The sequence below is a fragment of the Gymnogyps californianus genome, chromosome Z (assembly GCF_018139145.2).
Source record: "Gymnogyps californianus isolate 813 chromosome Z, ASM1813914v2, whole genome shotgun sequence".
Lineage (NCBI taxonomy): Eukaryota > Metazoa > Chordata > Aves > Accipitriformes > Cathartidae > Gymnogyps > Gymnogyps californianus.
In genome coordinates, this window is record NC_059500.1 from 28,077,355 (window position 1) to 28,149,443 (window position 72,089).

The 72,089-nt window shown below is 38.9% G+C and overlaps 1 protein-coding gene and 1 long non-coding RNA gene across 3 annotated transcripts; one reads left to right on the top strand and one right to left on the bottom strand.

The window, feature by feature from the left end:
- Positions 1-8,501: 8,501 nt before the first annotated feature.
- Positions 8,502-30,686, bottom strand: LOC127027560 (uncharacterized). Its single transcript, XR_007767811.1, has 3 exons — positions 30,631-30,686; positions 12,792-12,857; positions 8,502-9,601 (listed from the first exon to the last, which is right to left on the bottom strand). It is a non-coding gene; the product is annotated as an uncharacterized LOC127027560 (long non-coding RNA).
- A 698-nt stretch (positions 30,687-31,384) lies between these two features.
- LOC127027376 (uncharacterized) lies at positions 31,385-35,541 on the top strand. Of its 2 annotated transcripts, none has more exons than XM_050913062.1 (2): positions 31,385-31,541; positions 33,608-35,541. In XM_050913062.1, exon 2 carries the CDS (start codon positions 34,211-34,213, stop codon positions 35,258-35,260), a length of 1,050 nt encoding a protein of 349 aa, XP_050769019.1. In that variant the 5' UTR covers positions 31,385-31,541; positions 33,608-34,210; the 3' UTR covers positions 35,261-35,541. Both variants share the same exon structure in this region, with proteins under 2 accessions (XP_050769019.1, XP_050769020.1).
- The last annotated feature ends 36,548 nt before the right edge of the window (positions 35,542-72,089 follow it).

Here is a 72,089-nt window from a genome sequence, read left to right on the forward strand (position 1 = left end):
TGTAAATCTCTGATTATAATTGGCCAAAGGGAAATTATATGCTGTATAATGTCATGCTGAGCAATAAAAACTGGGAGGTAGTCTTTCCAAGATAGCTGTTGCTTGGAGAATGACTGGGCATTGGTCTGCTCATGGGAAGTGGTGAGTGATTGTATTTGCAACACTTGTATTTGTTGGAGTTTATTATTCCCTGCTGCTTTCTTCACTTTTAAACTGTCTTTATCTTGATCCACAAGTTTTTCTTGCTTTTTTCCTTCCAGTTCTCTCTCTTGTCCCACTGGGAGTGAAGGGAGAGGCAGGGAGTGAGCAAGCAGCTGGATGAGTGTTCAGTTGCTGGCCAGGGTCAACCCACCACATCACTGACCTTTAGAAATTGCTGTGGGAGACAACATGGGAAATTATGTTCCCAGTAAAGATGAAAGTGGCTTGGCTTTCTGTACAATTCATAGAATTTATGAGATCTATAATACCCATTACGTCCAACATTTACTTTCTGACTTTGGATCAATCTCAATAAACACTAAGTGTTATTTGTAATCATTACTTCAAAATATTGGCTATTCCAAGGTATTAAGTGGAGATCAAGACTTCTAGCATAACTGCCTTAACTGAAGGCTTTTTGAAATTTATTAATAGGTGGAAAGGAGACAGGAAGGAAATGAAGCTTAACTGGAAAACAGTTTAAAGCAAGGATTCTGTTAGAAGACAATTTGTGAACTATCACAAAGACTTAAAAATGTCCTACTGCTTTATCCCTGGTAGAATAAAATGGTGATAGGAAGTTGTCAATACTTGATTTTAGGTTGATTTATTATTTTTTTAATCTCATCAGTTTGCATCTATGATTTTAGATTCAAACCCAACTTTCTCCAGACACTCATTCTTCGTATATTACACCAAGTAAATAAGTTTTATTTTACAAAGCGGACAATTAAGTGATTGGCATATTTGGAACAAACCAACCATCAGCATCCCCTCCTCTGACATAGAATGATAGACAGCAAGGATGGCAAATAGATTCATAACAGAGACATTCTGATTTAGACTGTAGAAGGTACTCAAGAATCTTTTGTATAGTAATCCTGACCACATGTCTGAGTCTTCCAAAAGAAAGAAGTCATGCCCTCCCGTCCTGATTTTACTACCTTAAAAACAACAGATTGCACTTTAAAGCAGATTTAATCTCAGATTCAAGACCAGTCTTAGAAGTAAGTAAGTGGATGTTACTTCTCTTTTTACCACCAATAGATTAAGGATCTGGGTACATTAGCTGTATTGTGGAGCTGAAAGTTCTGTCTTTCAACTGTAAATGTAAATTGACTCTCTTCTTTATGCATATTTCCTTTAGTATGGCTATGTAAATGATAATCATATTTTTCTTTCTTCTTACTTAGACTAGACTACCTTTATTATGCAAGTGATTATGAGACAACAGAAACCCTTTAACAGCCAGAGGCATTACTGCTGTACGTGAGCCCAAACTGCTGATAGACTAATTTTTGTGTGCTGAAATTCATAAAATTTCATCACAATTTTAGTTCTTGAAGATTTCAACACGTTCTGTTGTTTCCACTTGATATGATTTGTTTGAAAGCTTGTCATTGCTTTAAACCTGAGTTCAAATAACATCAGATCTCTAAACAACTTTGGTCAAAAATGCCAAATCCTGAACCAAAACAATTTGTAAGACAACAAATTCTTTGAAAATCATTAGAAGTTAACTTGGATATTTTTTGGTAGCACTGATGATGAGTAGCCCATGTTCGAGTATTTAGTCCACTTAAAAGACTGCACAAACATTTTCTATGCTCAAAATGACATGAAAGTATTTTAAAATACTTTAAAATGTTTTAAATCTCCAACTAGATCTATATGAAAAAAAAAAAATCATTCTTTGGAAAGACTTATCAGCCCATGCATTGTCCTTCTGAAATCAGTGCTTTGCATACTGATTTCTTGGACAGAGTTCAATAGTTTATCAGAAATCTCTAAATTATGTTACTCTACTGAAACAGCAACAAAGTTACCAAGAATTAATAGTAAAATATCAATCTGCATATCTTTTATTTGATTAATCACTACTTTTTTATTGTACTTTATATTAAATACGCTGCATTACAATACCTGGTGAACACAGAAGAAAAATCACAGGATAAAATAGACATTGTGAGTATCAGTAAGAATAATTCTGTTTCGAAGATTATGAAACCAATTGAGTCGTATCGTCTGCCATGGATAAATTTTGCTCTACTGAGTTTATGCTTTGCCAGCATAAAATTGTGTCATACAAAGAATTTTACTGTGTTCTGATGAAGAAAGAAAATATTTTCATCGAGGGCCCAGTCTATAATTGGTGGGACTGCTGTTCACTTCAGGGCTATGTATCTGGCCAGACTTGGGATGAAGGAATAATGGATATGGTAGGTACTCTGGTATTCTAGCCAAACAGGGAATTTTTAAAAGCCAGTAGAAAATCTCGTTTTTGTAATAGACTGTATGAAAGGACAGATGTAGAAGGCAGAATAGCATAAGTAAAGTTATGGCTCCCCATTAAACCAAAAGGGCGAGATGATCTCCTCCCCTGTTGAAAAAATGGAGATACACACAGGCTGTTCTGCATCAAACAAGCAGAAAAGAGCCTTTTAGGTAGTCATGATAGTCTGCCTGGATCTGACTTCAGCCTCGGTGGGAGAAATCACACTTTGATAACTGGTGTTTAATCAACTAGAAGACATTTGTTTCAGCCTAGATTTGTGTCATCCTGCTCTGTTTTCTTTAATGGCAGTCCCTCAGGAGTCTACACTGGTGCAGAATTTACAGCACCGTTCTTCATTTATATTTTTTTATATGCAAAACGCTCTTTTGCCTATCCAAGGAAGACAGATTGGCTCTCATGAAGTTCATGATCCTTAATTTAATATCTAGTTGTTGGGAAAACTACATGGAGGAGCTGCCTCAAGAGAGGAAGACTTTTTTTCCCTGCAAAGAAACTTGAATAGAATTTACAGCTGTCTGCCCTTAGACTGTGTTTTTAAAATTTCTTTTACTCAAATTTATCATACGTACTTTCTCCTTTAGTTTTAGCTCCTGCTTTGAAACTACACCATGTCTGTGACTTCTTCCTATTGTCTGTGCTGAAGAAAAGTTAAATCCTTCACATGGAAATCAATCTTGAATCTTTCCTTCTCTGGTCAGCTGCAGCCATAATGCTTTCAATAAATTAATTTCATAAACTTAAAGAGGAGAAAGGAAAAAAAAAGAGATTTTAAAAAGACAACTGTAAAATCAAGTTTTCCTGGCCCAAAGGAGATTTTTTTTTTTTTGTTTAATATTGTTGCTAAATTTGGGGGGTTGGTGTTGTCGCAGAAACACTAGACAGACAGCAATGCATTCTGAAAGTTAATTTTCTTTAATGATATCAAAATGTAACGGTCAAATTGAACAGGAATGTTATGTTGTATTGAGGTATAATGGCCAGATTAAACAGGAATATTAGGTCACAACACTGCGACGAACAGAACTAGTTTACAGGTTCAGGATGTCAGCTGGGAACTAGTACTACGCAAACTGTAACCAAATCTAAGCTTAGAATGATGACTCAAAATGCGCCATCACTCACCAATAAGGCGAGGCTCTCAACTTGCAGGAGTTTCCGTCCTGCAACCGTCCCAACCCCCGGGGAGAGTCCCCCACTGCACACCCGCTGCTCAATTTGCCCTCCGGCAGTGCTCCATTTATACCCTAGGTCGGATCGGGGCTCGTGGTCACATATGGTCAGTGGTCTGGAAATTTCTCTTAACCGAGGGGTTTCACTGGTTCAGGTGGTTTTGGCAGGCTCGGGTAGCTGGGGCGCGTGACTTGGTACAGTCTGTGTACGTGACTCCAGTTGCCGCGCGGCTGGCTGGCTCGACCCCCACGCCGCGGCTTCTAGTTTAACTCTTTCCTTCCAGCCGTTGAGAGGTTTCGGCCTTTATCGGGCAGGTACACCTGCCACAGGCGTATCTATAATATAAGGCATCAGTGATTGATTTTTTAAAAGGTCAACAGCCTATAATAAAAAGGATTACATATGATCCAAGGTTTAGTACTTTTCTACATCATAAAATCACCTGCAGTGATTCTGCAGCTTCACATGCAGTGCATTTCTTTCCAGTGCAGTAGTTTTGGGATTACACCCCATTTACACAGCTGGACTGAGGGGATCAGTGAATACCAGCCCTCTTCTTTAACACATTAGTACTAAGATGCAATACTGAGACTTGGCTGGTCTTAAAATATTGGATACTGTGCTTAGAAGGATTGTATGCACATTTTTTTACATATTGTCGTGGTTTAACCCCAGTCAGCAACTAAGCACCACGCAGCTGTTTCCCCCTCCCCCTCCCAGTGGGGTGAGGAGGAGGAAAGCAAAGGAAAAAAAGTAAAACTTGTGGGTTGAGATAAGAACAGTTTAATAACTAGAGTAAAATATAATGCTAACAATAGTAATAATGAAATATAATAATAATAGTAATGAAAAGGAATGCAACAAAAAACGGAAGGGGGGGGAAGAAAAAAAAACAGTGATGCACAATGCAATTGCTCACCAGCCGCTGACCGATGCCCAGTTAGTTCCCAAGCCGCAATCCGTGCCTCCCGGCCAACTCCCCCCTGTTTATATACTGGGCATGATGTTCCATGGTATGGAATATCCCTTTGGCTAGTTCAGGTCAGCTGCCCCAGCTATGCTCCCTCCCAGCTTCTTGCACACCTGCTTGCTGGCAGAGCGTGGGAAACTGACAAGTCCTTGGCTTAAGATAAGCACTACTTAGCAACAACTAAAAGATCAGAGTGTTATCCACATCATTCTCACACTAAATCCAAAACACAGCACTGTACCAGCTACTAAGAAGAGAGTTAACTCTGTCCCAGCCAAAACCAGGACACATATATAAAGGAAAAGTAGGGTTAGGTGGATGTGTTAAGTGCTCTGGAACTGGCATAGGCTCAGGAAATTTCCAGGAAATTTTGGCAAAAAGGAATGGTCGTAAGTCCACTGCAGAAACTAAGGCCAGATGTCTATATAGAGTTCAGACAGCAGATTTCATCCCCCCCCCACATGCTAGTAAACATTTGACTTCAAAGCTGGATTGTTAGACTCTTTGTTTCACAGTATTGTTTCTATAGCTCATACCCCTAATATTTCCAGTGCATTTGAAAAATGCATACAGTTAAAAAAGGAACAGCAGAGCTTGTACAATGTAACAGCAGAAAAAGGCATTTACAGCATTCTTCAAACACATTGAATGTGTTATATTTAAAAATAAAAAATAATTTAAAGAACCTATGAAGTCCATTAAGGTATTAAAAATTAATAAACCCCATGACAATAGCGACTTATTTTATATTTCTAAAACCATGTAATTGTGAAGCTGTAAGAACAGAATTGGATCTAAAACGTGGCACCAATCGCAGGAAATTCTTCACTAGAATTTGAGGCTTGTCACTTAGTTTTATAGTTGATTTGCAACAGAAGATCTAGAGTTTGTGATGCCAACTATGAAGACCCTCAAATTTATTCTTTACTTGTGTTTTAAGACCTCCTTAAGAACTGAAGTCTATGTGACCCTGACTCTGTGTGCACCTGAGCATACTTGCCATGTGGTCATTTCAACAGCCTAAGAAGCTGAGCACAGATATCACTTAGGACACAGTCTTCACCTTTTTGAGAACAGCTGATGAAGTCTGAAGAACCTCAGGTCTCCACCCAATTTCTGCATTATTTCAAAAATATTCTCATGTTATAAAGGACCATTTTGAGTTTTATTTTTAGGCTCACAGCCCAGAGCAGAATGAATTTTTTATTTACAAACATAAGACATATGCAATGAACATAACAGGCAGTACACCCATCAGGGAGAATAACTTCTTCATTATCTGCTCCTGCTGTAACATATTAATCTGCCAGAGAAGACTGATCATTACTTGAAGTTTCTTAATAAGCGTCCAATTCCCACCTCTTGCAAAACAACCTCATAGAGTCAGTAAGATTGTGGTAACACGATAAAAAGTGCTCAAAAGTAATACTAGTGGGAGACACTGATCTGGTGCAAAACAAACAAACAAAAAATGGTTTTCCTCTCTGGTTTACTTCATGACCACACAAACAGTTCTGCTGGGACAGCTGAGAACAAAATGCTATAGTCTGGAGGGATACATGAGTAGCAGAAAAAAGCAGTTTGGATCAAAGCATTTCAGCTGCAATTTAGCAATAGTTCTTAGTAGATTAGTCAGCCAGATGCTAATGTGATTTATTAGATTATACCAAGGAAACGCATTTTTTCATCAAGCTCCTTTTTCTTCTTTGTTGCTGAGCCACAGGTTCTTGTCTCCATGCTGAACTCACTTTTCATTTTTGGTCTATTCTCTGTGATGTTCTGTAAAAATCCACTTTATTTCCACAAAGTTGTCTTTGAATCCCCCCGGAAGAACCTCTGCAGTGAACACTAAAAGCAATTAAAACTTGCATGGAAGCTTCCCATTAAAACAAGTATGCTGGGGTTAATCATATCCTAACTCATATTTTAGAGGTCTGGAAGAGGTTTAGTTAGATGGGGGGGAACAGATGAGAAAAGCTGCCATTTCAGAGTTGAACTATCATCACTCTTAATGTTAAAACAAGGAGAAAGTTCATTGATTTTTTTTTTTTTTGGTAGAACATTCCCTCTTTTTCCCCCAGTGCAACTTAGGAACTCTGAGCCAGCTGGAATAACCTTGGCATAACTAAGACCGTGCATTTCATGCTTGGTCTTAAGACTAGCACAAAACTAGTATGTTGCCCAGTTCCATTTATAATAATTATATTACTCAACTGGTTGCTTGTTAGAAGCAGTGAGGCTATCTGTTGATGTCCCTTTGACTTCTTAAATCTATATTTCAGTTCATTCATTTTTATATGGAAGGGGAAAATAAGGAGAACTAAAAGTGCTTATTGGAGATGCTCAGAAAGTAGTGATCATTGTAATTAAATTTGTTTTCAATCCAAGAAACCCTTGAAGAAAAGCAAAGCTGCTTTCTCAGGTCCTTGAAAGATAGTCAAATATTGCTTTTCATGTGGTCTTCAAAATATTTAATTGCGTTTGACTGTTGACTGAGTCTTACCATTGCAGAGTTTTGATGTATGGTTTATGCTGACTTCAAGAGAGATTTGTCTGCACTTATGAATGGAAGAGTGTCTGGTGAAATGAATGTTAGTGCTGAGCTTCTCCAGACCGGAGGGAGACAGGCATGGAACATCTTTACAGTGATAATCCAAAGCATAAATCTGATGGACTATCACAACTAATTGGTAAAAATTAAAGCAGCAAAAGGTGAGATTTTTAAGATGAGATAATTTCTTTTGTTAAACCAACAGTTTGAACCTCCCCCACATTTGTTCTTCACAAAAATGAATAGCAAGGATAGTAAGTATAACAAGATTAAATGATGCCAATTAGACTTTTTTCTCCCCTTCTTGAAGTATGTGCAGTTTCTTTTGAACGCAGAAGAAATACTACAATTATAAATAGGAAAAAATGAAAGAAAATCAAACAACAAATACTTTGCAGAAGACATAATGCATAGTTTCAAAAGAAATCCACCATGAATATCTATTTTAAAGTAATTTTAAGCTAACAGCTTCTCTGCATTTTTCAAACTCTCAGCTAGGTTTTTCCATAAAGGAAGTTACTATTTGTATTGGGTCTCGCTGCAATGGGGTTTATTTTCTTCATAGCAGCTTGTATGGTGCTGTGGTTTAGATTTGTGACCAAAACAATGGTGATAACACAGTAATGATTTAGCTGTTCCTGAACAGTGTTTGCACAGGGTCAAGGCCTTCTGTGTTTCTCACTGTGTCCTCCCCCCGCCCTGCCTCCAGTGAATATACTGGGGATGCACAAGAGGTTGGGAGGGGACACAAGCAGGCAGATGACCTGAACTAGCCAGAGAGATATTCCATGCCATTCATGCTTAGCAATAAAAAGGGAAAAGAGGGCGTTTTGGGACCTTAGCCATCTTTTGCTCAGGAACTGGCTGGGCATTGGTCTACCCACGGGAGGTGGTGAGGATTCCCTTTGCATCTCTTGTTCTGGGGTTTTTTTTCCTCTCTTCTTCCACTTCTCCTTTGCTTATTAAACAATTTTTATCTTGACCTACAAGTTTTCTTGTTTTCACTCCTCCTTTCCTCTTCCCCAATTCCACCAGTGGTGGGGGTGGAAGTGAGCTTAGCTGCCTACCAGGGTTAGCCCGCAACACTATTGTACCACAGCAACTGCGCTTTTTACTCCAGCTCTTACTCAGATAAATTGTATTTTCACACCTGCTAGTTCCAAGGAGACTCTGATTAATGACTTGCAAAAGAAGTATTCTCAGGTACATTTGCTGAGTATGAAAGTCCTCCACTGTTCTATCAAGCATACAGTAAGACCACAAGGATTGTTCATTTAGAAAACATTTACTTTTATTGCATTTCCACAAATAGTTTTAGTCTTAAAAAATATTTGTAGGTAGCTCATACATTGAGGGCATACAGAAATAGGTTAGAAAGCTCATGACAGCAACTTGAAGGAAGGAATCACTGGCATCTAAACTCACCGCTTTAAGAACAATGCTGCCATTGAAAACAAAAATTTGAATTCTTAAGCATGTAAGAAGTAGTGTTACATCTCCTGCTAAGAAATAACATCCCATTTGCTACATACCTAGAAGGCAGTGAAGTGTCTTTCTACCATCATTAAAGCTAAGCCAAGTGATTCAATGCTCTTTGTAAATATTTTAAACCATTTTGAATTAGTTTTCTCCAAACAGAAATAAAAAATAAATTTCTTATCTCCACAAAGCACCGCTCAAGGTACTATGGTTTTCACACATACTGTTCAGGTCCCTTTCTGCCTGCCCCAAAAAGCTATCACTTGTAAAGACAAGAAAGCTTTTAATGTAAAACTCCTTTCAAGAATAATCCACATATTGTATAGGGATAATGACTGGATGTGAAAAAATTCTCACATATAATGACTTTAAAGCTAAGAAGATATACCAGTTTGCAACCCAAAAATGGTTCCCTGTAAGCATAGACAATCAAGAAGTAAACATTTGATATAAACAAGAACACACTTCAGTCTTCCTCCCATCCCATAAATGTTGCTTCTAGATGCCACAACCATCTTTGTCTATCTACTCTTTTTGCAAGCTACTTTCCTTTTGAAGTATTTAGTCTAAATACCTTAACTCCCCATGGACAGTAGCTCCCAGAGCTGCCCCCAAGCAATTCTGGGCATTAACCCCCTGGACATGGTACATCACTGATTTGATGTGCTTGCTAGTACCATGACATTAGAGACATATGTGTAGAGACATACCTCCACACTTGCAAGTTACAAAATTCCTGTTTTGAGGGGAGAGAAATTTGCATTCAAGTGTTATTCTCTTCAGCAGTGTACACTTAGAGTAAACTCAGAGGATAATAATGTAAAGATACCATCAGAAGTATTTTTGATAACTCTTCCTTGCCTTTCTTTCCACTCTTCTTCTTTCTCACCACGCTGTCATAGTCAAAGTCAAAGATGAACTCAAGCTAGTTTGCCTGTGTTACAAAGAGAAAGGCAAGATGGTAAGGCATTTTCTGTGAAGAATCTAACATTTTTGCCATCAGATTAAGTGGTGGCATATGCTGCTGAAAATGAGAGACAGTTTGGATACTTCAAAGATCTAGTTCCTGTAGGCTAGGTGCCAGGATTTTGTGTTTATTCAATGAAGGACTTTTTGAAAACATTGCAGTTATGGAGTATGTATCGCAGCACCTGAGGATAACTCAGAGAAAACTCAGCCTTCTTACATTTATTATTTTCAGTTCAATTTAATAACACTGTTTTTTCCAAAGCTCAGTCCCTTTTTAAAATCTTTAGCCAGGTTTTGGAGCATGAATAGTGGAAAATAGCCGGGAAGTCCTATGCTATTTTCTGTTGGTAATTTCATTGCTAGTTCTTCTGGTTTTCTTGGTGCCTCCTTTAACTGTACAAGTTCCAAAGCAAGCAGGCAGATAGCTTGTCTGTGGGCATTTGAAGTTATGTGACCTTTCAATTGCACACACAAAAAATAATTAATTTTTTCTTTAAATAAAAGGAACTGCAATAATAAATGATAGGCCAATCCCCAAATCATTTAAACTAGTTTTCATTTAATTTGAAATATTGCTTGAAGTTTGATAAGGAATTTCAGAATCCAGCAAAGGATATACAGAGGCATGTCAGAAAAAGATTTAAAGTCCCTGATTACCTAGGCTTTATTATATTCATATATTTATTATATTCATTGTATTTATTAGTCTATTTTAGGGTGCTATCATACATAATTAAAACCAGATTACACTTGCTAAATAAATAAACAAAATTAATACTATAGTGCATTACCATTGTCTTTTTATTGTGTAGAAGATAATTTGTATAATTTGCAAAGACTCTGCTAGTCCTAACAGTGAATTAGCGAGGCCCATTTTTTTATCTCTGTTACATTAAAAATGGAACTTCACATAGGATGATAAAAGCATTTTATGGCAACTTTGAAGGCTTTGAACATTTGAATCCTTTGAACATTTTCAAATTTCATTACAGTTGTGTCAAAATGTACAATTTTTTAAGACTGTCTCTATCTCCCACTCTTCCTTTCTCTTTGGACAGACTTGATCAGACAGCCCTGGACAATAACTTTTCCTAATGAAGGCGTGTCAAAAATTGCAAATCTGTTCAAAAAAGTTTGTGTTTTGAAAAATCAGTGTCTGGCAGTGAAACTGCTGTTAATCAGAAATGCTCTAGCTTGCTCTAGTTAAAATTATAGAAGCAAATAGTTTTCCTATTGCAACAAACCAAGATGGCAAAATTTCTACTTTTTATATTAAGTGATCATTTTGTTTTTGTAGTGAAGTGGCACAAACCGATTTTAAAAGCTCACATGGAGAATTAGTGGAGTTGTTATTTAAGACTGGAGGTAGACTATCTAGCTGTATTGGTTTAAGGATATCTACATAAAAGACATCTAGTGCTTAAAGGGAGTTGTAGTTAAAAAAATGAAAAACATACAGGTAAAAAGTCAGAGGATTAAATCTGTTGAACAGAAGTTATTGACAAAAACATTAAAAAGTTTAAAATTCTCATTTCAGTTTTCTGGGAAATGTTTAAAATTACATTGTACTAAAAAACAGTGCTGGAGCTTGACTATGAGGTGTCAGACAAGATTTAAGAAAACTGTTCCTGTGCACCTGTGATAGCTAGTTTGCAACAAAGACAAAAGTGCTCAGCTGTTGGGTTGTGATAAATATCCAGTGCTTGGCACATTAATATTAAATATTTTTGATTTGTATTCTCCTGTCCTTATGAGGACATGACAAGGACATTTATGTGTTCCTGAAGCACACATCCTTGTGAGTGGGCAGGTGCTCTTTGTCCTAGGATCCTTTTTCATTCCCTTCAGCTTTTGCAGTCAGTCAAACAAGATATTTTCAAGAGTTTCCAGCCCTGGTTTAATATATCCTGAGAATAAACTGTTGCCAAGCCCTGCATGTCTGCAGCTGGACCCATTAGTCAGTAGCTAGTGAAATCTGGAACAGGCTAGGCAAGATTGATGCTGAAAGTAATACTGAGTGGGCTTACAACAGAGGGAGGGCAAGGAGGATACTTCATCAGAACAGGTGATACTTGCCCTGTTTTTCTTGTTCAGCTTGCAGGTGTTTTTGTTCTATTGTTTACTGCAGTTTGGGAAGTGGCAAATATAAGATCATATACTTGAAAGTTGTTTGAAAGTTGCCTTACTACTTGAAAGTTGTTTGAAAGTAAGTAAAAGAGTATTATTTAATTCAGATTTTTTCAAATGTTTTATTATAGTAATTTTTTAGAAAGATTCTCATTTTGGAAGAAACCACTAGTTCAAAATTCTGCAACGTTCCAAAGAAGAATATCCCCATCTTGCTCAAATCTCAATTTGCAAATCTCTTTCAGTATCTGGTCAAGTTTTATAAAGTGCAACCATGATTCTATTTCTATTTTCACTTTCAGTCTTTATCTTTCCTAACATGTGGACAGCTGTCGTATTGCAGAACGAGTAAAAGGCATTATTCAATATTCTAAACATTTTTATCTGAGATCTGTAAGTAGCAGATTTCAATCTGAAAAAAGTTATTTTGAAGTTTTTCATTATGAATTTTCCCACCAGCTCCTGAGACATAATTATATTTTTGGATGCTGACTTTCTAGTAGGGTAGAAGACATCCAGAGAAATGTTCTTATCTGTGATATGTATAGCAATGCATCTCATGATAGTTAATGTTTTTGCAGGCTCCTTTTAAACCATGTTAGTCTTGGTTTCTATTTTTTTTCCTGAAGGTAGCTAATGGTATTACAAGATACAGAGGGAGTCTTGGCTTCTACGTGCATAGAAAATTCCAAATTGACTATTGTGCAACAAAGTCTAGAATGAAATGGGTAACACCGGCACCTGTATAATAAGGGGAACAATGATCAGTGAACAGTTCATGCTAAGTACTTCTGCAGTGATTCAATCACATTTTCCATGTGGAATGTCCTACGGGAAAGCAGTAAAGGCAAGTGAAATACCATATTACATGTTGTGAACTGTTTTTCATCACTGTAAAATTAATTGTGAAAGATGTAGCTCCCAGCAGAGGTACTTAGTATGTTAGACAAGTGCTCTTGCATTCAGAGGGTATAAAAATGAAATGTCACATAGCTGATTTGCATTATAAGACATCCTGAAGTGATTACTTTTACTTGTCCATCCTTCCAGTGATGATAGCACAAGGTCTCTCTCTGGGTTTTCTGAAGTCTGACCTATAAAAAAGTATTACTGTTAATGATCTGTTGCCACATACCTGTATTGGCATGTAAAATATACAAAGCCTTAAGAATAGTGCTCATGGTGACCTCTGATCCTGAACCACATTAAACTGCTGTAACAGATCTTAACGTTTAAAAGCGCTTCTTTTCTATTTGTCTTAGGTGACATCCTCCACCCTTCCCAGTTTCCTTACTCCACAGACATTTCTGTCAATTACTCATTTTGTACAACCCCCTCCTCCAATTTTCTGTAAAGACATGCTGCATGCTGGAGCAAATATAATGTCTAGGAGTTTTCAGATTGGGGTTTGTGGCTTTTGGTTACAATGAGTTATGTTGAGTTCCTGAATGTAAGAAAATAATTCACAATATAATAATTTCAAAGCTGATTGTTAAGACATTTAATAATTATATTAATTCTCTGGATTAATACACAAATACAAATGCTGGATCGAACTACTAAAAAAGAATATAAAAAATGCATTGATACTGATCTCTAAAATCTTTGTACAAGCAATCAGACAAACATGGATTCATCTTCTCATTGTGTAAGCTGAAAGCTTTTGCAACTTCTTCCCATTATTTTTTTCCAGCTTGTACTGTAAGTCTGAAGAATAAAGGGTACTTTTCCCCTTTTGTTCTGATGAAATTTGCTTTGTAGGGTGACGTATGGTAGAATTCTGTAATGCTGGTTTGTTGTTTTTTTTTTTTAACACAATTGCTTGTACTGTTATTGTGAACTGGTGAAGGGGAAGACAACAGTTTTAGATTCATTTGACTGTGATATGATTGTTTGACTGCGTGGTGACTCTTATTCAACTATGTAAGCAAGGAACAAACAACACATAGATATCATGTCCAGCATGTAACTAGACCACTATGCAGAAATAAGTAATTAAAAGGCACAATGTCTATAATCAATTGCATAGAGTTTATGCAAAATTTGTCCTCTTGCAAAGGACAAATTACACACAAGAGTTTTGCAAACCCAAGAAGTTCCATTATCTTCCTTTTTTAATTCACCTCTCAGTGAAAACAAAGATGTTCCCGTTCCGAAACTTGTGATTTAATTAAATGGATGCAAATATGTGATGATGTTGCAGTATATCAAATGTTGCCCTGAAACAGCAAGTGATTGAGAAGTGGCAGAATTTCTTTTCCTTAAAGGCTGGCCTTTTTTCACTCTGGCCGTATGGTGAGAAGCCCTTTTCTGGTGTTCTGGCATTGCTTTGTTGCTAAGTGTTTGAAGGACATTCAATCTTGCATCTTATTCTTGCTTCTCTGTGACACTATTCAACAACAAAGCTTTTGTTCTGGCAGAGGTCAGAAATGCTAACTTTGACAGCAGTATTGAGATACAAACAGACGGAAAAAGAAAAACACAGAACTCCTTTGCATATAGTCCCTCAAAGTTTTTAACTTGCCAAATTAGATATTCAGCTTCCCTTTCTGTACTATTTAAACTCTCCTTTCATTTTTTTTCTACCAGTGAACATGCTATCATTTAAACATTCTGGCAAAAAATCATTTCTATATTTATAGTAGTACTTATTATTTATGTACTGGGTTTGCGTGGCAAGGTTTTTGGTAGCGGGGGGGGGACTACAGGGGTGGCTTCTGTGAGAAGCTGCTAGAAGCTTCCCCTATGTCCAATAAAGTTAATGCCAGCGGGTTCCAAGACGGACCCGCCGCTAGCCAAGGCCGAGCCAATCAGCAACAGTGGTAGCGCCTCTGTGACAGCATATTTAAGAAAGGGAAAAGAAGTTACAGGGGAGTAGCAGTTGCAGCCAGAGAGAGCGGAGTGAGAAGATGTGAGAGAAACAACTCCGCAGACACCAAGGTCAGTGAAGAAGGAGGGAGAGGAGGTGCTCCAGGTGCCGGAGCGGAGATTCCCCTGCAGCCCGTGGTGAAGACCATGGTGAGGCAGGCTGTCCCCCTGCAGCCCATGGAGGTCCACGGTGGAGCAGATATCCACCTACAGCCCATGGAAGACCCCACGCCGGAGCAGGTGGATGCCTGAAGGACGCTGTGACCCCGTGGGAAGCCCGCGCTGGAGCAGGCTCCTGGCAGGACCTGCGGACCCGTGGCCCCGTGGAGAGAGGAGCCCACGCTGAAGCAGGTTTGCTGGCAGGACTTGTGACCCCATGGGGGACCCACGCTGGAGCAGTCTGTTCCTGAAGGACTGCACCCCGTGGACGGGACCCATGCTGGAGCAGTTCGTGAAGAACTGTAGCCCGTGGGAAGGACTCACGTTGGAGAGTTTGTGAAGGACCGTCTCCCGTGGGAGGGACCCCACGCTGGAGCAGGGGAAGAGTGTGAGTCCTCCTCCCCCTGAGGAGGAAGGAGCAGCAGAAACAACGTGTGATGAACTGACCCAAACCCCCATTCCCTGTCCCCCTGCGCCGCTCGGGGAGGAGGAGGTAGAGAAAATAAGGAGTAAAGTTAAGCCTGGGAAGAAGGGAGGGGTGGGGGGAAGGTGTTTTAAGATTTGGTTTTATTTCTCATTATCCTGCTCTAATTTGACTAGCAATAACTTAAACTAATTTTTCGCTAAGTTGAGTCTGTTTTGCCAGTGACAGTAATTGGTGAGTGATCTCCCTGTCCTTATCTCGACCCACGAGCCTTTCGTTTTATTTTCTCTCCCCCTGTCCAGTTGAGGAGGGGGAGTGATAGAGCGTCTTTGGTGGGCACCTGGCATCTAGCCAGGGTCAACCCGCCACAATTTATTTTATCATTATTATTTACTATGCACAATCCTATATTATTCATATTTATTAATTATAAATATTAAATTACAATATTTGAAGAAAAATCATAAGACATATCGGAAAACTTCTGCAAGAGAAATAATTTTGTGGTAATTTTAGGAATCTTTCTTCAGTGGGAGGAAAGGTTTAATGGAAAAACTTTAGTGTGGATTTCAAGCAATTTCAGGCACAGCTTTTAAGCCCTGAGGTATGCTTAAAAAACAATTTCCAAATTAGAGGTCCACACTGATCCTGTTTAAATAGTTTAGCAGTCCTTGGGGAAAAAAGGAAGATTATTTTCATAATAGTTCCCACTGTAATCACAAAGGAAAGAAAGTCCATCTATTTTGTGAACTATGTCACCGTGTCCAAAATCTCTTCTCTATGCCTTGTTCATGCAGCAACATGCATGTTGGATGATGTGGATCTTTGATGCAGCTCCACTGGGAGGGTGATGCTCTCAGTTTCCCAGAGGACTGCAGTCCAGTGATAATATGAATGCTTTTGTCTGTCTTGCTCCTCTATTTTCTAGCAGTTCATATATAGTAATACTACAGCCTTTCAAAGGAGTACATTAGTGCTCCTAGTATCAGTGGCTGTGGCTGCTGTTAAGGGAGAGAAAAAAGGAGAAAAAAAAAAAAAGAGCTTAAATGAGTATGGACAGCATTCCAGAGAAAACATCCTAAAGGTAGAGGAAATTCACTCCTGAATTCAGAGTGATGTAATCCTAGGGAAAGGAAGGTGAAATGGATGAGGAATACCCTATATGAGTGTTCAGGCCCTCTGAATCCAATTGCTTTTAGAGAAGAAAATAAGAACCGTGAGAAAAGAAAGAGCTGTACAGTATAGATTAGTGAGTATTTGACAATCATTACCTAACGATTAAATAAGTCACAAATCATAAGAAAACTCCCCATCTTCTGTCTTGTCAATACCAGGTCAAAGCAGTTTAAATCACAGCAGCACTTTGCTTGGTGTGCAACTGAAGTCAGAGGAAGACTGATAAAGGAAAACACATTAGAACAGCACCCAAAGTGGCAAGGTGCTGCATGACTACTTTATGCTGACATGAGATCATGCCCAAGACATTACTTGATATTTTGCTCTGCTGTTGGGCATCAGCTTACACATTTGGAGACATTCAGGAAATAGGCCCATCATGTGCCTAGACTCTAAGCTGAATCTCTGGAATTACAGCTGGAGAACTCTGCTGTTCTGTGACTCCCCACTTGAGACAGGACTGAGGTCAGTGCCTTGTGTGGGTTTTCTAGCAGTGACCAGCTTTGGCATAGCAGGAGCTGTGACTGATTCTAGTGGTTCTCTGTAAATGGAAAGGCTTTTGGTCTGCAGAAATGCAGGAAAGAATAAGAAAGAGACTAAAGGTGTGTTTGAAATAACATTAAGGAATGACTGTTGTGTCCCACATCTTCTGTTATGCTGCCATACCCCTACAAGACATTCCCTGTAACACAGTCCACATGGACTCAGTGCCTGTACTCATACGTCTGGCCATTGCTTATTGTAGAGCTTAAAAATCATTCTTTCTTTCAGTAGGGGATGGGTGGCAACAGGCAGAAGAATCAGATCAGAACTCAGGAATTAGGCCCCTATCCACTATGCCATCTGTCTGAATGGCTGAGAAAGATAAACTCTCTAAAGCTCTCTTTTCAAATATGACCAAATACAGAAAATCTATTGCTGCACCAAACATTACTACAGATGTGTTGGCATAGGATTTGTGGTTTTCTGGCTACAGAGTATGAAAGTAAGAAGAAAAAGTAGTGCCATAGTTGCCACATAGAAAACAGTAGTATGAAGAAGTGCTTAAAATTACTGAAGAATAAAAAAAGACTAACAGAAAGAAATATGGCCAGATACCTTTATTTGTTTGAATATTGTGTAGGGAATATCAACAGAAAGGTGAGTTGGATCTCTGACATTTAAACTGATTATGATGAATAGCAAAATCTTAAAAAGATTATTTTTCTTTAATAAAAGGGATCAACACAATTATTTCTAAAGAAAGCAGTACTGTAAACTTCCCAGCTACAACAAACTTTCATAGTATACTCTTAAAACAACTGAGAGGAACCTGCAGACAAAAAATGGGTTTGTCTTTGCTCTGTCTGAAAGGACTGAAAGCACATTTACTGACAGTTTTTGTATCGTGTGTTCAAATGCACGAAGTCCCACAGTTACAGGCTGGAGAGTATCCTCTTGTGAAATGCCAGGGCTGTCAATTACACTGATTTACAGCATGCTCCATTCCCAAGACATTTTTTAATAGAAGATGAAATTTCCAGAAGCTATTAGGATTCTTAAAGTCTAAAATGGATATATGCAAAGAAAATGAATAGACGAAATTAGGTAATCTAGGAGACAACCATAGCCCAGTATAGATATTATTTCAATCACATGTATCTCACAGATCTCTAGGGTTAAGACTACAAATAAATATTATGCTTGAAATCAATTAATAGTTATTTGAGCACAAGCACTTATCACTGTGTAAGTTTATAGCTGGTGCAAAATTTAAACCAGCTTTAGACCCGTAGAGAAAAAAAATTCATTCAAATATTCAAAACATTAAGAAACATTCGTATGGATGAACAAATACATACTCACGCACACTTTGAACTGCTGGATGGAATTACATCCATATACTGAAGATGCTTTTACTTTAAAGAAGTGGAAGAGAGAGGGAGCAAAAAGAAACAAACAGAAGCACAGCGTGAAGCAACAATTACCTTGTGGTTTTTGGTACATACAGTCCTGGTCACATGAGTGCCTTTCTACTCTGCAGAGGTATTTCTAGCTGACTGATGGAAATACTTTGAGTTCCCATCTTGTAACAACAACAATAAAGACTTGGTGACTGCACAGCAGGGTCAGGCCTGGGGCATGAACATGTAAGTTTAAGTGTTCTCCCATGAAAGCCTGAAGTAAAAAAGGTAGCTAAGGAAAAATAGTTTTAATGTGAGGAAACAGAGAGCTTGATTCCTCCAGTTTTGGCCAGGCTTGTTACTATGCCCTAGGAACATGCCAAGCTCCAAGAAAAGGCAGGCTATATCTGCACAAACATGCTCCTCAATATTTCCAGGTATCCTGAGGCTTTCTCAGTCCATGAGCTTCCAGGGTTACTGACAGCTCTGCATTCCTAGCAGAGTAAATGAACACAGCTGCCTTGCATCTTCTAAATGGAAACTTCCTACTAGTCAGATTCTCATTTTGAATAGAGCCTAAAAAGGCTGATAAAAGGTAGTGCTGTTGAGGGTGGTAGAAAGTTGCATGACAATGAATAAGACTAATGGAAAGTGCTGAAACTTTAATTATAATTTACATACAGAATCTGAATGGCATTTGGCAATTTATTTCAATTGGCAGGAAAATGCCCAGGTTATTCCTAACTTCTTGACTGCTACTTTATATATCATATCTGATGACACACATTTTCACAGCAGTCAGATGCACAGTACCTGTGGTTTTTTGCTTGAATGAAAGATCAGTCATAGTTCTCGCTTAATAACTAATAGTGAGTAGGGTCTAGTAATTATGACAGATTATCTATATACTGCAATGTCTGCATTTCAGTACAGATAAGGGCCTATCATTTTAGCTGTCTCTAACTTGGGTCGCTTCTTTTTTAACCTAAACATAAGTAGAAAAGGGTTTCATTTTACATGCACACTGCACTTTGTTTCCTATCCATGCAAATAAATATACAGTGAGCAATCTGTCAGTTGTCTGTATTGACTGCATGCAGTTAAATCAAAAGGACTCAAAGGGAAAACAAAACAAAACAAGAAACAAAATAACATATGTAAGATATGTTCATTTGTTGAGAGTCTTCAGAAGAACAACAGGAGGAAGCTTTTAATGGGAAATGCCCAGTGGTGAAGTACCGGTCAATCAGAATTGTTTTTCCACAATTTCCAAAAGAATAGTTGAAGACCATGACAAAGAAAGGGAGCAGCAACTACAGATGAGTCTACATTTGGTATGTCTATGCAGGGTTTGGTGTTCGGGTTTTTTGTGGGGGTTTTTTTTCCACCAATAGGTACATATTAACAAGATAGAACTTAATGAGTCAAACATAGCATCACTATTATTGTGGCTAAGCTGGTCTTTTCAAAGAACTTCCTGTCTTGGCCCAATCTTTCAGACATCTCTTGGACATAAAACACCACAGTAAACAGATGTTCAAGCTGTAGAAGACTTAATCAGGAAGGTGTGTGTGAAGTGCATTTATTTTAATCCAACTGCAATCTAACCATGCTAGTGAGGAGCTGCATCTCAGGTAATGAACCCCAGCTTTTAGCAGTACACTCGCAGGAGGCCCACAAATGTACATGCCATTCATACACAGCGTGGTAACATACTATCTGTTATCTCAGCTCAAGCACCTTTGCATTACATTCCTTTTTGAGACATAGTAAAACCCAGAGGGAATGTTTCTCTCAGCTGAGGCGTAGAGGCCCCTGAGCCAACTAAAAATAACCCAAAACTTTCAAGGAAGGAATCACGTTCAGGTGAATGAGACCAGTTCTATCCCTTGACTCTGTTTGCTGTATACTTGTGACTAAATGAAACATGTTTGTTTTCAAGAAACAGGTTTTTAATCACTTAAATTATCACAGCTTTTTGAGGGAAACATCATACAGATCGCAAATACAGTTTAGATCTTCTGTTTACATGGCTGCACCTCAGAACTTTAGTTTTTCTGTGGTGAGAGTGAGTGATTTCACAGCAAGTTATGAAAAGAGGATGAATTAGACCCAGAGAGGTCTGAAGTTGCTCCAAAACTTGATAAAGTACACACAGTTAGAATGCTAACATCAGAACAGTATATTTTTGGCACAAGATTTAAAATGGGAGATGCAGAGTGTCTTAAAAGTACTTTATTAAATAGCTGAATATTGAAACATAATGATTAGCTATAGTCATGCTTTTTAAACTGCATTTATGCTAGCTGAAAGAGAAACAGGGATGAACTGGATCAAGATTCACCTTTATTATTATTCTTTAAAATACAGAAATAAGAAGCCATGGATAGTTGTACTTTGAAGGCAACTTAAATTCAAATCCAGTCTTGATTCCCAATGTATATTCCAAAAATTAGTAATAATGTATTTTTTAAAAGGCATACTTTATGTTTACAGGAATAAGTGCTGTCTATCAAGACACAGTGAGGGCTGAATGCTCTCTAAGAGCTGGGGAGCTGAGGATGGTAACTTGGCTGGCAGGGCAGCGTCCTCACCAGCCTGTCCCACTGCCTTCAGCGAGGGGGACCCCAGGCCCAGATTTCAGGCAAGTCCGTAGTGATGAGGCGGATCCAAGGTCAAGCCAGGAACATGAGTCAAAATCAGGCCTGGTGAGGATAACCAGAGTCAGACCACTAGTCTTTAATGGTCTTCATCCATGTCCAAGGCATCTATTGGACACTTTTTACATGAGCAGAGGTGTTAAGTTGTGTAAAACAGAGTGCATCTAACGATTTTTGAATCGCGCACCACATTACTCCTGCAACAGAAAGCTAATAACTGCTGAATGGTAGACTTTAGCACTGCTGCGTTATTGTAGGTCTTTTTTAGGAACAGGATAAACATCTCAAGAAAACTACTAGGTTTAATATCTATATATCAATGTACATGAAATCCATAACCCTTCCTAGCTTCAGTGAGATGAGGCTGATCCTGCAAGGTGTTAGGTACCCTCAGTTGTGGGAGTTGTCAATGGAGAGCTGGAGGTGTGCATTCAGTGCTACACTGGGAGACATTTATTCAGGAGGAAGTCTATTCTAAGCATATCTGTAGGATAATATGAGGAGAGCTTAGAAACAGCTACTGCTATACAGCCAAATCTTTAACAATGTTGGGAATACAGGAGACCTCCTCCTAAGACACTTTTCAGTCAAAAAAGTGTATGTGTAACTTAACTGCACCCTGAGGCATTTAGCATAAGATTGTGTGCTGCTAATTAGAGTACCGTAACTGCACCTGGGCCATGTGTATTGCAAACAGGGCACCGTTGGAAGGTTTCAGTCATTATATAGCTGTGCAGAATAAGGTGCGCTTTCAGTTTGTGAGGTGTAAGAAGGGGTCTTTCCTAAGTCATGCTGTGCAGTATGTTGTAGAGCTCATCCTACTACTCTGAGTACCAGAATCGGCCTCGCCATCGGCAGCCATGAAAAAGGTTACCTTACCCTTAGTAGAGATTATTGGAGCTCTATGCTGTTGTGGCTCTAAAGTACTTATGAAAGCATTATATAGAAAGTATTTCCAAAATATTTAGCTAGTAGCACATATTTTACTGTAAATTTAATCACCCATTTGTGGAAACGTTGTTATACTTCAACATTCAAATGGGATTGCTTCGGTCAGCTTATGACAGGATCCACTCAATGCTTAATGAATCACAGTGCTGACTATCCTTAACAGTTCCTAAATTTTGGCCATCACCAGATGAGGATGCTGTTGCTACCTTGTCAGTCTCTTCTCTTTGGATCTTTGCCCTGACAATGGAAATTAGCATTAGGGAGAGATGCAGAGTGAGGAAATTTGGAAAGCCTTAGTCTGGCAACAAAACCCAGCCCCTCTCTCATGAGTGAGCTCCCAGCCAGTGTCTCCTGTATCTGTATGAACTTGACAAGTGTGAGACAAATAACAGTGACGTTTTGGCAGGAAAATACCAGAGTGGCGATAAAAGTCCATAACAGATTTGCTGAGTGATTGGTATATTAAGGTAAGTTTCAAACACATCTAAGCCAATCAGAAACACTGTCTGTCAGTGTCGTTCCCACATCAGGCCTTCTTATCAAAACCCACTTTCAGGGGAAAATCTGTTTTCTCCAGCTGTTGGTGTTGATGTCAGACTGGCAATTTATTTTTTATTTTCCCATTTTAAACCATTATTACAGAAACACATGACAGCCTCATTTCACCATCTGCCATGTGAAAAGAAATAAAAGCATATCTAGAGATACTTATTTTGAGACACATTGAGAAGAAACCCTCCACCTCTAATATAGAAAAGGATATGATAAAAGAACTCGAAGAGATGCGAGGAGTAGAAATGTGATATAATACAGCCACAGCATCTCCTAGTTTACTAGCTTATTTTAGTAAACTATGAATAGCCAGAATTTTGTCTGGGTACTTGTAGAGTCTTTGCACTTTGAATAGCACTTTTTACCAGATATGCTATTACAGAATCAGGCAAAAAAATTCCATGTGAAAACCAAAAGAAGGCAATGTTTTCATATTCTGGAAGCCAAGGACAGAGGAATTCTTGAGATAATTCTACAACAGGGGATTATCTCACAATAGTGCATGAAAATAGGATCTTACAGGAGACAGAAAATTTTTTCAGCTGCTAATATGCCTGCATCTCTTCTTGTCATCTCCTTCCCAGAGCTGGCTTGCAAGAGAATTGTTTTCAGCAAAAAAGCCTGTATAATATTCCAGTAAGTTTTTGCTCTTCTGATGACACAGCAGTAACACACTGGAGAGGATTTCTGAGGTAGGTTTGAGCTGGTTAGGCTGTGTACTGGTTAGCAGTGCAGCCACATTAGTAGGGAGCATAGGACTGCTTGCAAAAATCAAAATCTACCAGAAAAGCTCAGTGAACTGGGCAATAATCAAATATCTGTGCAATGTCCATACCATAGGGCTACTGCAGACACACACTTAGTTGTTACTGAGCTAGCTGTAAATTTTATGCCTAGCATGTATGTACCTTACAACATAGTGAGCTTTTCAACTGTAGTGCAGACATGAGTGAAGCTGCAAGTACATGAGTGATGTCACTGAGCTCAGCAGACTTGTCACAGCTAGACCTCTCAGGACAGGAGGATCTAAGTGTTGTCAGTCAGGGCAAAAGAGAATAGACACTTATATTTAGCAAATGTCATTTTCAGAGGTTTGCTCAGCAAGTACTAACAATTTCACTAGTGTTTCCATTGCAGTCATTATGTTGAGGTAAAAATCCATCTCTTTCCTGAAATATTCCTGAGAATCACTGTTTCAACAACTTATTCAACTTAGTAAACTGACTTCATTGTTGATTGCATCCAAGCAGTATATTCCTCTAATTTGTTTCTGAGGTATTATGTGGGATAACACAAGTAGCCTTCTAATAATCAAGAGATACTAGTCTCTTGGTCTCTTCACATATCAAAGTCTGTTTTGACACAATTTTCCTTTATGGATTGATGTTGACCCATTTTTAACGCACTTTATTGTTCACTAGATGTTTACAAAATGGCTGTATATAGTTGTGAGTAAGAAGTTAGACTGGTATAAAATCAACATGCCACACACATCAAATGAATTTTAAATGATGAATTGATAGTCATCACAATGTGGCAGTTAACGGGGATTTCATATTGAATGAGTGGGTTTACTTCTACAGCCACCCCACAAGGACCTCTTGATTCTAAGCTATTTAACATTTTAATTGACCAACCTGATAGAAAGCAAAATTTACTGACAAAAAATACACAAAAATAGAAGCAGTGATAGTCAAAGGATAATGCATGTGATCTAGACTGCTGGAGAAAGGCAAATGTGGTTTTGCATAAGGTCAGATTTAACGGGAAATAAATGTGTGCAATGCTTAGAGAAACATAAACTCTGTTCTGTGAAGCAGAAACCCTAACTAGGAGTAGAAGTCATGGTGGGTAATTGGCTGAACATGACTTCCGAGCACACTGCGTAGCCAAAATGGTTAAGATAGATAGGTAAAATATCCCTCTGTGTATAGACTGGAGAATATCAAGTAAGAGGAAGATTATATTCCTTCTGTATTTGGTCTAGAGTAATTATGCTAGCATGATGAGTCCAATTTGCTTGTGCATGGCATTGGAAAAAGTAGAAAACATTCTCAGAAGAGCTTTGAGACTGACAGGAAGATAGAAAACAGAGCTAAAAATTAAAGGCCCAAGGAGCTGAAACAGTTACTGAGTTTAGCAAAGAGAAGTTTAAGCAGAAATACCTTGACAATGAACAAAATTTTAACAGAGGCTTCTTCAATACAACAGGCAAATACATACAACAATGTTTAAATGCTTGGGAGCTGAAGCTATAAAAATTCGGACTAGAACTGAGTATAAAAATGTGTCATGGTTTAGGCCCAGCCGGCAACAAAGCACCACGCAGCCGCTCGCTCACTCTTCCCCCCCCGCCCCGGCAGGATGGGGAGAAAAAAATACAACGAAAGGCTCGTGAGTTGAGACAAGGACAGGGAGGGATCACTCACCATTTATGGTCACAGGCAAAAGAGATTTGACTTGGGGGAAAAAAATAATTTGTTACCAATCAAATCAGAGTAGGATAATGAGAAATAGAACATATCTTAAAAACACACCTTCCACCCACCCTCCCTTCTTCCCGGGCTCAGCTTTGCTCCCGATTCCTCTGCCTCCTCCCCCCCAGTGGAGCAGCGGAGCGGGAATAGGGGGTGCGGTCAGTTCATCACACATTGTTTCTGCCGCTCCGTCCTCCTCAGGGGGAGGACTTCTGACACTCTTCCACTGCTCCAGCGTGGGGTCCCTCCCACGGGGGTCAGCCCTCCACGATCTTCTCCAGCGCAAGTCCTTTGCACGGGTTGCAGTCCTCCACAAACTGCTCCAGCATGGGCCTTCCCACGGAGTCACGGCCTTCTTTGGGCCCAGCCACCTCCTCCGGCGTGGGGTCCTCCACGGGCTGCAGGGGAATCTCTGCTCCACCGTTAACTCTCCCTGGGCTGCAGGGGGACAGCCTGCCGTCTCACCACGGGCTCCAGGGGAATCTCTGCTCCGGCGCACCTCCTCGCTCTCCTTCACTGACCTCGGTGTCTGCATAGTTGTTTCTCTCACATCCCACTCCTCTCTCCGCTTCAGGTCTTTTTTTCAGCAGCCTTGTTTCCCCTTCTTAAATACGCTATCGCAGAGGGGCTACCACCGTTGCTGATTGGCTCAGCCTTGGCCAGCGGCGGGTCTGACTTGGAGCCAGGGTAGCTTCTAGCTGCTTCTGACAGGAGCCAGCCCTGTAGCCCCTCCCCTGCTACACAAACCCCTGCCACACAAACCCAACACAGATATTTCTTTCTGTAAGAATACAGATAGTTGTTTACACTCTGTATTGTCTTAGGAAGCTAACTTGTCCAGGTAGGCATAAATAACAACTGATTTATCTGGGTGCTGTTGCTTGCAGAAAGTTTCTATAGGTAAAGACTAAAGCCTTCTTTGGCATCAACATTTAATTAAATGCTGTCACTTTGCCGTTTCCTTAACTTTGATTATTTGAATTTCAGTTGCTCTGAGGGAGAATAATACACAAGTTTATTAATCAGTATTCCATATCAGTCATGGTTGCTGGTCATCAGTCATTCAGTTGTCGAGAATTTTACAAAGCATCACTTAGTAAAAATTCAGAAAATGATTAGTCAATACATTTTAGGTGAGTGCATTCTCTGCAATCTGTCTCATTTTAATAGATTCCTCTGAAAGTTATCATTAATATAGAAATGGTGACATGCGTGTTGTTGCTCCATCTTCTGCAGCGCTTGCTTTCCAAGGAGAAAGGAAGAACTTGCTTCTGTACTGAGAAAAGAACAGCCAATAAGGTCTTTGCCATATTTTACAGAAAGCACAAGGAGGTCTTTGCCAGAAGGGTGAAATGGCATTTTACATTCCATGAAATACATATGTGCATGAGAGAGTTGATGTGCTGTCATTTAGACAGGTGTAGGTGAAATGCTGCTTTACAAGTATTCCTAAACCATCAAGTTTTGTAGGATGCTATCACTAACCCTGGCGTCAGGGCCAAATATCTTTCCAATTTTATTCCTCTAGCAAAAAATTTCCTGACATGCTGTTTCAGTTGGATGTGGTATTCTTCTCCACCCAGAGCAAATGGTTATGCTTCTGCATTTTGCTGTGCTTCTCTGTCCAGAGCCGGCTGCACTTCCTTGGTAGGTGGAGTGCTTCCACATTACAGTGACTGAAGCACATTTGTCTCCACCTAGACGAATTACGATAATGTACAAATTGCAGTGGAGAGCAATATCACGTTTTATACATTGCCACTGACAGTAAGTCTATCTGATGGGATTCAGCAATACAAAAATAACATCCTAGAAATGACAAATCACACTGAGCATAGTTTTTCTTCTTTCTCCCACCCTCCATGTATTTTTACTGGACTGGAAAATGCTTTTCCTTGTGCATCTCCCTCTGATGGAGGCTCCTACTCTCTGGCTTTTTTCGTCATTGGGCTTGTACCATAAATAGGATCACTAGAGAGAAAGATCAATGCTGAAGCTTTACAGACTAAAGAAAGAAGCAAAGAAAAAAGAACAAATTCTCAATTGAAGCACTTATATGCTGCAATTTGTGTCATTATAATACTGCATACTGTAAACCATAAAAGTATACATTAATGTTAATAACATTGTGAAATTGATACCCTATGGTGGTCTTGCTGTGCAGGATTCTGAATGAAACAATAGCAGAAGGACAAAAGAACCAGGGACATTGCTATAGTAAAAGTTATTTTAGGAATTCTTGGTGCCAGGATCTGAAGAATATTTCTATTCTTTCTGGTCTACTTGTGTTGATCCATTTAAAGACTGGTTGGTTAATGAGTCCATGACATCTTTTTCTGATCAGCCCTAACAAACCTCCTATTTCCTTTGTAAATCAAAATGTTCACACAAAGGACCCATGAACAGCCTTTTAGAAAGTCCTTTCATATGTTTCTTTCACATCTTCGAGTATAGAAGAATCTATGCTTCCTTAGGATTTCCTCCAATCTAAACTTATTTCCAAACAAACAAGAAAAAATCTCCCTAAAGTGAAGGAAGAGTTCTTCCTAACATTACTTCCCAGCATACCTTGGTATACTGTAGGCTTTCTCAGACAAAATAACGAATGTCTCGGAAGTCCCTCCAGTGGAACAGAAACCACTTGATTAACTAGCTGCACAAACATAAGTATTATAATAAAGTCTTCTTTTAAATGGTCAGGATTATAATTTTTGTGTTTTTTCAGGGGACAAACATGAAACTTATAATCCTGACCATAAACTACATGCAGATATACAAACTTGCACAAATACAGATACAAAATGTTATTCCTCTGCTCTGAGAGACCAAGGAATTAATTACCAAGGGCATTACTGGGTGCCATTCTGACGTTCTGACTCCTTACTCAGACTGAAACATAATCAGCTGAATTCAAACTGAAATGAGAAAATTCTCAGTTTTCCTCTCCAAAATAAAGCAAAGAAACAAAAAATCCCTCATTGAAGATGGAACAAAATACTGAACAAAGTACTTTTTCTCATTTTCCCTAAACAGTAAAGTAGGACATTCAGAAGAAACACACCTGTCCTTTCAGATGCTTTTTCACATACTCTGTATATAAAAAGGAAATCTCGTAAGTGTACTAGGAACTAGCTACTTCATAAGACCTGTGGAAAACCTCATGTTATGCCGTATCTCATGTTATGCCGTATCTCATGTTACATTACTTCTATATGGTATTTCAGAAAAGTGTTTTCAATCCAGGCTTCTTAAGGCTCTGCTTTGCTCTTCATAATCAACTTTTCCTCTTGTTTTCTCTTTCAATGAAATAATTAAATTGTGAATCTTGGTAATGAGATTCACTTGGAATAAAAACTTTTCTGACAACAGCCCCAAGACAGTAGTATTCAATCATGTGCCATGAAAATTAGTACAGACTTGATTGCCATCAAAATTAAATAAATATTCATTTCAGTATGTCTGTAATTAAGTTTTCTGTTCACCAGGGAGAAGAGTAAAAAAGGAGCAGGAGAGACATACACTGTTTAGTTTTCTGTGTCATCTTTAGGTGACCCAAACATTACCGTGATTTAGAAAACAGTAAATAAGGCAGGCTGAGACTTCTGGCTCCTTTCCCCACAGCTGAATATTTAGAGGAATTCTTAGATACAGCAGATGGACTAAAGTCTTGAACTGCAACAGTACTTTGGAAAGAGTTCTTGATAATTCTAGGCATCTTTGAGGGAATGAGTATGTTTTTAATAGCTCTTAATTTGAAATGGTATATTGAACACTTTCATATTGTCTGTGGAAATAATAAAAAAGAAAATTATCTTTTTTGAGTGGCTACATAGAGTTATTGACAGTGGAATTACTGAGTAAACATCTGGGATTTTTGTTCTTCCCATGTTTTCCTGTTCATGCTGACGTGGAACTATTGTAGTTGTGCTCAAAACTGCAATTGAGCTTTATAAAAGATCAGACCAAACCAGATCCCAGCAGACAGAATTCTAAATGTGTCAGGATGACCCTATGATTTAGATAGATACAAAACAAAACAGGACAACATTCATATTTTTAATGCATTTCAGCTGGAGCAACTTCAGCAGTGCTCAGTCAAGCACCATGGTCTGGGCTCCACACAAGGAGCAGCACACGAACTCACACTGCAGTCCATGGGAAAAGATGAACTTAAAACTGCCCCACTAATGGTCCCTGGTGGCACTGTAAGCGAACACATTATCACATGTCACTGCCAAGCAAGAATATACACATTCAGCTTGACAGGGATGTGGGATACACTGCACTCTAATGTTTCCAAAGAAGATTAGCAAAGGAAGAGAGATTGAAGAGAGGCCAAAAGAGGGATGTTGGAAGATAAAGGTTTATTACATTGTGTGTTCTAATTCCCTTCATGGGGAAGTAAAAAGCACAAGTTCTACTGTCCTGTTTTATACTGCAAAGAGAAGTCATTGCAAATTTAATATCTCAGTGTGTGCTGTTGGCTTGGAAACTGCCTACAAAACTATAGATTTGTGGCATTTGAAAAAGTTATAGCTATCCCTCACACTCTCTCACTCTCTGCTCAACCTCTCTATTTTCTGTATCAGAAAAACCCCACCACTGAAAAGGACTTTTCCAGCTAATAAAATAGAATAGCATAAGACAGAGTTTATGTATGAACTGAACAGATAGCTTTGGTTAAGACTGAAATCAAGGTGGCATGAGTGATCAGTGTGAGTTCTGAGTAGATGGTCTTTTAGGAGCTGCTCTAAGCTTCTCCCAGCTGCATTGATACTCATCCATCTTGACAGGTATAACCACACAGAACTCTCTTTTCATCCAGTTCAACAATAACATTACAGCACCATTAGTCTAATTCCATCAGGAAACTTATGAATGATAGAAGGAGCAGTGTAAGATCCAGTAGGGAATGAAAGAAGATTATTTTGGGAAGATGAGACATTCTCAAGGAAGGTTTTAAGAGGAAAGTCACTGTGGCCAAGGATACAAGGATTGTAAAAGCTTGACCCCATGTTGGTTTTTTCACCAGATTGAAAGGCTATTTTCAGAGGGAAAAACAATTTTGATTTTCAACCACAGAATTGCTTTGTGCTTCTGCAAATTGTGAAAAATGAAAGCAGTAAGGGGCCAAACATATCCTGGGTGTGAAAATGTTCGCAGCTTTAAGTACAGTACATGATGTTATATTTTGCAAGGAAAAAATACTTTGTTACAGGGTATAAAGTGACAACTAGAATCTCCTTTTTGCAGAGAGTTTTTTCACACTGTACTACAGCTGTAGAACCTTCAAAACAGCCTAGATTTTCCCTTCTGTGTGAAGAGCACAGAAAAAATTGAGTTTCAGAGAAACAAGACAAAAGGAAAATATACATCAGCTAAGATGAGATGAAATAATATATAGTCTGTCAGAACCTGTGTATTACTTCAACAGAGGTTGCCGAGGATTACTAACAAACATATTAATTTCAACCCCAAATATATACACAAAAATGTAAACTTTTAGGTTACCCAAAAGTATAGGTACATTATTGTCGTGGTTTAACCCCATCTGGCAACTAGGCCCCACACAGCTGCTCACTCGCTCCCCCCCGGTGGGATGGAGGAGAGAATCAGAAGAGTAAAAGTGAGAAAACTCATGGGTTGAGATAAAGGCAGTTTAATAAGTAAAGCAAAAGCCACGCATGCAAGGAAAGCAAAACAAGGAATTCACTCACTACTTCCAGGCAGGCAGGTGTTTAGCCACCTCCAGGAAAGCAGGGCTCCATCACGTGTAATGGTTACTTGGGAAGACAAACGCCATCACTCTGAACGTCTCCTCCTTCCTCCTTCTTCACGCAGCTTTATATGCTGAGCATGACATCATATGGTATGGAATATCCCTTTGGTCAGTTGGGGTCAGCTGTCCCGCTGTGTCCCCTCCCAACTTCTTGTGCACCCCCAGCCTACTTGCTGGTGGGGCGGCATGAGGAGCAGAAAAGGCCTTAACTCTGTGTAAGCACTGCTCAGCAATAATGAAAACATCCCTGTATTATCAACACTGTTTTCATCACAAATCCAAAACAAAGTCCCATACTAGCTCCTATGCAGGAAATTTACTCTACCCCAGCCAAAACCAGCACAATTATTCACTTTTCTTAAAATGCTCAGTTAGGAGCAAGAACATTGTGGGAATCCGCAGGGAGTTTTGCGAGCAGCCTTGAACAATTAGACATAGCCTTGAAAGACATAGAATAAGGAAGTAAATAAGTGATAAAGCAGGTGTGCAGAAAAGAAGCTGAAGACTGAAATAACTTGGAAAACAGATCAGAGACCGAAGCCAGAAGACGTGTGTCTTGCTTGGCAGCACCAATCAGAAGCTTAGCCGCGGTGCGTGAACAGAAGGTATTAACTAATCATGGAACAAGCCTGAGCGCGTGGACAGCTAATGAATCTATATAAGCACAAATTTGTAAACAATAAAGGCCTTTTGGTTTTACCCACACCAGAGTCCGTGAACCATCCCTACAAATGGCGCCCAGCATGGGGCATGAAACTACAGCGTGGAACGTACGTCAGCAGGGACTCCAGTTGGACGAATACATCAGCGGAGGAGCTGAACGACCCGGGTCTCAATCACCAAATAAAGGTGAGCAACTGGAGCATTTCATTTTTTTTTTAAATGGGGGCGCATATGTCTGTAGAAGAAGCGTCCATTTTACAGCTGTTATTGCAATTGTTAGCTAAGCAGGGAATCAAATATGAGGAACGGACTATGAAAATGTTGTTAATGTGGCTTAAAACACATGGAGCTCCCACACAGTTACATGAAGTATTTGATGTAGATAATTGGGAGAAAGCCGGCATGCTAATCTGGGAAGCAGCCTCACAAGGTGACCTTACGGCAGCTCAAATTATGACCACTTGGCGTGTAGTGACAGATAATTTACGGCAGATTAAGGCAGATAAAAAAGCTGCTGCTGCTGCCGTGAGTGCTGTAGCTCCCCAGACCCCCCCCCAAAGAAACGACAGCGAGTGCAGGGGGAGAAAAAACTGCTTCCACTGTCAGATCTAAATCCCAAGATTTACAGGCTGCCTCAGTACCTCCAGAGGGTGAGCAGTGTAAGCTTGTGGATGTATCTGGACAATTGCCCGGTTTTACGCCAGCGTCTGTAGCCATCCCTCCCTCCCCGCCGAAAAAAACAACATCGGACGGCATGGACTTTGATCCTAAAGATCGGTGGGCAAAGCTAAGGGAGGAGGCGATTAAGACAGGAGACCTTGAGGCAGTGAGTTGGTCCTTTCCTGTCCTGGTGCAGGATCAAGGACCAAATGAGTGGCAACCGTTCCACTGGGACTTAATCAAGGAGTTACGGAAAACCATTATGAGCTATGGACTTTCTGCCCCCTTTTCTCAGAGTCTGTTAGAGAATGTTTTTACAGGACAATTACTTACTCCTTATGATATATGCCAATTAGCCGCCATGATTTTAACGCCAACTCAGAAACTGTTATTTGCACAACGGTGGCAGGATCTGTGTGCCCAGGAAGCACCTGCGAATTTAGAAAAGCAGCCAAATGATCCATTACATGGAGCAGGCTTACCCCAGCTGCTAGGGCAGCCGCCGTTAGACGATCCGCGCTTACAGGCACGACTTGACCCCGCGATTTTGCGTTTGACTGCCCGATTAGCTTATCAAGCCATGGTTAAAGTACCAGAGACAGGGAAAGCAGAAAAATCATTTACCCATTAAAAAAAAAAAAAAAAAAAAAAAGTTACCCGTATTATGCAAAAAACAAACGAGCCTTACATGCAATTTATTGATCGCTTGAGAGACGCTCTCGATAAGCAGATTGATAACGCCGAGGCAAAGGAAGCCCTATTACTTAAGCTAGCAGTTGAAAATGCTAATGTAGACTGTAAACGAGTATTACAAACCCTATCACAAGGGGCCGGTATCATACAGATGATCGAGGTCTGCAATAGAGTTGGCTCTATCTCGCACCAAACTGAAGCCCTTGCTGGGGCCTTTGTGGCAGCAGTGAATGTTCTGACAACTAGCCCATGGAATACCCCAGTGTTTGTCATTAAAAAGAAAAATGGGAAGTGGCGTTTGCTACATGATCTGCGACGAATCAATGCAGTAATCGAAGACATGGGTTCACTGCAACCGGGTATGCCATCTCTCGCAATGATCCCCGCGAATTGGAATATTATTATCATCGATTTAAAGGATTGGTTTTTTTACCATACCCTTAGCAGTGGAAGATACATCTAGATTTGCCTTTTCAGTAGCCATGGAGAACTGTAAGGAACCTATGCAAAGATATCATTGGACAGTACTGCCCCAGGGAATGAAAAATTCACCCACCATTTTCCAGCAATATGTTGCCACTGCACTGACGCCAATTTGACAGCAGTACCCGCAGTTAGTGTGCTCAAAACCATGTTGTTAAAACAAAAAGGGGGAACTGTTGGAGACTCCCCGCAGACACGCTTAGCAAAAGCAATATATGTGTTGAATCATCTGTCCTTTACGCCTCATACTGAGACACCGGTGATGCTCTATCATTTTCACTCTTTAGGGGAGGTATCACAGCAAACATTACGAGATAAAAATGTACCTGTCATGGTGAAATCCCTACTAAATGGTAAATGGGAAGGTCCATTTACATTAATAACATGGGGAAGAGGGTATGCTTGTGTTTTGACAGATCACGGGCCCCGCTGGGTTCCAGCTCGATGTGTACAGCCAGCGCTCACAAAGCTGCCGGTACCAGGCAAACAACAGACAACCGCAAAAGATCCTGAAGGGCCTGCCGAGACATCAGAAGACATTTTGAGTGACAGCGCAAACTGTTTTGATGGGAAATGACTTGCTTGAGACAGTAAGGAGTTGTGTATCAGGCCTCTCTAGGCCACAGGTGTTTATACGTCTAGTCTGTAAGCGCTCCTGTAGATATATTACTGTACATTGTATATTTTGTAGAAAGTATTTGATTTATTTTAATGGTAATCAGCACATTTATCTGAATCATACTTTAGCACCATTGTGTATTCATTGTAAGAGAATCAATAGTATACATAAGATCTATTCAATCCGTTATTTTTGTTGTTATACAGACCGGTATATAAAATGGAGAGGATAACGACCTTTTTAAGTTTGATTGGGTGTATACAAGCAATATGGGTGCCCCCACAACCAAAGACGAATGTGTGGGTCACGTTAGCGAATCTAACAGGACAAGATTTTATTTGCCTATCTATTGTATCTCCAGGGAACCCTTTTTCAACGTGTCTTGTCGGAGTCCTGGCGGATGCCTGGCCCAACACTATCCAGTCCCAGCATTTGTGCTCCAGTTTCAACACCTGTGTCGACAACTGGGACGGGTGGAGTGCTCATTTACCCCAATTACCACAGGAGCCACAGGAACTTGAACTCCTGGGTTCGGTTAAAATGGACAGCTGTTTGTATTTTAATTATTCAGGGCGCAGTCGAACGACAGCGCAAAATATCAACTCACCTCTGTCCATATATAGAAATAATACAGCCTCGTGCAACTATACTAGCCCAAATATTTCCAAATCTAGCAACGCGCCTCTGGCGCTTCCCTCAGGGGTCTTTTTATCTGTGGCGATCACGCATGGGGAGGAATACCATCTCATATAAAAGGAGGGCCTTGCAATTTGGGGAGGCTCACTTTGCTAACACCAAATACATCAATAATTTTAATCACCGGTGCTCCAAGCGATCGACCCATGCCTTTAAGGCAGAGTGCAGGGATGATGTGGAATTTTGGAACAGTGAAAAGATAATTATGGCTTCTATAGCTGCGCCAGGGGTGGCAGCCTCGCAGGCCTTAGCCACACTAAATAAGTTGGGATGTTGGCTAGCCAAGCAGGCTAATGCTACTTCTCAAGCCTTGAGTAGTTTGCTTTTAGATGTTGATTCAGTAAGACATGCAACTTTGCAAAATCGCGCAGCAATTGGTTTTTTGCTTTTAGCACAGGAGCACGAGTGTGAAGACCTTGACGGTATGTGTTGTATGAATCTCTCCGATCACTCGGAATCTATTCACCATAGCATTCAACAATTGAAAGAGGGAGTTAAAAAGCTACAAGTTGATGATGGATGGGGTTGGATAGAAAATCTTTTTAGTAACTGGGGAATTAATAATTGGCTTAAAGGTTTGATAAAGATTGGGCTAATTTTATTATGTGCTATTTGTGGCCTCCTGCTCATTATTCAGTGTTTGCTATCCTGTCTGCAAAGGGCCCTGCAGAGGATGATAAACACTGCATTTTGGCTAGAAAAACAAAAAGGGGGAATTGTGGGAATCTGCAGGGAGTTTTGCGAGCAGCCTTGAACAATTAGACATAGCCTTGAAAGACATAGAATAAGGGAGTAAATAAGTGATAAAGCAGGTGTGCAGAAAAGAAACTGAAGACTGAAATAACTTGGAAAACAGATAAGAGACCGAAGCCAGAAGACGTGTGTCTTGCTCGGCAGCACCAATCAGAAGCTTAGCCGTGGCACGTGAACAGAAGGTATTAACTAATCATGGAACAAGCCTGAGCGCGTGGACAGCTAATGAATCTATATAAGCACAAATTTGTAAACAATAAAGGCCTTTTGGTTTTACCTGCACCAGAGTCCGTGAACCATCCCTACAGAACATGTCTCACTCTAGGGACAGATCATGTATTAGAGCAAGTAGTAGTTAGAAAAAGATCATTCTGTGAAAAGCATAGAACCAAAATACTCTAAAAGTTATCAGTTGCACAGTACAGATTAAGACTAAGTAGTTTGTCCATATTAACACAGGAAATTCCTTTCCAAGGTTTTGAATTGCAGCCTGTCCTTCACAAGCATTTAGTATATTGCCTTAATATTTCTTTGTTACAATTAATAGAAAATTGTACAGATATTCTGAGGAGAAGCACAGGCGTAAGAAAAAAGAGACTCTGAATAGCAACAGACTGTGACAAGGACTACCCAACCAGGATGATGGAGAAAAGGACTCATGTTGTGTTCCGTACTAAAGTGTTGCCCAATATTTTTAATATCATTTGGTGTCCTGAATATTTAGTCCTGTAACTGGTATACTGCTTCATCAGCACTCCACATGCTGCCACAATCAGCAGAATTAGTCTTCTCTAGTACTACTTCTCTAGTATTAGGGCTCGATTTTAGGGCCAGTGGTCTTTAATGTTTTTATAAATTATCTGGACACAGGAATCGAATGTACATTAAGTAAGTTTGCCGATGACACTAGATTAGGAGGAGCTGTGGACTCCCTCGAGGGTAGAGAGGCCTTACAGAGAGATCTGGATAGACTAGAGACCTGGGCAATCACCAGTCATATGAAATTTAAGAAGAGCAAGTCTCAGATTGTGCAGCTGGGACAAGGTAGTCCTGGTTATATGTAGAAATTGGGGGATGAGAGGCTGGAGAGCAGCCCCACGGAAAGAGATCTGGGGGTTTGGGTTGACGGCAAGTTGAATATGAGTCAACAGTGTGCCCTGGCATCAAAAAGGGCCAACTGTGTCTTGGGGTACATCAAGCACGGCATAGCTAGCTGGATGAGGGAGGTGATTGTCCCACTCTACACTGGTGTGGCCCCACCTTGAGTACAGTTTTGGGCACCTCAATATAAGAAGGAAATCAAACTATTGGAGTGTGTCCAGAGGAAGGCGACTAAGATGGTTAAAGGTCTCAAGGGCAAGACTTACGATGAGTGGCTGAGGTCACTTGGTTTGTTCAGCTTGGAGAAGAGAAGGCTGAGGGGTGAACCCCTCACAGTCTACAACTTCCTCAAGGAGGGCGGCAGAGGGGAAGGTGCTGATCTCCTCTCTCTGGTGACCAGCAACGGGACACAAGGAAATGGTTTGAAGCTGCATCAGGGGAAGTTCAGACCGGACATTAGGAAAGGTTCTTCACTGAGAGGGTGATCTGTCACTGGAACAGGCTCCCCCGGGAAGTGGTCATGGCACCAAGCCTGTCAGAGTTCAAGGAGCATCTGGACGATGCTCTTAATCATATGGTTTAGCTTTAGGTAGTCCTGCGAGGAGCAGGGATTTTGACTCGATGATCCTTATGGGTCCATTCCAACTCAAGGTATTCTATGATTCTAAAGTAAAGGCATTTTCTTCTGCTATGCAGCCACAAGGTCTGCTACCCCCTCACCACGAATCCTCCAGTGCTCTATTTCACACCAACAGCTGTGAAGTCTGTAAGGCAGACTTTATGGGGAGGGGAATAGGGGCACTGCAGTGACCTTATACTATTACTATCTTCCAGCAGATCAAATAAAAATTTTGTTCACATTATTTTGTAAATTATTTATCTATTTGAATTGAATGCTTTTGTTCCATGGAATATATGACTAAATGTTTCATTATTATCAGTGATAAATAAATTAGATCCAAATTTTCTTTTTTCCTCAGATGTTTAAGCCTTTTTCTTTGAAAGTCTGATGAGCTAGATTTGTAGGTGTTAATGTAATGGAAGCATTGCATTTATATGCAAGTAATGCAGGGAAGCAGTGTTTCTAGGACATGTTTTTCTTTCTCTTACAAGTATGTAATGAAAGGGAATGAACACAAGTGAGGACATTGCTCATGTCTAGTCTATATGTTAACGTGGCCCTCATAGTTCCTGTCCAGTTTCAAATCTTCCATTTCTGTCAGAGTTATTGAAGAGGTAAGTCATCTCTAGGAACAGTCAACTTCCTCTATCTTTTAAAATCTTTTCTTAGATGGTCTTTAGGCATGGGCATGGAACAGAGGCTATGATTTCTTCTCTAAAGTATCATGTTTGATCTGGAGATTATTGTATGTCAGCATTTGGCAATTTTACAATCATTCCCAAAAGCAATTCTGACCAAGCCTGTGTCAGGAGGCATTGTGATCTGTGTGAGATCCTGCTCAATGGGAAGAATTACTTCCCTCTGGAAGTAACCTGAGAATTAGATTTCTGTAATGGTTTAGCTGCTCATGAGTAAGACTCTCTCGATACTCAAACCATGAGATTGGTTCTAGCTACCTCAATGTTTGTCTGCTTCTACCATAATAGCAACTGTAAGCCATGGAAGCAAGGAAGATATTAATGAGCAGGAAAGGCCCTTATAAATATGGGAGGCAGGACTTCCACAGCAGCTGGAGCTAGAGATGAAAAACAGTTTCTCAAAAGAAAGACTATGAACTGTACCGCTTCTAATAGCTGAGGTTCTTGATCATAGGGTACATAGGCCAACCCCATCAAATTCTCTGTGATTTTGCAGAATCAAAATTCGTGTGCACCTCCATCAACTTGTTATTGGTTTTTGAGGAACTGATGGAGATTATAACTACTTCCTCTGTTTCAGTATTCTCACTTTTTTTGTCTGCTCGTTCACTATTGGATTTTCTGTTTGTCTAATCATCATCTTTGGCTAGTAGAGAACTTACAGTCTTTCCACTTCAGCAAGAACTTTATCTCCCTTCTATTGCAAGACACTGTATTTAGGGCTTTCCTGAAAGAAGAAAAGCAACTTCAGCCAGAATAATATATACACTATTAAAAGCTTCTTAAATAGGGTAACTTTTTTTAACTCTCTATTAGCTTTACTCCATCCTATGTATATTGCTAGCAAACTGACTCCAAGGAAAAATTTTGTATATATCTTGGCCTTTGGTATTATTTAAACAAACATTTAAAACATGTTTGTTTTCAGTTGCAGATGCATCCAGGCTGTACAGCCTTGCTGATTTCTGTTATAATAAAGCCAAAAGGGAAACACTGGAATCTTGCTTGTAAAGTGCCTTTGGCACTGTAGGAGTTACTAGAGCTGAAATATAGCAGTTTTTAGCATGTGCTGTAAGGTGTACTTGTCACTGGATTTTTATTTTTTTTATTTTTTTTTTTTAATTTAGGCCTTTATTCAAGAGATATTTTAGAAAAAAAGGATTTATTTGATCTAGATAAATTATTGAAAGCAAATTTTCATTTCTGAAATTCATCAAAACATTCTGAGTGCTTTTAAAACAGTAAACTTATTCAAATGGTGCACCAACATCAATGCTATGTTTTGTTTTGGATTTAGCAGGAAAATAATGTTGATAACACACTGATGTTTTTAGCTGTTGCTAAGTAGTGTTTATACTAAGTCAAGGATTTTTCAGCTTCTCCTGCCCAGCCAGCAAGAAGGCTGGAGGGGCACAAGAAGTTGGGAGAGGACACAGCCAGGACAGCTGACCCAGACTGGCCAAAGGAATATTCCGTACCATATGATGTCATGCCCAGTATATAAAGTGGGAGGAATTGGCTGGGAGGGGTGGATCACTGCTTGGGAGCTAACTGGGCGTCAGTTGGCGAGTGGTGAGCAATTGCATTGTGCATCACTTGTTTTGTATATTCTAATTCTTTTAGTATTATTATTGTCATATTGTTATTATTATTACCATGATCATTATTTTTCCTTCCTTTCTGTCCTATTAAACTGTCTTTTGGGAGAAATTCAAGTTTAGATGTGTGTTAAGAGTACCTTCTTGGGCTTTTTTAAAAATAAAATATTAGTAAAAATTATATAAGCAACTTTTTTTTTTAAACGCCAGGTTGAGCAGAATTTTTTTAATTACCTGTATTTCAGTGTTTTATAATGCTTCTCAGTGTTTAAGATTAAATAGTTTGTGAAAATGACAATAGAAATATAGTTCTTCATCTGCCTGGAAGAACAAAAGAAAACCTAAGTAAACTCAACTTGTGGAAACAAGCTTATGTAAGGTTAACATGTTAGTGCTGCAGCTTATCATCCGTGAAAGGTGGATTAAGGTTATCGCTTTGCTGTACTATGTAACACTAGTTTATGGTATGATAAAATTATCGGTCATGGGACTAATCTAGTATTTGTACTCAGCATTGCCATCATCTCCATACTTCGGGAGCCATCTCTCAGAAACTATTAATAATTAGACTATCAAAAACTATTTTAGTGACTTAAAAACGATTAAAAATTATCTCTTCCAATTAATGGCTTTGTGCGGTCTGAATCCTTTCACCAGCTACATAGTTTAGAATGACATACATTCCAATAATTCAATATATAGGTATGTGTGTCTATCTGTTTCCAGCTGTATCTGGTTTTTCATTTATTTGCTTTAACATGTTGTAGCTTTTCACCTGCCCCATGAACTGTGACCTCTCACTTGACCTGTGATCTCATAAATTTTGGAAGCTAATACATAAATAAATTGGATAGAATCTGTTCGCAGCAACAATGGAGTAAAGCAGGGGGAAAATTCAGACTACCTGCTTGCAAAACATTATTGCAAAAGGCTCCCTGCCTCACAGGTATGTGTTCTGATTCTAAGCAAACAGGATTAACTAGGAAGTGAACATTTATTCTGTATTGCAATGGGAACCTATTAATAAATCAAATCAAATGATCCTTGCACAAAGAACCAACAATATTAATGTATCTTAACAGCACACTTCATCTGTCAAATTTCATTAAGTTTCACATTGACTATGGTGTTTGCTTGGCCAAGGGAGGTCTCTTTCAAGATATAATGGTAATATAACATCCCAGTTCCTAAAGAGAAGTAGGCCACAAAACCTACCTGGATTGTGTGTAAGAGGAGTTGAGTGGAAAAACATAGACAGCTTTTAAAGATGTAATCATGTCCCTTTTCCCACTGTTCACTATGCTGCTGTTACAAAGGATTATTTAATTTTACTTTGGTTTTGGAAGGCAGTACAGAACCACTTCTGCTATTGGCATCTTGTTAAATGAATTGTAGAAAAACTGAGGGTGTGACTTAAAATTACTTTTTCATTCCCAGTGGCAAAAGTTACCCCACCAATGTAAAACTGCCAATATCTGAAGAATATACAGGCTTGTTGTGCAAATATCCAGGACGTCAGTCTGCACTAGACTTAATGCACATACGCTACACAGCACTCCTATGGTGGGGAAGACTTCTGGATGCAAAGAAGTCTTTGACAAAAGGCATAAAGCCACTTTGCAAAGAAACAGCCAATAGGGTTTTTTTCCATCAAGACTAAGGCACTGGGATCCCCAACAGATATAGAGCATACCCCAAATGCACTTGACTAATGTTTCTGGTAAGAAGAAGAGGACACATATGGGCAAAGAGTAAACTCAACAATACCCTGAAAATGTAAAACTAGTAGTTGGATGTAAGGATCCAGAGGGAGGTGCAAGTCAGGACCACATTGACATTACAGGCCTGAGTGATAGCTATATTGCTTATGCTGTCCACAGAGATTTAAGAAATCGTACAGCAGCAATGACGCAAGAAGTGAAAATTGAAAGCACTTTTAAAACTATGCTGAACCTGAGTTGAAGAGCTAGAAATCCACAGGAGACATTAGAAGGACAGATTAAAATGTAATCTTGGAAAAAAGCATAGAAAAAAACGAGGTGAAGAGCTGTTTTCATAATGGAGATTAATTTCTTGTTGTAGAGACAGCAGTAGGGGATGAAAACAGTGGGAATATCTCCAAATAACTTTTTTTTTCCCCGACTATTTTCTCCATATATGATTCAGACAGGTTTTGGAAGCTACTTCTAGTCAATTACTGAAGTAATATTACCAATCTAATCAAGTGAAGAGAAAGGAACAAAGGAGCAAGTTCTTGGAAATCTAAATGTTGAGGGGGAACCTTTGAAGAACAAACCGAAAAAACAATGATGGTGGGGAAGGGGAAAGGAGGGACTTGGAGAAAACAGAATAGTGGAAGAAAGGAAGAAAAGTCATTCAGGAAGGGGAAAAAAATAGACTGACAGTGCCTGAGAGGGCAAGTAGAATGCTAAAGGAGCATTGGTTTATCTACCGGGTAAAGACTAAAATCTAAACGGGTAAAGACTTAAGAACAGGTTTTGTTGCATATAAATCAGAGTGGAGTAGGCTCTGAATGAGGTGGAAGGAGAGGAATTCCAGCCAGTGACTAAACAGGGAATTAAATGGTCTTAGAGGTTAAAGGGAAGCAAGAATTTATTATAAATAAGAAGGGTTCCCTCCTCCCTTCCCCAAGATGTACACTTTTTCCCTAAAGTTGTCTCCTCTTGTAGAAGGATGCAGGCAGAGACAGAGCAAGATCTAGAAGATAAAACACTTTTGCAGTGCAGAGATCATAGAGTCATAGAATAATTCAGATTGGAAAGAACTTTGGGAGGTTTGTAGTCCAATCCCCTGCTGAAAACAGGTTAAGGTCTGAGCTTCGACAAGGTTTTTCAGGGCTTTGTCCAGTCAGATCTTGAAAATATTTAGGGATGGACAGAGATGGCACAACCTCTCTGGGAAACTTGTGCCACTGCTTTTCTCCCCTAATGAAGAAAAAGTTTTACCTTATATCCAGTCTGAACATCTCTTGTTTTAATTTATACCTATTGTCTCTCATACTTCCAGCATGCACCGCAGTAGAGTTTGTTTTTTGATTCTTAACAACCTCAACCTAGGTACTGGTGGGGGAGGGGGGGAGCTCCTATTAGATCCCCAGAAAACTCCTCCTCTCCAGACTGAACAAGCCTGAAATCCAGGATATATACTCTGTGATTCCGCCCTCAGTCCCCTTGGGATTTTGACCTATATTATTTCATGGTCACTACTAGATTATCACTGATAATTACATCCCCAACTTGTTCTCCCTTATTTACGAATAGCAAATCCAGCTGTGCATCATCCCTGGCTGGCCTATCCAGTACTTCAATCAAGAAGTTGTCCCTTACACCCTCCACAAATCTCCTGCATTGTTTGCATCCTGCCATGCTTCTCTTCCAGCCAATGTCAGGGAGGTTAAAGTTTTTCATGAGAACCAGGATCTGTGATGCAGAGACTTCCTTGAGTTATTTAAAGAAGACTTCATCAGCCTGCTCATATTGACTGTGTAATTTGTAACAAACTGCCATCAAAACATTACTGTCACTGGTGTCTTCTTGATCCTGACCCACAAGCTCTCAGCCAGCCTGTCACCTGTCCCACAGAAGAGCTCCATACATCTAAGCTGCTCCTTAACACAGAGGGCTACCCACTCTCCTCGACTTCCTTGCCCTTTGTAGAGCTTTTAATCATCCATTGCAGCACTCCAGCCATGCAAACACAGTTATTCCAACACCAGTGAAGTTCCCTGTCTTAGTTAATTTCCACAAAGTTTTAGTTTTGTATCTGCACACAAAGTTCATGTTCCAGCTGTACCTGTTGTGTCCTTTGAGGCTGAAAAATGTCCTGCCACCAGTGTCCTGGTTTCGGCTGGGACAGAGAGAGTTAACTCTCTTCTTAGTAGCTGGTACAGTGCTCTGTTTTGGATTTAGTGTGAGAATAATGTTGATAACACTCTGATGTTTTACTTGTTGCTAAGTAGCGCTTATCTTAAGCCAAGGACTTTTCAGTCTCCCATGCTCTGCCAGCAAGCAGGTGTGCAAGAAGCTGGGAGGGAGCAGAGCTGGGGCAGCTGACCTGAACTAGCCAAAGGGATATTCCATACCATGGAACATCATGCCCAGTATATAAACAGGGGGGAGTTGGCCGAGAGGCGCGGATCGCGGCTCTGGCATCGGTCAGCGGCTGGTGAGCAATTGCATTGTGCATCACTGGTTTTTTTCCTCCCCCCCTCCCTTTCTTTTTTGTTATATTCCTTTTCATTACTATTATTATTATTCTATTTCATTATTATTATTGTTAGTATTGTATTTTACTTTAGTTATTAAACTGTTCTTATCTCAACCCACGAGTTTTACTTTTCTTTCCTTTCCTCCTCCTCACCCCACTGGGAGGGGGAAGGGGGAAGCGGCTGCATGGTGCTTAGTTGCTGACTGGGGTTAAACCATGACAGTTTAATAAAAAGTATATTGTGTCAAATAAATCCTTTATGTTGTTGTGATAAGATAGCTAACATTCCAGACAAAGACTGTTATGAGTTTCATCCAGGTGTACCTCAGTGGAGTATTTGGAAAGTAGCATGTGAGAAACAATAGAATATTGAAAAAAAACCCAACAGGTTAGTTTAAAAAAAAGAACACCTGGATGATGAATATGTAACAGAATAAGAAGCAAAGTGCAGAAAAGATAGTTGTGTTTGGAGGTTACTTGCAGAATTTCTCAAAGGTCACACGTATTAAGGAAGTACTTTTCTGATTCATATGTAGACTTTGAAGAAGAAGGAAAAGAGAAAGAAAAGTAGGAGAAGATAAAGGAACTAAGGTGTTCCTTGCCTTCCTAGTAGAAAGCAATTTCATGCACAGGAATTCACAGTCCTGAGGAACATGGGTCAGGTGAAAAGTAAAGTCAGGACCCTGAATTTTAGGAAAGCAAACTTCCAGCCCTTCAAAGAGTTAGTCAATAGGACCTCCTGGGAAACTGCCCTCAGGGACAAGGGAGCAGAACAGAGCTGGCAGATCTTTAAGGATGCTTTCCATAGAGTGCAAGAGCTCTCGATCCCCATGTGTGAGAAACCAGTAAAGGAAGGCAAGAGACCAGCATGGACAAGGGGTAATGGTTTTAAACTAGAAGAAGGTAGATTTAGACTAGATATAAGGAAGAAATTTTTCACAATGAAGGTGGTGAAACACTGGAACAGGTTGCCCAGAGAGGTGGTAGATGTACCATCCTTGGAAACATTCCGGGTCAGGTTGGATGGGGCTCTGAGCAACCTGATCTAGTTGAAGATGTCCCTGCTCATTGCAGGGGGGTTGGACTAGATGACCTTTAAAGGTCCCTTCCAACCCAAGCTATACTATGATTCATGTATTTCTTCATCAGGGCTGAAGTTTCATGAAGTTCTAATCACGACTTAGGAGCAATAAACAAGTAGAATGCTGAAATCAGAGCTGGATCAGGAGGCTGGACAGAAAGAACTATGTGACACTGAGGAGTGCAATACTAGGAACCGGATGGTATTCAGTAATAGAAAATATTAACCAATAATGACAATTTTAAGAACAGTTGTAAGACCTCTAGCAGATATAGCGCATACGGTTTGCAATTCTGTAATCTCCCAAATACTATAGTGAACTGGTACAGATATGCTTCAACTATCACAAAAAAAACCCTCATAGTATAGAAAATAACTTGAATTCAGGCCCATGATATACTGTGGGTGCCCTTTTGTTTCTTGCCACTTCTGGAATGGCAGAAAATGTTGATCCTCTTCCCTCTGGAGAACAGAGACTGCCATTACATGTGTGCCTTAATGCCAACTGCAGGGAGTTTACTTTGTGCTTGTCTGGTGCCTTAATACCATTATTAATTCTGTGGACTGCTAGTCCATTTAGAACTTGAAAATGGGGCAGATCATAATTTTTAAACAGCAACTGCCACTTACATTAGAAGCTGAAATATCACAAACATCTATGGAACTTTCATTGGGTAATGTAATTTCCACAGTATTTTCCTTTGTTTTCCTTTGTGAGTTCTCCCAAATGCAAAATAAGCAAGAGAATATATATATTTAAACATATCGGTGAGAAGGAAGTTCAGGAATACTGAAATTCTGTAAGTGAAGCACCAAGAAACAAAAGCCGTTTTAAATTTTTCAGATGTATTGTAAAAAACTCTTCTGACTTAAGAAACCTGTCCTTCACTTATTTAGAAAATGTTGATTTACTTCTTATTTGATAAAGTACTTTTTACAAGATTTTCTAGTTTTTACTTATAACTTTTGATGATGCCTGATATTGTTTGATGATGCCATATGTTTTGATATGCCTGAAGATACCCTAAAAAGAAAATAAAACTTTCGAAGATAAATTTGTCGGAACTATTTTGACCAAATGAAATCAGCATTTGCAATTTTACCAAATCCCAAGAATAAATATATCTTTCAGAATTCTTTGGCTATTGACAAATCTTTTTAAGATGGCTTACTGCCCAGACTAAAAGACTTCCCTAGTTTTCAACTGTATGGTTAGTAAGTTCACAGTTTTCCTTTGGACTTCTCTCTCAGGATCTAAGAGAGCAGTATACAGCTAAGGTCAAAATTACCAGTGGGTCAGCTGTTCCTCTTATAAGATCCAGCACAACAATACTTTTGCCTAAGATCCATACGTACACCTAAATATTAATTAGTTTCAACAGTGGAAGCCACAGTACCATGCTCCTCAATTGTTAAATTTACTCTGCCTCTTAGTACCTACTGGTTCCTCAAAGGACCCCTGTTGTTAGAGATGGTCTATGCTTAGTGTTCCAGAATTCAGTGCTGAGAAAGTGAAAATAAGCTTTTTTCATGCAATCCTAGTGTTCTTATACAATATTGCTCCTGAAATATGAGGGCTCTGAGGAAGGAGATAGTTGCTGCAGGACATCTGATACCTAGCTTCCTCTGGTTCTGCAGGAAAAGGTTCCATTCACAAGAGCCTTGGGACTCTCTAGTATTGAGTAATTCAGTATGATAATATTTATTTAATCTTTCTCCTTGGTGCCCTGTAGTTCATGATCCAACTTACTTTGCATTATTGTAATAGGCTTGCCATTGGCCAAAAGCAAGGGAAAACACGTGGACCAGACAACAATATTAAAATACTCAGAAGAGGTTTCTTTTGTGGCACACTGGCACATTTGACTTTGAGCATTTGAAGATCATTTTGGTATATATATGAAAAATAGAATTTTGAAACCACAAACTGTTGCAAAACAGAAATCCTATGCTCAACCCCAATTTAGACATTAATAGAAATGTTACTGTACTTTATGTAATAGGTATTTTTCCTGAGTTGACATGACATTGATTCAACAGCTTCTAAATCTAGTGGTAGCTCTCTGGATTCATTTAGCTAATAACAGTTGTCTACTGTTTCTTCACTCTTATTTTTCTTTGTTAATAGAAAAGACCTTCAGGTATTGTAAAATAGTTGAAGGAAAACAAACCATTGTAGTCTTTTGCATAATTCTGCTTTACAAAATATAAGAAGACTGTCCAACATACACAAAGACATACCCACAAAAAAAAAAAAGCACACACATTGTATGTGGTCTTGCAGAAGGTAAATTTATTGTCCCAGATTATTTGCTTAGGCTGCAAGCACTAGAAAACATAAACTTGCCTTTAGTTTTGTAATAGTTCAGTTTTGGGAAGCTGGTGCAATTTCTTCTATATTTTTATTTTTTGCTTTTGAATCATTTTTAAAGGGAGGTTAGCTCCCCAGAAACAAGCTATTCTACTGAAATCCCTGAAAGAAGAGATTGACCTCATGCTGTTTCATTAACACTCAGAGTCAGGTCATTCATCTCTTCCAAAGAGAAATTGCCCTGCAGGAAATTTCTTGGTAGAAAAAGTAAGGAAAGAGGCCAACAGTTTGCATGGCTGAGGCAAAATAAAGACCCAAGTACTAAATTTGACCATGGGATGCGGAAGTCAAAAAGTGAGACTTGTTTTTTTCCAAATGGGATAAAGTAACTCTGTTTAAGTCCTTCCTTCACTGAAGGTATGTTCTCCTATCTAACATTTGAGAATACTTTGCATGTATATTATACAGATAATTTATTAAAACAGTGTCTGAAAACCACTGTTCTGCCAAAGAAATACAACTAAGTGTACATTCGATTCATCTATAGTAAAATCAAAGGCAAAAAATGGCTGCCTGACACTCACACCTAATCTGCACCTGAACCTTATTTGCCCATTCCTCAAAGAATTAATTTTAAAAAGAACAATGAGGGCAGGCTGGTATTTAGGGTCAGGCTCTGGAGAGCTGAAATTTTCAGACACTTGTCATGAGTTTTTGTTCATGGTGACAGAGACTACATAGTAGTCTTGCTGTTGCAAATTCAGAATCCTCTTCACGGAGCTGATTGTCCTAAGTTCAGACCAACACTAAATTAGAAACCATAAGTTGTTTGTACATTTCTGTACTTTTCTTTATTGAATTTCATCCTATATTTTGGACTATTTTAATCAAATTGTTAACATTATTTTGAAATTGAGTCTTGTTCTTTAATAATCTTGAAACCCCACTCAGCTTAGTTTAACAGCAAATTTCCTACGTGCACTCCCTATGCTCCAAATAAAAAGGAGGCACTCCATCCAAATAAAAAGGAGGCAACTATGGATAACATTAGAAATTCATGATAGCTTCTAGCAGAACCAGCTCAATATATATTTTTTCTATTTGAAGAACCACTGAAAACTGTATAGTGGTCTAGATACAGTTTATGAACAATATAATAATTTCATATAGACAGTGGTGTTTATTTTGCTTATGAGAAAGGCATTCAAGACTGTCAAAATCCTTTTGTATCTCAGAATATATTTCATTTGCTGTTTCACCTTATCCATAAGTTCTGTTGTTATAGCACAGAACAAAATTAGATTCTTTCAACGTCATTTTTTCTTGACAAATGCAAGCTGGTAGTTATTACTCTCTTTTTTTTATTTTCAGATAGGTTCAACAAGTAGGGTGAGTATTCATACTAGAACTCTTCCAGGAACTGAAATTAAACAGATGGGTGTAAAGTCCAGTGACTTTCTTTCACTGAAGTCTACAAGATCTGAGCCCTCTGGCCTCTCCTAGTTCAATGTTGTTTCTAAATAATCTAGTTTATACTTTTGTGCGATCAGCTGTCACTTCTAAACTGATGATTTACAAAATGCATTTGCCCATTCAGACCACTTCACCTATGACCAGTGCTTATCTTTACCTTTCTCTTTAATAATTCATTTTGGATGTCTCAGCACTGCTACCAAACACAGCAAAATAATCATGCAAAAGTTATGTAACAAGCATAAACCTATCCGGGAGGAATAAGGGATCAGAGTGATGAGACAGAATGAGTTCTGCTATGATTCACCACAGCCCACTTAGGTGCGATTGGCCCAGAGCAACCCTCTCCACTGCTGAACTCCATCATAAGTGTTCAGCTGTAGTTCGGAGGACATCTCAGAAGAACAGGTCTTAGTGAAAATTCCTCCAGCATCAGGACTTGTTAAATAACTGAAGACTGAAGACTTAGAGAATGTTACATAAGCTCTACACAATGCAGACTGGCATTGCATATCAGAACATGTGCTATAACCACTCACCATAAAATTTAAGAATATGGTTAATTTTCTGCTCAAGAAAAGGAATAAATCAACTGTACTGTTTAACAGCAACAGAAAAAGCAATTCTGCCATCCTTCAAATTAGCTGGCTTTTTTTTTTTTCCCAGGAAAACCACTCCTTTCATAAACCTGTCATTTTAGTCTGACAGTTAGGAACCAGGCCACAGAAATAATTTCTAGTACCTGGGCCTATTGCTTTGTCTTGTGATACAGTAAGAGGTGCCTGCTGGGACCTTAAAAGGCCTGTGTACTTTCATCTCCTTTTTTTCTTTGTATTTAATGTCTTCTGTCAAGCTCTGTCCTCATTCAGAGGTAGAAACTTACTGGTTTACCTCCCTGTTTATCAATTAGATATTACTGTGTTTCTCTTATTTGTTCATTGCTCTCTCTTCTGGTGCTTCTGCATTTTCCAGCTCCTAAAAATTCTGTTGTGACCTTGACTCCTGTCAGAATAGTTCTTTACCATAATGATTCAGCTAATTCTACTTTTGCGATTCATTTAAACCCTTGGGGGGAAGGGTCAGTTATGAATTATTTGAACAGCCTGATTGGTTCATAATTATATGAATCAGTGAACAGACTGTTTGGTTTTTTCACAAACTTGTCACTGAAAATAATTTCATTAGTTTCCTTCAAGTATATTTATTAATTCCTATTCCCACAGAGACTTTGATGTCTACAAACAAGGACTGTTGCTTGTATAGAGTCATGAATCTAGCCACTAATATGCTGTGTGATTAATCATGCACTATTGTTTCTGTTTCCTGCCCATGTGACTAGACCTTTTCACGAACAGGATCATTGTCTGAATGGTCCACTTTTTGGTCTCACAGAATCATAGAAAAACTCAGGTTCTGTGGAGGCCATCTAGACTGATGCCCCACTCATAGAAGAGCTAAGCTTCAGTTTGACAGGTTGGTTTAGAGCCTTGTCCAGGTGAGTTCTGACGTGGGTTCCACAACCTCTTCACACGCATAAGCCTTCTCACAGGGAACAGTTTCATTGTATTTAGTTGGAATTTCACTCCTACAACCTCTGACTGATGCCTTTTATCCTTTCACTGGGCAATTATGACAAAAATTGGGCTCCATCTCCTGGTTAGAAAATTCAAGACAGCCATTTTATTTTTTCATCTGCAGAAGAACAAAATTCAAAGATAAGAAGATTACTGTTACTCAAGTGCTGCAAAACTACTTATCTGAAGAGAATCCAGAGAAATTCTTCTTTCTATTAATGATTGCATCACAGGACACAGAATCTGAAGCAGAGCCCCTTCCAGTTCATTGCTTTCTTGATACTACTCAGTATAAGTCAGGAAAAGATTTCTCCACTGAGACGAAGGAGCTGTGAAAGGTAAAGAACCCTGCTGTAGATAGTATGCCTCAGTGGACAGGAAAGGGAAGAATCTTCTGCTCAGATATAGGAATGAGCAAGACAAGTCCCTTTTTTGTTGGGGAAGAAAAAGCTAAAGGAACACATGTGCAAAGCTGTGGGAAAGATGAAAATTTTGTACATGTATTTGAGCAGATAGAAATTCATACAGACAGGAAAAAAAGACCTTGATGAAGAGAAGTTAGCTCTGTCCAGAGAAGCATTGTACTTGCTGTTTGCAAATGATATAAAGGTTAAAAGAAATTGGTGAAGTTGGCAAGCTGAGGGAAAAGAAAGAAAGAAGACTAACAGCTGCTCCTCTCCATTGCTAATACCTGTGGTTTTATGATCAATGTGTTAAGCTCCATGGTGTGTGGTTTCTCTGTGTTTCAGAAATCTGTCTATCACTGGAATCTTGCAATTATACATGATTTTTAAATTTAACTTAAAAAAGAAAAACCTCTCCCACACAATTTTGGAGAAGTTTGAAAACATGCTTGTCAGAAAGTCAGAAGTAGGCAAAAGAAACTGTGAGGTTTTGGTTTGCTTTTTAACATCTCAGCATCTTTAAATAAATCTCTTGTATTTTAGCTGCTTAGGCCTGATAATACAGCAGAACAGATAAGGAAGAATAATCTTCCAGGTACATGGGGAAGAAATAATTAGCTGGGAGAGGTACGCAAATTCTTCCCAGAGAACAAAAAGTGTGGGAGGGGGACAGGGTAGGCTTCTCCTTGGCAGGATAAAGAGCAGCCATAGAAACTCCATGTGGGAAGAAGAGCTGTTCCAAACCACAAGCAGTTCCACACTGCCTGGCAAAAGAGAGGTGTTGTTATGTTGTGATAGTCTAGATGTGAGGGAGGTAAGGTTTGTACTGAGCGGCAATACCTATTACTAGCCCAAATGACAGGGCTGAAAGAAATCAAACCCTTCTACAGAAGAAGTGGGGTGTCTGAAGGTGCAATAGTCATCAAGAAAGAAAAAGCAGCAGAAACCGTACTAGTTCCTCAGGGGTAGGAGTACAGATGGAAAAAAAGAGAAGACAGGGAAAGATGAGGGTTAAAATAGGTAAGAAGAGTTTGTTGTCTGAAATCATACTAACAGTGTGGGAAGAGGCAAATGAAAACATTGATTTGGTTCCCAAAGCTGCAGACTGTTGCTTTTTACCTTATACCCCTGAGCCAGTGTCTGAGTAGGTTTCAAAGTATGCAATGGTTTCCAAGAGATACGCTTCATTGTCAGTGAAACTCCATGCTGAAGCAACTTCATTCACTTCTCACTTTTGGAAAAGCGCCAGTAGTGTGCTCACAACCATACTCCACTTTTTTGCAAATTCCACAGCAACAGATGCTTCTCTAGATTATCCAGCAAAGCTACTAAAATGCAGGCTGTCTGTCTGCAACATGAAATGACAGCTAGCAGGTTGGAAAATCTAAAGAAGGTTCCAGCTCCTTGGTGCTTAAAAGGCTTCCACCTCTCTGTTAGGGTCTTCAATCAAGCTCTTTTCACCCTCAGGTATTTTGACCTGTTTTGTAATTTCTCTATATCTTTATGACGGATTAGATGAATCTCTCTTGTTGGAATGTCTCCAGGTTTCAGAGAGTACAAAATTCAGCTCTGGATGTGAATTTGTGGGTGAGGAGTCTGTCTTCTCCTGAGCTCAAGAGAAGGTGGCTCAGGTTCTAATTTTTTCTTCTAGTTGGTCACAATTTGCCACGGAAGGAAGGAAAGAGAGGAGGAGGAAGGCAGTGCAATGACTAGTGTAAGACCAATGCCTGAGTCCTGTAGGCTCCCTTTGCACAGCTCCCCACTCAGATAAGTAGATGCAGGTTAATAATACAACAATCTCAGTATAGGTAGAAGAAACCTATGCCATAATACAATGTATTTTTAGTCTGTTTTTTTCACAGATAATCCAGAATCACTAGTGATACCGTTAGCACAGATGCTAAAAATGTTGTGGTACAAACAGCTCCGGTATCTTCAGTACAAATAGTTAAGGAAAAATGACAAAACTACATGGCCACAGAGAAGTGTAATAAAACAGTAAATAAGCAGTGTTTGTGAGTTGGAGAGGCATTTATTAGAGTGACAGATTGCCATGTCAGGCTTCCAAAAATGACTGTATGGAATGACAAAGTGAGTTACCAACAACAAAAAGCACTTCAGCAATGCTGCTATTTTATCACAGATCTGTCAGGTTATGGTTGTTTGTTTCAGGAGATAGCACACAGCAATGGTACCAGCAGGGGCCAACATCTTTCAAGGGAGCTGTAGAGATAAGGTGGAGTGAATTAAATCCTAGCTCAATTATATCAAAGTTTACAAGGAAGTCTATTGGGCTGGAAGCTTCAGCTAGGAAGTTTGTTCAGGAAATCACACCGGATACAGGAATGGGAACTTAAAAGGCTAAATAATTCCTTATTAAAACATTTAAAATGAAAAATTACCTAAAGATCTGAATTAAGCATATGTGGAAGATATATTTAACTATGTCTTGTTTAACAAAAGCCTATAAAAAGGCATAAGCCCAGTCATCCAAACACTTATGAAGTAAATAAACTCACTTATATGAGCAACCAGTCAGATTATTATTTGGTCAGAAAGCTGGTTTTGTTATTAACTGGCCTGTTTTGAAATATACTCTTTGCAGGCTTCTGTATAAGAACTCAGTCTCCCTCTCTCTGTTTGTATATAAATGCTGGTATTTACTGTGAAGATAACTTTCTTTTGGTTTTTCCCCCCCCGACAATATAATTAATGGACTGTAATTCAACCTTTTTTTTTTCATTAGTAAAAGGATTCACATTTGGAGTTATGTGTTACTGTGGTATCTGTTTACTATATACATACAGTATATAGTAAAGGTGTATGTGTTGTGTATGTATATGTAAACACAAACCCATATAATGCATTCTGTGCTTGCCAGACTCAGATATTGCAGTCAGTTCTCACCATAACTTTGAAATCCCTAATTCTCTTCTTTGTGACGGATTTAGAGAGGCACCTAGTTATATCTCTTCAGTAACAAAATCAAGCTCCTTCTTGTTTTAGTTTGCTTTTCAAAATTTGTGATTTTTACTACTCTTAATCTTTTCACAAAAATTGCATTCTGAGATTTAAATGTTGTAACACTCATGTTGAGACTAAGACTGTACAAAATCTACTTCAGTGTAAAAAAGAAAACATTAAAAGATGTATGGGAGTAATCTTAGAACATTATCATGACTGTGTTTCTTTCCTATATTGGAATACATGTGAAAACACTGAGCTGCTTGTCTTCTTTCCATATTGAGCAGTTAAGAAATACAACCTGGAGAAAAAAAAAAATCTGCCAAGAAGATCTCCCTAGATGCCCCACTACCACCCAAAAAATTAAAATATCTTTCCCTCCATTGCAATCATGGAAACATTTGTTGATTTGGTTTTGTCTTTCATTATGTTGTCTTATGACAGTGAAAAAGAAAAGTCTTAACCAAAAGAAAAACACAGGGAGAAAGAGTATCAGGCAGTGTTGTGGCTAGTCCAGAGAAGTGCTGAGCACCCCATACCTTATTCTGTAACAAATTCTGGGCAACACTACAAGCAGCTTCTCCACTGGCATATTTACATCTGCAACCCCCTTTGACACAGCACGTTATTGTCACCACACTGCAGCATTTGGCCTACTACTAAACATGTTTAGCTCATATAAAACAAATGAGCTAAGAAATTGCTTTGTCTGTAATTCATTTATCTTTTGAAAAAAGGGAGGCTAATAGATCTGCAAATGAAGGCATTATTACCTTGATAAAATATTACTTGAGTAATGAGTTCCAATACTTGTAATTATGGTAATAGGTACTTGCATACAGTTGCAAAGACAGTGCAGGCAACTGTTGCGCAAGCCTTCTCACAGAATCCTGTCACTTCTTTCCTACCCTAAAGCAATTCCTCAGTCCTCAACCACAATATTTCTTAAGCCATGACAGTCAATTGTAGCAACATACCAGACGGTTTGCAGTGAGCATGGACAGAAACTAGAATAAGGCTCATTGTTTAAGAGACAAAATCACCCCCATCATTACTCTTAAATATATTTTCACTGCAGATGACATCTGTTTCTGGATATTGAATTCTGTGACTCATATTTGCAGATAATATAATCTCTGTCTGCAGCCAAAACGAACACAACCAATCTTATCTGCTAAGTCAATAAGCAGACCCTAACCTGGTTAGCACTTCAATGAGAAACTCATTAGGAATCTGAGATACTATGGAAGTGGAATTACTTTGTTAAACCTGTTATTACTACTGAACTGAGAGGAAGTAAAAAAGGAGAAATGTTTTTTGATGTATTGCTGATTAGATATCAATAACACATAGGCATGTGCTCATTTGAAAGAACGACAAGTGCTTTTGTGAACTACATAATTCCTCATTGTTTTTGTGTCCAAATTGCCTAATAGGCAATCACAGAAATTTTAGCCAAAGCACCTGAGCAAAATCACAACCACAGGGTCACTGCTTTCCACTCTGAATAGTGAGGTGCTTGAACTCCTACCAGTTGTTCAGGTTTTCCAGTTTCACCATTAGCTTTTATATCTCAGCTTCCACTTAAAAAGATCACCAAAGCCTCATTTAAGTGCTTAACAAGTGAGTTATGAGATTCTACTACTGCTTTCCACCTGGATTGCATCAGTAGGGCCAGGTGTTTGTAGGATTTAAATCAATATTTTTTAAAATTAGGTGCCTGGTTTTTTTCAGTGGGTGTTAGAAGTGAGTTTGCTTTGATAATCTCACCATGCTCTCTTTTGTCTTCTTTGCTCTCTAAGTGATTTCAAAAATCTGGTGGAATCTTTTGTGGAATTTTTCTCTGTTGAACACATTCACTTACGGCTCAGACCTAAAAGGAGCTATTCATTCTGGTGCTGACAATGAAGGACTTAAAAGCACTTGGTAAGTTAAGCAATGACTCCAGCAGCTTTGGCATAGCTCAACTCATGGACAGTATGAAATCTATTTCACAAGTGAGTCTTAATAATTTGTCCCAAATATTTCTAGTTCAACTGTCTTTGAACAAAATGGCTGCAACTGGTGATTTAAATGTTTTTGCAACTCTATTTCTATCAAAAGAGACATTAGAAAATGATAATTGTCATTGTATTTTCTTGTTGTTTCAGTTTTGTTTTGTTGAATGTAAAAATAAGAATATTACCCTTCTGTGAGACCTGATTCTAGGCGTACAGTAAGGGATGTTAAATAGCATACCACTGGGACCTTTACTGTTACTGTTCTAAGACACATTGAGAAGCAATTGTATGTATTTTTACATTGAATAGGTCAATGGAGTCCAAACACACTTTAACACCAAACTTAGAAACACACAGGACCCCAGTATATACTGTGGGTTGGTGTAAATGGGAGCAACTTTTAATATGTTAGTGGAAGGGGAAAAAAAAGACAGTGAAATATTACTAGCAGTATCAGATGTTCCAAAAAGAGCATGACATAACACTGATGTATTTCTTCACGTTTTCCATGCTGGTAGACTAAAAGATCACCTAGAAAAAATCACATTAAGTTTCCATTTTTAGGAACAAGCATCTTTAAACTGCATGCAACATGGTGCCAAAATACTCCTGTAATACTATGTGTTTGATATTTCCTACTTTATGTGTGTGAGATGTTCTATGTTGACACAAGGATCAATTGAAGGATCAATTCTGGATCAGACTTTGGTATAACTAATAAACAAAGTGGGTTTGTATTGATAAGAAAGTAGGATTATATTGATAGCAACAGTTTTTTTAATATTGTTAATGAAGTAGGATTATATTGATAGGAATTTATATTTGATTAAGAATCACTAATTGGGAATTTTATATTGATAAGGAAGTAGGATTATATTGATAGCAACAGTTGCTAACTAAAGTAGCCACATTAAAAATATTTCTGGACTATAAAATACATTATATTCTTTGTGCATCCAAACGCAAGTAGCTGCCTGAGAAATAAACAATATTGTTGAAGAAATCAGTTTGTGCTTTGTCCTGTTCTGAATGGCTGTTTACGTCATTGGTGATTTTACATGATATTTATGAAACAATTGCATAATCAGATACAAATCAAAGTGTCTGCAAGGTGTTCATTCTCAGGCAAAATTGTAGGCTTCTCATCTATTACTGCTCAATGGTGATGAATGTGAGAACAGATTGAGACCTGATGTGTTACAGCTAACCACACAGATTCGTTTCCAGTGTGGCGAAAAGAAGAAAAGGCAACATATCTTCTTTTAGTAGTTGGGAATGGTAACCATCAGGAGCATTTTGTGTTTTACCTATAGCTTCAGTATTGTTTCGTCTTCCGGAGAAGTACCACTGTGATTTCAATAGCCAGAATTTACACTGGTCTGGTGTGTACTGTGATCCCATTTTCTCTTCTTCCTTTTCTATGTCTACCTCCTCTTCCATTTACTCAAAGAACTACTTCCAACTAAGACAAGTTCACCCCATCTTGGACCAATTATCAGAGGCTCTTCTTCATCTAGAAGTGCCTGTTGGACCAACACAGCAAAGCTGGCCTCTGAGTGAGAAAATAGTATAGGGAATAATAGCAACAAAGGATAAAAACATAATGAGAAATAACTGGAGGCCAAATGAAGGGTTTTAAAGAAGTATAAGGAGAGTAATTAAAGGTAACAGGCTGGGGAAAGGATTTAAAATAGAAGTAGAATATGTGTGAGACTAAAAATTGCTGCAATAAAAATATTTCCTGAAACTAATAAGCATATAGTCCCTTTGATTTAGACGGAACATCTCAAGTGTCAGTCAAGTGGCCTGAGGAAGGGGTTAATAAAAGAGATTGATTGTCTTTATTTCTAGACTTTTCCTGCAGCAAAGTCCTAGATTCACAGGCCAGGGAAAAATAATGTTCAAGCTAAATTTTACTTAGAAGAATACAAGAATCAGTGCCACCAGATCCCCATTTAGTTAGAGATGTGTTGATGAATGACAGATAGCAGTAATTTATTTATTTTTCCTGGCTCAAAAGAGAAGAACAGTAGTCCTATAATTTGCTTGTATAGTGTTTTGTCTTTCCCCAAAATACGTTATTGGCTAAGGATCCCATCTTGCAGATATGGTTTCAGCACTTGAGTAGTTTCCTCTCTTGACTGCTTCTTAGGGAGATAATAAAATTCGAAAAACAATCTTTAAGCAAACTAGATTGAAGATATCTATGTGTAAGTGGTTTTAGTTTTGTTTCAATTTAGAAGTGCATGTACTTTGCACAGCTCTGGGACAATCAAAACACCATCTTCATATGTCCTCTGACAGGCAAGTAATCAAGCTTGGTTTTGGAGCCAAGGTATCAAGCTCTTTTCAGGAGGCAGAAGAAAATGTAACAACATTGTCCACTGTCTGGGAAGACACCATGTTGGAAAAAAAAGCCTCAAGCCTACTTCTACCTGCTCTTTGTAATGACAAGAGGCACAAAAAAGCTCTGTGCCCACCTGGATCATGATTTTTAAAGAGAAATAATGAAGAAGCAGCAGCTAATGCAGTGAGCTTGGGGCTGAAAATTTTCTAGATAGCTTTTCAACCTTAGCTCACTATGCATATTTTTCTTTCTCTTGATTTGCTCTGAAATGCAGCATGCCCTTATAAGTACCTGTTGCTCCTATGCTCTCCAGCTTCCTCCCTCTTGGGAGCAGATCCTCAGCTGCTGTATATTGTCTGGTATGAAATGCATTCCATCAAGCTGAAACAGTGGACATGATTTGCTCTCTGGACTGTATGTCTTTGCTCTGTCACATACTTAATTTTAACTTCCTTTTAAAAGGTGGCTATACAGCAATACACATAAGTTAGGGATTGGACTAGATGATCTTTAAAGGTCCCTTCCAACCCAAACTATTCTATGATTCTATGATAAGTGACAACAGCATGTCTGGACACACGCAGGACCAGCTCTAAACTTCAAAGCACTGATATCAACAGCAATGAAGCCATAGCAGAATCTGCTAAGGCACAACTCTGCCAAGCATCCTGGTCTGCTAGGCAGTGCTCTTTCCAGTTATTCTATCCACCCTAATGTAATCATATAGCAGAAGCTGAAGTCAGTGCAAGTATGTTATAATTACACTTTTATTTTAACATGGGAAGATACCCTTAGCTACATTTCATGATCTCTCTGTTTTTTGCCCCTTTCTAAGTAAATTTTAAATTTTTGCTTGTTTTCCAGCTTCCAGACAAAATTTGCTCCACCTCTACCTTTTGACCATGTATCTTCCAAATTTTTTCTCATATTTACTCTAAGATTGATTGGCAGCTCACAGCTCTTGCTAACCGTACGAATATATGGAACAATAAAAAGAAAGTAATGCAAACTAGAGAAAGCATCTCTCTAGCACTGCAGACAACACCGGTGTGTTTTTTGGGAGTGTAGTTCTTGTTGGCTGTTTAAAAACCATTTTTTTCTGAGATTATTAGTCATACACAAACATGTAAACACTTGAGGCTAGAAGTGAAGGTATTTTGTTTTCCTTGCCAGCACCCTGATCATTGCATTATATAAATAGCTATGCACATACAGGTACACCACATGGCCACTGGAGAAAACAGCAATACTTATAATCATAATGCAGGCAGATGTATTAATGCAGCCATAACAGAAGCATACCTTTATGCTACTTAGATAATTTACCTTCACAATAGTGGTTGGTTGGTTTGTTTGTTTGTTTTAAAGCGGAAACCAATAGCTGCTTTTGCATTTCAATATGTTTATTCTAGTGATAACCACTTGCTACCTATATAGGACGTTTGGTCTCATTATGTACATGTGATTTCTCTCCAATTTTTTGTAACCATTTTTAACAGGCTTTTAATAAATTAGAAAGTCGAAACTAAGAGAAGAGCAACAAAGCTGGTGAAGGGTCTAGAGAACAAGTCTTATGAGGAAAGGCTGAGTAAACTGGATTTGTTTAGTCTGGAGAAAAGGAGGCTCAGGGGAGACCTTATCACTCTCTACAACTACCTGAAAGGAGGCTGTAGCCAGGTGGGTGTTGATCTCTTTTCCCAAGTAGCAAGTGATAGGACAAGAGGAAACGGCCTCAAGTTACACCAAGGCAGGTTTAGATTGAATATTAGGAAAAATTTCTTCGCCAAAAGGGTTGTCAAGCATTGGAACAGGCTGACCAATGAGTGGTTTTAAATCCCTGGAGGTATTTAAAAGACATGTAGATGTGACACTTAGGGACATGGTTTAGTGGTGGACTTGGCAGTGTTAGGTTTATGGATGGACTCGATGATCTTAAAGGTCTTTTCCAACCTAAATGATTCTATGATTCTAAACATGCTGGTCTATTAATTCTATTTCATGATGCTAAGGTTACTTCTAAATCGGAATTCTTTAGTGAATTCACACATATACATACTTACATTAACAAGGAATTCTTCCCAACATTTTTTTTGAGAAAAAGTAAATTCCCGGAAACAGATTTTAATCCAAGAATATCTTATTCTATAATATTTAAACCATCACATATTATCCACTCGTTTTTTCCCCTGAGGTTTTTAACATGCTTAAAATATTTCAGCATCATTACCCCTATTTTACCAATGAGGAAACTGAAAAGCAAAGAGCTGATGAAAGGACTAGATGAAACCTATAGAGAAGGAGATGGCAGAAGTAGGACTAGAACATTGGAACTCTGACTGCCAGATAGTGCTTCAGCCACTGGACTGCACTCCCATTGACATTTAATAGACCAATGTATTCATTTCATAGAGATACTTATGTAAGAGATAATGACAGAAACAAGGAAAACCCATATCATGCTCTAAAATGTGTAACCATATGCTGGCAAACTGCACAAGTAAACTAATACTTGCTGGTATTATTTCATGTTCAATGACTGATCCTGGTAAAAAACATCAGGAGTATGTTGTGCTAAAAACCAAGTAGCTAGTCATGGGACTTCACAACCTTCATTTGAAAGTTACCAAATGAAAAAAATAGGGGGAAAAGAGGTTTTTTTGTTGGGTTTTTTTTTTTTTTTTAATGAAAGAAACAGGTAACACCACCACAGCATTGCTATTAGTAACGTGACAGGTTTACAACTATTTTATTCTATGCCATATGATGGAATATTGCCTCAGATTTTTTTTTTTTTTTTTTTTTTTACTGGAAGTTGATTTGGCAGATCTAGTTGCAGAGGGACAAATAACTTTTGCTTAGTTTTTGTGGACCACATCTGAAAATATCACCCCGAGTTATAAGAACATATGTCCTTTGCGCTCTGTTTTTCTAAACAATATAAATACAAAATGTAGCTGTAGATTTGAGCAGACTATGTCAAGTCTTTAACAGAAAACTCTGCAAGGCAGAACATGGTAGGTGCCTTTTGATGGATAGATTCATGCCTTCCACGGGCTCATTCTTTCCATGAACCTCTCTATCTAAGCCATAACCATGTTTAAACTAGCCAGTGTATGATTGTTGTCAAAATCTTTGCCTAGCATCATACGATTGAAGGGAAGTTTTTGTTGAAAACACAAAGTGTGTTTCTTGAAGATAATTTCAAGCTCAGGTCACAAATATCTTTGAAGACCATATTTACAGAACTGCCAGGCAAGAGGAGAAAAGAATAAACACTTTTACATGAAAATGTATCATACTCAAACTTTAATTTATTATTATATTATTTACATAAAAAATGATTTGTAGATGCCAATCTATCAACCACTTTGGTGTCACCTTCGTTGTCAATGATAATTTATTTGTAGATTAAGATGCATTTATACCTTTGCATGATTTTTCACAGTTTGAGATGAAATGCAGACACTATTTCTGGAAAAGAAAGATTTACAGGCCAGGCTCCCCCATTTCACACTAGGATTACCATAGATGCAGCAGAAAGAATTTAGATGTGCTAACATCCCTGTAGAGAAAAAGACCTAGGAAAACACAGATGTTGTAGGGAGGGTTCAGCTACTAACACTTGCTTTTATCCCTGATTAAACGTCCCTCCATGATACAAAGTTCGCCAAAAGTTGCCTGCAACACATCACAAGTTGTAATGGTCTTTAGCATAGAAAGGCACTGTTACTCAGATACTACATGCTATCACAGTAGCTGTAAATATTACATTTTTTCTTATATCAAAAATTCTTTTAGCAGAGCACAGCACAGAGTCCACATGCATGACTAGATTCACGACAAATTTAAAGCTTTAAAGGAAGACCAAATAGTTACCCTAGTGCAAAAATAGCCTATGCATTTTTTTCTGCCCAGTGCAATATACTTCATTTCATTCTGCTGTTAATCAGAAATGACTGACCAGCTTTTCCTCCAATCTGTGTGTTACTGGGTAGTAGTTACAATGTTGAAGAAGAGGTGGAGTCACACTTTATTCTGCACTTTGTTTCTCAAACTCATGATGGGAAGTTCTGGGGAGTCCAGAGGAGGCCACAGAGCATTAGATGATAGCATTGTACTGTGCAGAAGCCATGCTACGTTTAACTTCACAGTTCTGGCCAGCTCAAGGTCCTGTCAAAGATGATTGTGCAGTTCTCAGTAACTTGGAGCATGAGCAGGAGCTGCTTAGGTCTGCCCACGAAATACAACCTTCCTAGGCTAACGTTTCTTGCATCTCGTGATGCATCCTTACTGGGGGGTTAATATACAATTAACAGGCTATCATGGAAAATTGCTGTACATCAGCTACTCTGTGCTGCCTTATGGGCATGCTCCTCATGCACATTAAGTGGATAAAAATGTATTCCTAGTTCAGATTGTAAGTGCAAAATGGAGAAGCTGCAAAATTGGATTAAGCGGTACTGTTTGCAGAGAGCAGATGCCATGGTGGATGAGCTAACAGAGTGTCATTCACAACACTGCATACAGTCTAAAGCCTGACAATCTCCCATCACATTAAGCCAACATAAAAAATTCAAATAGTGCAGAGCTCCACCCAAGGGTTTTCCTGGGATCAAAAAGGAAGGATTCCTCAGCTATCCCTTTAACACAGCTGATTGGTTGCTCTGTGCTGCTTCAATATCATAAAACCACTTGAGGTAGTCTCTAGAATCAAGCCTTTTGAGACACTTGAGCCTAGATGCATAAAGGATATGTATAAACACTAGGAATGCTGCCAAGAGGGTATTTACAGCAGCGTCAGACATGCCACAGCCTGCAGCTCTCTTAGACTGCTGCATCCGTATACACCTACACTTAAAAGTGGCATAGACTGGTAAGAGGAAAGGTTGTGCTGCTTTTCACTGGCAGGCTTAAGGCCTTCCAGTGCCTTCAGGTAAGATTACATTAACTCCTTACTCAAGTGTAAATTATTCTGCAGTGCAAGGAATCAGATTGGTGTAGGGAGCTCTGTTTATAGCTACCCACACTACTGTGTGGGAATCAAACCCCTTGACTTTCTTTATCATAGTTACATGAATTTCCAAATCAAATCATCCTTGCTGAACAACATTTTTCTACGCTACCTACAACATGTCTTTCCTAATGACTGAGCTTCATACCCACAGGTCACATATTGGTATGACTACAATACTGCCTGTAACGAGTCACAAAGAGCAGCATTAATGTTAAATTAAAAGATACCTGAAAACATGAAGAGCCAGAGGATTAATATCCAGATTTTTTTTGCCGTAATGGCAGAGAATAAGAAACATTTTGTTTCACATAAGAGAGGGCAAAACAGTGTCTTTTGGCTCCTTCTGAGGCTGCTGTACAAAGAACTGTTTGTTTAACTACGAATATTAATTGCTAGGCACTTCAAAACATTTCCAGATAAAATTATATAGGCTTCTGTGCTTTGAGTTGGTATGACACACTTTATTAACTATCCAGTCAGGGCAGGATTAATGCAAGAACACACATTATCAAAATCTTCCTCTGTATATTTTAATTAGCAATCAAAACGCACACCAAATTCCAAATTCACATACACCCTTTTTAATTTCCTTGAGACCAGGCAGAGCAGTGCACTGTTCAAGCAGTGGCTAATTCATGCATATAATGGCTTTGCCTTCTAATCAGTATCCAGCTGTGGTGGGCAGTAATAGCTACAGAAAAAGACAAATGTTTTTTGAAATGTATTCTAAAGGATAAGGTGGGAAACAGGTTCTCAGTAAGGGGTCCTGAACTGAGGAAAGAACAGGCTATTCTGAACCCATTATATTGTTTCTCGTATTACATTGTTTTGCAGAAAAGTCTGTGATAATGAACACTCACAGCTTCAGAATGTTCTCTTGCATTACCACATGAACCACTAAATCAAATCCACCTGCTCAATTCAGTCTTCAAATGGGAGGTGGACTGGAAATTATTTTAAACACAAATGTTGAGGTGGGTATGTTTCACTGTAATTGCAAAGCATATTGGCATCCAAGTCTCTGAAGCTGAAATATATACTATTATATTAAATAAGAATAGTGCCAAAGATAAAAGAAAAACTTCTGTGTGATTTCTGTTTCTGATACATACCTGGCATGTATTGTTCCACTTCTCTGCTGTGTAAAAAACTTTCCGAATATTTTGCTATAAAATGCTTACCTGGAAAAAATAAGGCTTTATCACTGTGCTGGTTTTGGCTGGGATAGAGTTAATTTTCTTCATAGTAGCTACTATGGGGCTATGTTTTGGATTTGTGCTGAAAACAGTGTTGATAATACAGAGATGTTTTCCTTATTGCTGAGCAGTGTGTACACAGCATCAAAGCCTTTTTTGCTTTTCACACCACCCCACCAGCGAGGACGCTGGGGTGCACAAGAATTTGGGAGGGGACACAGCTGGGACAGCTGACCCCAACTGACCTAAGGGGTATTCCATACCATATGATGTCATGCTCAGCACATAAAGCGGAGGGGAAGAAGAAGGAAGGGGGGGACGTTCGAAGTGATGGCATTTGTCTTCCCAAGTAACCATTACACATGATGGAGCCCTGCTTTCCTGAAGATGGCTGAGCACCTGCCTGCTGATGGGAAGTGGTGAATGAATTCCTTGTTTTCCTTTGCTTGCATGCATGGCTTTTGCTTTACTTATTAAACTGTCTTTATTTCAACCCATGAGTTTTCTCACTTTTACTCTTCTCATGCTCTCCCCCATCCCACCTGGGGGGAGTGAGCGAGCGGCTGTGTGGTGCTTAGTTGCCAGCTGGGGTTAAACCACGACAATCACAAGAAGATAAAAGCTAGAAAAGATGCTGTTTGATAATTTTAGTAGCTTTTCTGTTTGTATAAACACAAAACAGGATGGAGTTTTTGAAGATAGACTACTACCAACAGTTTTATTTTTAACCCATAATGGGTTAACTTGCCATGCTCCCAAATGACTCTCTAGTCTACAGTGTGATGTTAAAATCTACTCCATGTAAAGGAAATTATTTTTACACCTGAGCCTGACAGGGAGCTGGAAATACATACGTGGTGATGCACAATACATCACCAACTTCTGCATCTTTTCGTTGCTTTGGGGAGGAAATAAATATGTATGTTCCCTAGAGGAGTCATGCCACTTCTCACATTGTGAGGAAGAATTCTGCTCTCTCCTACTCACTTATGTGTCCCTTCAATAAAAGTGGAGGCTCTATATCATCTTCTACCCCTTCTCACTTTGGTACCATGGTAACTAGCTGCGTTTCCAGTCCTATTGTGGGAAACGCTTAACACGTCAGCTAACCCTCACTTAACACATAAAGCTGGTGTTGAAGCTTCTAGAGGAGTTATAAATGAATGGGGAATAAGAAGGCTACATGAAGTTACGTAAAGAAAACAAACACTGAAAAACCTTGGGAAATAAAATTTTAACATACAAGACACACAGTCAAAGAGAACTGAGTTCTGATAATACCAAAAGAGGCAATACTAGAAGTGAAAGACACATAATTTCGAGGTTCAAGCTACTGGAGCGGTAATAATTTTAGTATTTACTCACCAAGGCAAGACAAATTACCCTTTCTTCTATACACAATATTGCTGAACAACTCCTAAAGGCAGCTTTACAACTCTCAGTGAGGCATACAGATTAGGACAGAGTCAAAAAGAGCAATAATTATAACTTGTGGGACTGACAGGATTTACTTTAATGAAGCATTGAAAACTAGATGTCAATTGGATAGCTGCCTACTGAAAGTCGTGGTAGAGTGTATTTTAAGCCTTGTATTAAAAGCACTTAGATGAGTGGAAAGATTTGGAAAGAACACGCAGGTAAACAGATATAACAAGAAGAGGATGAAAATGAGCAAAGAGAAAAAAGGTGAGATGAAAAATCACAAAACCATTCTTAATAGGGTTTTCTGTTAGACTTTCAAATAGGGGGAAGAGGTAGAAGCTGATTACTTAAATCACTGGAATAAAGCACTCAAGACTGTAATGTGGGTGCTGGTAAGAAAAAAAAGAGGGTGAGGGGGCACATTTTTTTAGCAGTAGCAACTTCAAGGCTTCTTACCTTAAAAGTAATCATTGAAAAATATGCTTTTTTGAAAGATTTGAAAAATTTAAGAATGGGGATAGGAAAGAGGTAAAGGAAAGTTCTATATGGAGGTAAAAGTCTTAGCACTTTTAGGAAAAAATGAAGTGTTTGTAACATTAAGAAGAAAAAGTCTTTACAACTTTGCTGATTTTTCTGCCTCTAGGAGCATCTCAGTTTAAATCAGAGATTGAGAAATGGCAAATGGGTCTGAAGGCCTGACACATCCAAAATAATTCTGCTAATATAGAGAGAACAATAAAGTTGGAATCATATGACTTTTAATCCCTTCAGAACTCTCTTCTTTCACTTTTCACCAGATGAAGAGTTAAATCTTTATAATTATAGTTAAATCCACCACCCACTTAATGTCTGTTTCCTGAAGATTTTAAACTTCTAGTGCTATGATACCTGTTATTTTGTCTCCAACTAGGATTTACTTTGGGAACTACGTAACTATAGACAAAGTTATGTTAATCAACCTAAAAGGAAGTTCTTCCCAGAAATGGGTGTGTTCTTTCTTGTATGCTTGTGAAGTGCCCATACCATGCCTGGAACTACTCAGTATTGCTAGAACTGGTATAACGGAAGAAAAATGTAAAATACTGATGTGAATTGTTTCTTCCCAAGTAAGGCGACACAAGTTCCTACTCATCACAAATCACAAAGGTCCCATGGAAGGGAATACTGTGTTATCAGCTATGCAATTAGTATCAGTATGTGGGTTTTTTTTAATAAAATTTACAAGTAGCTCCTATGTTTCTTACAGCTGGTATCCCACATAAGCCTACCTATCTGCAGGTAGTTTATAATAGGGTGGTTTTTCCTGTTCATACATTTTTGTACTGTGTAAATTTAATCCTAAATTGAAATGCAAACTGCATTGCACTTTGTCTTCCAATATCTTATCCCTGGCTCACATTTGCTGTGATGTTTGTTTATACAAAAGTGCATTCTGGGATCCATACCAGGCAATCTGGTTCAATGTCTTATAAATGCAGCAATGCTTATGTTAGCAAGCAGACCACAAAGCTGAAAGCACTGAAGCAAGAAATACTAAGTCAGTCCAGTGGTGTTAAATATGCGGAGATAGAATTTTTCACAGAAGATTTTGCTGTCTGATCCTCTTCTCCCCATTTCTTTTTTCCCTCATTTTCTGTTCTGATCTAATAAAGAACAGAAATCCAGATGTTGCTAATGTTTCATTTTTAGTCTCAGGATGTTTTGGATTGGATATTTCTTAAAAAAGGGATGGAAGAATGGATTATTTGAAGAGGTTTTAATACGGCTGTACAGGAGACTTTGCAGGCACATTTAACTGTACAGCTCTAAAATTTACTATGCATTCATTAAAAATATCATCAATCCATGTGATGTGTGGGTGGTCTTCAGCTGGTCATTAGGAGCAAATACTTTTTTTTTCAACAATCAAACAGCTCTGTGCATAGTAATATTGGGAAGAAACCTGTATGACCTTACTTTCAAAACATTGAACAGTCTTTACAGAGCAGATTGAGAGTGAGCCAAAGCACACATAAATAGTGTGTATGTTATGCTTCACCAGGAGGAACACTTGGAAATGAGATTAAGATAAATTAACTCAAACAGCAAAAAAATCCTGAGTGAACTCAGGGAGTTAACAGCATTATCCTTCCCAGGTAAACTCTATGGAACACTCCTAATTAAATCTATACATCTGTAATATGAGTATGTGTGTGTGTGTGGCATATATTGCTTTTTTAAAATTACAAAAATTAATCATTGACCTGACAATGCACAGGAGTAGGCTCAATTTCCAACAGTTTGTCCTCAGCTCAGTACCTCAGAACTCTTGGGCTGGCTTCTTTATTTTGTTTGCCAGCACCTGGCCAAACACAGAAATGAACTTCACTGGTCCTACACCCCTTCAGCACTGAAAAATACTAAAGAAACGGTAACTAAAGAGTGTTATCCAATAGCTGTCCCCACTGCATGCATTCAACACACTCACGACCTACAGTGGGACCTTCATATTCTACTGGGAAATGTTCTCTGAGACATGCTGAGACACTCCCTATCCAGCCCAATGAAATCAGTTCTTGAACTCGTCTCAGCTTGAAAACAAGCCCAATGGCATACACGATGTATTTTATCCTACTTTCACACTTCCCATGTCTTTGAGATACACTGGCAGATTGCGCTGTTGAAGTTCTATGTCTCTTAATGTATACAAATCTGAACGTTTTAGCCTTCATCCTATCTTCCAGGTACTGGAAAAAGGCTTTTCTCATGTAAGAGAGCAGTGACATATAACTGAACAGTCATATCAGTTTAACTCTTAAGGGTCATGGGTAAGTTCTCTTTCATGATTCTTTGGTCCTCAAAAATACCTAGAGCAAAACTTCTGTCCTGAAAGGGTAAAAGTATTATGGCATTAGAGTGGAGTTGTAATGGTGGCCCCATCTTGTAAATGTCTTACCCGTCAGGACTACTTCTTTAATTAAAACATCCATATGCTCTAATTCAGAGGAAATGATAGAATAATGTTTTAAAAGAAGGAAATCCCTTTTTACTGTGCTTACAGGTTTGTTTTATGTATTCTTATTAAACATGATGGTGTTCTTTCTGAATACTGTTACGGACAACTTTCCTACATATCATTCAAAAATACAGTCTAATACAAAGAACTGTTAATAAATCTAATAAAGCATAGGTGTATTACTATAGAATGGGAGAATGGTGAATGCAGTATTTCACTTTGTGCTGTAGGTACTGCAATCAGGGAAGCTTCAGGTGATGGAAAAAACAAAACAACAACCCAAAGAAGTCCAGTAGGGCTGATCCTGACCCAAAGTCATTAAGCTCAGTGAAAGATTCTTATCAGTCCCTGTGGTCAGGTTAGAGCATTATTCTAGTGTTCTGGACCTGGGAAGGGATTACCCAGATATATGGCAGTGAGAATAAAGAGAAATAGCCCAAGTTCAGCTCTATACTTAGGCCAATAAGCTCTTCCCATCCCACTGTTCTACCTGGCTAACTGAGGAGACTTGGATGGAGACATAGATTCAAATTTTTCTGACTGCATAATTTATCCTCCATTAGTTACAACAATTTGTGCCTATCCGAACTGAAAGATAAAATGCATTAGCTTAAACATTTTTCTGAGACTTGAATACTGACATTAAAATGAGCAAAGAGCATGAGCACAGAGCGATCATCAACCACTACAGTGGCTCTGTCCAAACAGTATATTAAGACACTGTTATTTGACTTGTGTCTCTGAGCCCTAACACTTGGCTTAAGATTTGGCTTAATTAGCCAGAAAAAAGGCTGATTTGGAATATGATCTTTCATGTTGATATAAGAAAGACATTAATCTTCATATAAGAAAGAAATTTTTTTACAGTGAGAACAATCAATCACTGGAACAACCTCCTCAGGGATGTAGTAGAGCCCCCATCACTGGAGGTTTTCAAGATGCAATTGGACAGGGTGCTAGATAATCCTAGGATTCCCTTCCCACAAAAGGTTGAACTGGATCAAGATCCTAAGGGATTTCAAGATCCCTTCCAACCTGGGCTGTTCTATGGTTCTAGGGTTCTATGAAATATGATTGCACTGTGTAAACTCAAAAGACGAGTTAATAAGGGCTTGGGAGGATGGGACAGGGAGAGAAGCCAACGGACAAAACTGACAGAAGAACAGACACAAACTGGTCATGACTACACTTAGGCCGAATGCAGAAGCTTTAGACACCAAACTGTGTGTGGTGTGGTCGACATGCTGGAGGGAAGGGATGCCATCCAGAGGGACATTGACAGGCTTGAGAGGTGGGCCCGTGTGAACCTCAGGAAGTTCAAGAAGGCCAAGTGCAAGGTAGTCCTGGTTTTGACTTGGATGGAGTTAATTTTCTTCTTAGTAGCTGGTACAGTACTGTGTTTTGGATTTAGTGTGAGAATAAAGTTGATAACATGATGATGTTTTAGTTGTTGCTAAGCAGCGCTTATCTTAAGCCAAGGACTTTTCAGTTTCCCATGCTCTGCCAGCAAGCAGGTGTGCAAGAAGCTGGGAGGGAGCATAGCCAGGACAGCTGACCCAAACTAGCCAAAGGGATATTCCATACCGTGGAACATCATGCCCAGTATTTAAACAGGGGGGAGTTGGCTGGGACGGGCGGATTGCTGCTCGGGCATTGGTCAGCGTGTGGTGAGCAATTGCATTGTGCATCATTTGTCTTTTCTTGGGTGTTATTTCTTTTTTTTTTTTTTTTGTTATGTTCCTTTTCATTACAATTATTATTATTATATCATTATTATTAGTCTTAGTTAGTGGTGTATTTTGTTTTGCTTTGGTTGTTGGAGTGTTCTTGTGTCAACCCATGAGTTCTACTTTTTTTTTCCTCCTCCCCACCCCACTGGGAGGGGGAGTGGGAAGTGGCTGCATGGTGCTTAGTTGGTGGCTGGGGTTAAACCGTGACACTTCCAAAGGGAGCAGTAAGGTGAACCACCTTAGCAGTTTTTATAAAGAAATGACATGATGTGAATTTGGTGTTGAGCCTGAGACTGTTAGATCAGCTAACAGTTCTCATAAGTCACTCTGGTCCCTTTGTGCTGTGCTGCCACCACTCAGGGAACTGGAAGGGGTGGCTCCTAACAACAAGCTGTTTTATTAGCTTCTGTTAACATTTGTGTGGAAAGTCTTTTAAGATGGTTGAATTAACAGCTCATTTAACAAAATAATAATGCTAGCTCTACTTAATTGTCCCCTGTAATAAGTATCAGCATGGCTTACTGTCTGCTAAATGCTAATTTCATCTTTGGACTGACAAAAGAGTAAGCAAGAAAAAGAAAGCAAATAGTTAATTAAAGCTAGAATAGCCTAAGGCTCTGCTCTTGCTTGCCAAAGGTCAGGAATTGGCAGCAGTCACTATGCCTTGGATAAAGTGACTCTTTCTACAACACAAGCTGGCTGGTACATCCCTATTTTTCTTAGGGCTTCTTTACAAACTGTAAGAGCACACTACAAATGTGCAAAATCTCAAGGCTGCAAACACAAATGGTGCTACCTATTGGATCTTTATGGTGCAATCATATATTTAACATCAACTGATTAACAGCAGATGTTACAAGATTCATAAAAAATCCCTTTTGCAATCACCTTTAATAGAAAAGCAAGAAGATAACTTCTCTCCTGTTCTCTTCTAAATTGTTCAAATTTTGCCCTGTAGTTTCCACATCTCTAGATAAATCTTTACCAAGAGTGCTGTATTTTTGTTGTTCCTTCACAGAACATCAGGAAAAGCTTGTAAACAGTCTGATAATCCTGCTGCAAGACTTGTATGCATCTTGGAATTTCATCTCTCTATTTGTTTTGATTTCAGCAGTGTTTAAACATTATAGCTAAAATTATTAGTGCTTTCACAATGTTCACAAAGACAGCAGTGAGGAAAAAAGTAGCCCAAATAGCATTTCTTGATCAGAAAATTAGATTTTTCAAATATGGAGTTTCAAAACAATTTTGTGATTTTGATTAGAGTCAGAATTTTAATTTGACAAACGAATATATTCTGTTACTGCATGATTAAGTGTGCGCCCAGTTTGTTTCATCAATTATTACTCAGTCATAATCAAACTTCATGCTTTACAGTGTAATCTGGTTGTTTGCAGTGCTATTTCAGGAAGCAGTTTCTTCAGTCCAGATTGAATACTACTGAGTATATGCATTACGGGATTTCTGTTTTCCTCTGAGTTATCAAGTAACTGGTCATTGTTAGAAAATAAAAGACCAGATAAAAGGAAGAAATTATTTGTCTGCAAAATCAGTGAGTTTTATCACTAATTATGGAGTACTATGAGCAAGACTACAGGACTGGGAGTGGAGCATGCAGAAACCTGTATCTGTGTGTAGCTGGGATTAGGGTCTCTGCTCGGTCAGAAGCAATATTCAGTTAGAAACTTACTCTTAGTTGCCTTTTCTCTAGATTATTACCAGAGGTTATTTACTGCCTAATGTAAAATGTATATAAATCCTCAGGACAGGAATTAGAGCCCCAGATTCCCCCAACTTCTGAGTCAGAGATTCAGGCTCTAACTTATTTGTTTACTTTTCAGATCTCACAAAATCTTTATTCTTGGATGCCCAGTGACTTAGTGTCAATCAATTGAAAGTATTATTCCATAGCTATGTGGATAGTGCACCCTTCTGGTAAATATGATATGAATTTGAATCTTCTCATGCCTCTCATTCCCCACATAAATGCTCTGTATAGGGTTATCATGCATAAGTGGTAAGTGGTGCCTCCTCTCTCCAAAATACGCTATGATAACTCAGGCATCTATCCTT

Coding starts and splice junctions, on each gene's coding strand:
- LOC127027376 (XM_050913062.1), top strand. CDS start 34,211: ATGCCTGGCCCAACACTATCCAGTCCCAGCATTTGTGCTCCAGTTTCA.